Source organism: Diadema antillarum, unplaced genomic scaffold, assembly GCF_040938485.1.
Source record: "Diadema antillarum isolate AM-2024a unplaced genomic scaffold, OU_Dant_1.0 seq00001098_RagTag, whole genome shotgun sequence".
Lineage (NCBI taxonomy): Eukaryota > Metazoa > Echinodermata > Echinoidea > Diadematoida > Diadematidae > Diadema > Diadema antillarum.
The window spans coordinates 454,728-526,816 of NW_027271915.1; the positions used below are offsets into that span (position 1 = coordinate 454,728).

The 72,089-nt window shown below is 36.1% G+C and overlaps 4 protein-coding genes across 4 annotated transcripts; 3 read left to right on the forward strand and 1 right to left on the reverse strand.

Annotated features, from left to right (window-relative positions):
- Positions 1-12,859: 12,859 nt before the first annotated feature.
- On the forward strand, positions 12,860-14,897 carry LOC139743588 (uncharacterized). The gene is made up of 3 exons (XM_071654063.1): positions 12,860-12,985; positions 13,425-13,655; positions 14,709-14,897. The coding sequence occupies exons 1-3, from the start codon at positions 12,965-12,967 to the stop codon at positions 14,895-14,897; spliced, it is 441 nt and encodes a 146-aa protein (XP_071510164.1). The 5' UTR covers positions 12,860-12,964.
- A 711-nt stretch (positions 14,898-15,608) lies between these two features.
- LOC139743608 (arenicin-1-like) lies at positions 15,609-18,144 on the forward strand. Its single transcript, XM_071654084.1, has 2 exons — positions 15,609-15,704; positions 17,359-18,144. The coding sequence occupies exons 1-2, from the start codon at positions 15,657-15,659 to the stop codon at positions 17,602-17,604; spliced, it is 294 nt and encodes a 97-aa protein (XP_071510185.1). The 5' UTR covers positions 15,609-15,656; the 3' UTR covers positions 17,605-18,144.
- Positions 18,145-25,674: 7,530 nt separating this feature from the next.
- LOC139743589 (uncharacterized) lies at positions 25,675-33,902 on the reverse strand. Its single transcript, XM_071654064.1, has 4 exons — positions 33,882-33,902; positions 32,763-32,957; positions 31,335-31,445; positions 25,675-25,941 (listed from the first exon to the last, which is right to left on the reverse strand). The coding sequence occupies exons 1-4, from the start codon at positions 33,900-33,902 to the stop codon at positions 25,675-25,677; spliced, it is 594 nt and encodes a 197-aa protein (XP_071510165.1).
- A 16,652-nt stretch (positions 33,903-50,554) lies between these two features.
- On the forward strand, positions 50,555-55,267 carry LOC139743590 (uncharacterized). Its single transcript, XM_071654065.1, has 5 exons — positions 50,555-50,680; positions 51,119-51,349; positions 52,401-52,547; positions 53,251-53,361; positions 55,022-55,267. The coding sequence occupies exons 1-5, from the start codon at positions 50,660-50,662 to the stop codon at positions 55,265-55,267; spliced, it is 756 nt and encodes a 251-aa protein (XP_071510166.1). The 5' UTR covers positions 50,555-50,659.
- Positions 55,268-72,089: the final 16,822 nt, after the last annotated feature.

Genomic DNA, 72,089 nt, shown 5'->3' on the forward strand with positions numbered 1-72,089 from the left:
AAATAAGCAAAGATCATTCTAAGCATGTTGTGTTTATCAATCATCGCTGGTTGTCATCAACAGAAGGACTCACACGATCGAAGTCAATCGCGATGGTTGCCGCCGATCCCACGCTGAAGTTGCCCGGTGAGTTTAGGAGAACTGTGTTAAGGGCGCTGTTGTACGTCAGTGCCTCGGAAGCAGTTTCACCAGCCTCGTCTCGGAGTTCCAGGTCTTTGACCTTTATGAAGATTGATGACAAAAACACAAGAGTCGTGAATCACGAAAAACAAAAACAAAAATGACAAAGTGAGCTGTTGTTACAATTACCGATTTGAGGTTTGTGTTTTTAGTCTTTTCAAAGTTGGATCAAATCTACTGGAATCCTTACTAATTGCAAACAAATTTTTCAAGGAAACCCAAACCCAAATATAATGAAGATTGAGTGAAACAGCAAGTACAGTAGAACATATCAATGAAGGTTTGAGGAAAATTTGACAATCATTTCAAAGGTTCGGAATTTTTCAAAATCAAATGCCATCATTACTGGTTAAGGAGGCCACTACAGTAAGAGTTCATGACGTCACTATGGACAACAACACTTAGAACATAAAGACAATTATTTTCACTTATTTTTTTTTTTTTTAGGAAATGAAAGAGCACTTGACCTACCTCTTTCAGAAAGCAGGGGAAATGATATTACAATCACATATTTGTCAGTATCAAGTCGAAGGAATCTGTACCTTTCATGACGAATGACATTTATTGGAACTCTCCTTATGTGTTCTGTATATTTTCGTCCACAATGACGCCATGAACTGTAGTATCCACCTTTAATACAGTGAGGATTACTACGAAACTTGAAACATTCATTCATTGTCCAATTTTCTAATTTTCCTCAAAATTTAACTGATATGCCTACTAATATTGCTGCTTTCACTAAATCCACATTTACATTTACGTTGTGGTTTTCTTTACATTGCATGCTTAAATGCTTGTAGCATAATGATACTTTAATTTCAATTTAAGTCCTACAGATATCAATATTTGTGGTAGTATCATTGATATTATCATCATTAGTATCTCTGACAATGATAACCGATAAATATCACTTCCTTACCACGTCAGTATCCATGATCCTGTTTGACGACCTTCCATCTTGTCCCAATTCAGAGGTCGGACACATGGTTTTCACCCGGTGGTCGCTGCGGATGATGAGCGCGACTGCGATGGCGCCGGCCACCAGCAGGGCTGCGATCACGATCGCAGTGCAGGATCGCACACGTGACACTTTGAGGGTTGCCTCATTGTCGAACTGCAGGTCGTAGGTATAGAGAGCGAAAATGGCTAGCATATCATATTCGACCTTTGAATCAGTGGTTGAGTTGTTTTCATTTTCATAGTCAAGTTTACTTCGGTGTCAGCTGAAATACAGTATGGTCTTTTTTTTTGGGGGGGGGGGGACTTGAAAGTCTAAAAACCTCCTTTAGTTATTATAGTTAAGGTATAGAAAAACTTGTGGGAATTGTCAAGATCTCTCCGCTTAAACATTAACTTAAGAGGAACTTTCTTTTTGCTTTTTAAAGTACGTAGTAAAATAGCAAGAAGCACAATCACTGAAGAATGATCAGGGATGAAAGAAGCATTTCTATAGATGCAAACAGTATAGGGCAAAGAAAGTTGAGAGACAAAAAGGAATACATAACAATCAATACATTCATAAAGGGGCTCTGATAAGCCTTTGATTTTTGCCAGGTTCCACCAGAGTTTAAAGTTTACTTTTAAGAGAAGCCTGCCAAGATACTAAAGTGACTTTTATTTCGATAAAGCTGAATCAACTCTCTCAATGGTTGATGTTGAGAATAGTTCTTTAAGATTTTTTTTCTTTTCCTTTAAAAGTGAAGTGAAGAGAACTTAATGCTGAAGGATACAATTCTTGTCTGTTACGTTATGAACGTTTTCTTTTTGTAATTAACGGCTGATTAGCAACGAATATCCGTAACGAAGCGTTGTGCCCCTTCAATCGGGTAAAATTGAATACTAGTATCTATATCACCATTATGAAATGGAGATGATATACTATAGCTATTCGTATAACGATGAATCTCCCATTTTCGGCGTTAAGGCAAACCACAATAGATAAATCTTTTGACAATAATGTAATCATCGAATAATCAAGTAATCTTTTATATTTGCCCACTTAAATTACACTGTTATCTAGTGCTAAGCTAACTATAAAAAATGATGTACTCACCAGTAGTGCTGACTTGTCCATAGTTGAAGGCAAAGAAAGATGGAGGAGGACTATCAGTGGATGTCAAAGTTGAAAACGTTTCAATCGACGGACTTTTGAATCGGTGCGAGCTTCTCTTCCCGGAGTTCGAAGCCTGATGTTTAGCCAGTGGTTAATCTACGCTATTTATCGTAAACAATGGAGGCGTGGTTTCATGCAGCGCAGCTAGCGTTACGCCCAGAGCAATTTGGATTGGTCGGCACGGAGTGCATAGATAACGAAGTAATGTTTGTTTCGAATGCCATGCCAAGATTGGTTACATTATCAAAGCTCCCCGCATAATGATGTAACTGGGCATCATTTCGTGCACTAATCATTTGAACTTTTTGTTTTTACTTTGTTTTGCAATTTTTTCATCAAGGTCATTTTGGTTTGTTGTCCTTGTCAGTACTTGTTTTTGTTAGATCTTTTGAAATTTTTGTTAATGCCATGCGTTGGCACAACTCTTTTCGAGGAAGCTAACTGTGTGAGGAAAACGTTGGGAGATATAGAAAAGACAATAAAGGGGAATTATCCAGGTGTCCAATGACGCATTTGCAGCAAACGTTATGCCTTTTTCTTCTTAAAAGTAGCAATGCTGTGAAGACGAGTTTAAAGGGGAAATGAAACAAGAATGAAATTAATACTTGCAAATTGTCTGTCCTTTTAACAAAAACATAACGCGTACATTCGTAGATACATGTACATGTTTCATCTTTTTAATTTAGTTTTAGTTTTAGCAGTAGATGTGTAAGAAAACAATGTCCTCACCGTCTTTCGAACACGGCCACTGAAAGTCACTTTTTTTTTTCTAAAAGAGCATGAAAGAGAGACAACGGACTAAAACACTTTGAGCAATACATCTAATAAACACAGCATAAAAATATATCATCGCAGCGCTGCATAATCAAAGACAGGATGTATGCTTGAAAAAAATAAAGTGTAGATTTTCTTATTTCTTTTTCAATTCGGAGAGAGTCTGGTTAAAATGCTCAGAGCGTAATTCGTGTTGTTGCTATATCAAGTCTGTGTGTGTGTGTGTGTGTGTGTGTGTGTGTGTGTGTGTGCGTGAGGTTCTTAGCCGTTAATAATGAGTTACCAGACTACAACCATTTGAGGATAAAATGATAACTGTTATCACAAACAAAATGTAATGATAGGTATTAGCTATTGTTACAATTGCTATCAAATTTCAGTTCTATCCCTAACAGCTTAGTATTGTAATCGTTCTCTGTGACATGGCGATCAAAGAGAAATCGGTATGATATTGATTTGATGTGTTTGTGTTTTAATCAATAAAAGACAACAAACTGTTGATTACAAGGTCTATACGTGGCAAATTATACTTTGACTCTGGATGTAAAATACTCCCGTTAAAACGAACACGATTACAACGGAATTCTCGTTACAACGAGATAGAAAGTCAAGTCCCGAAATTACCATTTCGGTATGTTTTTACTTATTACTGTTTGGCAATAACGAAATTTCGATATAACGAAAGTAAACTGCCGGTCCCAATGACTTTTCCACTATATACGAGTAGCTTGCAGTCACAACACCTTGGCATAAGAAACATGTTGTTGTTTGTTGTTGGTGCAGTTCTTATATCTAAGGCGCGTCATTCAGATATGAATATTTACTATGTATACTACTATGTATTGGATAGGAGTTAGCCTTCTTTCAAGGCCCTCTGGCTGCATGGTGGAGAGAGACCAGCCAAGTGGGGTTGCACGAGGTCGCACTCGGCTGGGCTCGCTAATACGCCAGTTCGCAGTTCCACGTTGCGCGTGATCAGAAGAAAGGTCATTCGTACCAACAGGAATGTTGGTTTTTAAGTTCACTGGGATAAGCATATGTGATGTAATGATTATTAATGTAATCCTTGTAAATGCTGCTTGCCAGTACATTAACCTGACAACAAAAGAGGTTATTTGGCAATATCAATAGAAAGAGATTGTTAATACATTCATTGCAAAATAATGAAATGATGCTTTCCCTAGTGTTAATTGAGGGATCATTTTGGTGATCTGGGCCCCGTTTCATAAAAGATGTTAGGATGGCAACTCTTGCTGGAATGTCAACTTCAAACAGCAACAGCCAATCAGGAAGCAGGATTCTTGTCGTTACCATGACAATTGCCAATCCTAGCAAGAGTTACTATATATCATATCATTTTTTTCTTTGAAATGGGACCCTGGTCTACGCAAGTTCATTCTTTGTTTGAACAGGATCAATGAATTCCATAAATATTATTGTTACGTTACGTAAAGCTTACGCATTTTGTCGCTCTAAAATGAGTGAAGTGCCCATAACATCCTTGAATTGAATAACGGACCGACAAAAAAGAAAGTTAATTCTGACCAATGTGCCCATGAGCTAACTCCAAACTGGCTTATTCGCTCGCCCGTTATGTCTACCTTACAGCGATAGGGCCTTGACAAAAGGCTAGACAGGAGTCCGATGACAATCTGTGGTTCGCTACAATCACAAAGCAATGGAATAATCCTTACTAATATGACTGTAATGTATCTCCATCCCTCCCTCCCCCTCTCCCTCCCCCTTCTCTCTCTCTCTCTCTCTCTCTCTCTCTCTTGCGCAGGGTAACTTTTTTTTTCTGTGATAAGTTTCTGAGCACTGTGCATCCTGATTGGCAAGGAGTCAAAAAAATGACGAGATTAAAAAACAAAACAAAAAACAAGATGCACACTTTTGAAGGCCAATAGAAGAGCAGAAGCCAGTAAACACTTCCTCCAGATAGAAGCAGGCACACTTTGATCACTGACAGATTTCCTATTCAGTGCTGTTGTTCTTTATTTTTAATGGAATACCATGCCTTCTGATGATCCAGCGATCTCGTCGCCAGAACTTAGAAGAAAAATTATAGCTTTTGAATGGATTGTCCGATTTTCCTCAATCTTTCACTGAAGTATCCTTCTAATATTGCTGCATTCACTCAATTAAATTGTTATTGCTGTTTTTTTCTTGTTTCATTCCCCTTTGATTACAACCAGACCCACCTGATAGACTTGTTTGACCATTGTAATTTGACAGAAAAAAAGGGTCAAATCTGGCGGGATTTTACCCTATTAAATGTATACCTTTTTTCCCTTCCGGGTAAGGTAAATGGCTATCGTTTCCGTTGAATAAGTCATGACAAGAATTGTGCTGTGCTTCCTCATGTGATAAAACCTTTCAATGTCAGAAATACAGGTCACAATTGGACTACGCACTATAAGAATAACTATAAACAGATGCTTTCCTGACTCTTACATTACAACAATTATAAATTGAATATACTGGGCATTGCAGTTTCAGAGTTTATAGTGATTGACATGAGAAATATTTTTTTTTTCAAAATTCATTACGAATCACAATTAACGAGGATGATGATATATAGAATTTGCCATAAGAATACATGAGTGAGGGCTCAAGAAAGGCAAGTAAAAGAAGCAAGCAAAAGGAAATTCTACACAGGTGAACTTATTAAGGAAGCTGTATTGTAATAGAATTACATTACTACATTTCTGAAATACGTGAGTCTCCGATGTCATCATCTTTGTTTAGTGCTTTTTTTCTTGGGTTTTTCAAAGTATTGGTTTCTCTGCTCAGGGACCCCAATGATGCCAATAATCTAAACATGGAGCTGTCCATTGATGTACTACATGAAGATCGCTTGGACTTTCCATTTAAATACAAGTGTTGAAAAGTCAAGCAGAGCTTCAGGTGGAGCTTAGTAATGATTATAGCCAGGAGCAGCATTTTTAAGGTTCGGATGTGTTTTATCGAGGCTCGTCATCCGCTGGCTACGCAGTCACATATTTCAACCCGACTTGGCATGTTTCCAAACGTCAGTCAGGAGGATGGTTACGTTGATCAAGGTAGAAATAAAAGGATATAAAATAGATAAACAAGTACACAAAAAAATTAAGTAAATAAACAAATAAACAATTAAGTAGCAGAACCTGCACTTTGCGACTTTTCTTTTTGCGTCCAAGAGTATCTATCATAGAGTATTTCATTCTCGTTAGAATAGATTTATACCTATGTTTCTCACTCATTTACCGAATTATGTGTCATGATATGAAGAACTCATTATTTCAATTTTGAAAAACTTCATAAATTTTTAACGCTGACCAAGGATCCCCTTTAACACTCATTGCGAAAAGGCGATATTTATTCATTGCTTTTCCGTACGCCAAGTAACGTTACTCGACTTACCCAATATAATTAACTGCCAGAGAACGGCATTAGTGGCAGTTGATTGTGAACTTTCACCTTTCATCCCTACCATTAAAAAAACACACACATTTTTTAAAGGTACAGTCATCTTGACTTTCACATTTCAACAGCAGTTTGTTTGTGCGAATCGATTATCGAGTCAGTTTTACCTTATCCACTGTGTGAAATCACTGTTGAATATTCCTAGAGGAATTACAGGCAATATGACTGGTGGAAAGAGAAGTATCTGAAATATTGTACAGAGACCTCTGGCCTTGAAATTACCCCTAACCACTTTTTTGTAATGGAAAGTATTGTCAGTCTTTTTCACCCTTCTTGCCACATTCCTACAAGTCGAAATTCCTGGAACAAATTACAGCTGACAAATTTTTATTTCAGCCAGTGTTCTCAAAGATCTTTAATTGTGAGGAGTTTGACCAAATCTGACCAGCTCTTGTACCCTCATGTAGCACGCCTGTTGCAAGACAAGAAAAATAAGAACCTTTGTAAAAGCCAGCTGTTAAGTACTAGGTTTTCCGTGAAAAAGAAGATACTTGGAGCTATAGCAATTTAACAAATGAAATTAACCAAATTGTAAGAAAATAGCGGTGACATGGTCAGCAGTCTATAGAAAGTTGAAACTCTTAGGTGCTATGCATCTCATATTTTCAAACATTGACACAAAAATAAGGCTCATCGAAGAGCTTTTGCAAGGATTCAAGCTTGTAAATAGAATAAAAGTTTCAAACGATAAGGCTCTCAGTTTGAATACGCATGTCAAGAGTGATAACGGTGACACTGCAGCTTCACTATGCACCTGCCCATAGAATACCACACATCTATAATTATTGTAGATTACATGCACACTGTGATAGTCATCAGGGTCCCGTTTTATAAAACGTGTTATCAGTAACAACTGCCACATCTCTATGACAAATTTGCTCTCAGCCAATCAGATGTAAGGATTTCAGTATAGCTTATAACAACTATCGTAACATTGCTATTGATAACTTAAGTTTTATAAAACGGGGCCCGGGTCATGGAAGTTGGATATCATTATAGCAAGATGCTAAAACACTTTTGACAATTCCTTTACAGGTAGATAGTACATTATGTTCATATATCTAGTAGGCCTACACATATTTATCAAAAAATATGTATATATATATATATATATATATATATATATATATATGTGTGTGTGTGTGTGTGTGTGTTTATATGTATACATATAAGAATTTTGATATATTTCTTTCAGGATATGAATTGAATCTTTGGTGTGTGAAAGGTATCAAAAGCGACATAAGTGTATTTTGATGTTAGGTAGAACTTAAGTTTGCTATTCCTGCATAGACAACAGTTTACCAAGGTGGTTTCTGTAAACCGTCATCAATGTCGAGCCCTAGCTGATATTGCAGATAACTCAATAAGGTAAGTTCATTTATGAAAACACGATTTTGAAGATTACTCAAGGAATTTTGGGTTGTATCAATGGCGCACCACGTACTCTTTCTTGGGTATGTATGTAAACCTGTAAAGTGAAAGCGCCTACCTACTCCCCACATACACATTTCCAGATGCATACTCAAGAAAGGATACTCAAGAAGGATATCATTTTACCACCCAACGTTCTCCCGACACGCAAACCTTCAAAGAAGACTCATAGAATTACTAAATAACATGTACTAAGGATTTTCAATATCAAAAGATCATATACTCATTATGCGTCAATCCAGTATCATATGACTGAGGTCCTTAATACAATGTATAATGTTCAGGAAAACCCTGTTTCCTATCAGGTATGCCATGTTGATCCTTTAATTCAATGTACAATGTTCAGGAAAATCCTGTTTCTTATCAGGTATGCCATGTTGGTCTCTGCTTTTGAGTTTGTTTGTTATTTCCTTCCTTGTTCTCATGTTTTATAAATGTATGATTTACCATTGATTATATACGGGTATAATAGAAGTGTATAGCGTGTGCAAGTGACAGTGCGTCGTGTGTGCAGGTGACAGTGCAAGAGAGTATGAATGCTAGTACGCATATTTTAGACGTAAGGTATGCGCTTGACCGAAAGATCAATGCAAATAAATGCCCCTGTAAAGTCGTTATCAAAGAAAAGAACGGGAGGGAATGGAAAAAAATCGAATAACATTTTGTATGGTTCAGGACTGACTGAGACTTGGAAAAAAAAGAGGAAAATGAATACATAGATCAATGTATCATTCAATCATGACTATTGAATGATGTCATTATTATTATTATTATTATTTTTATTATTATTGTTATTTTACCATTATTATCATTATTATCATTATTATTATTATTATTATTATTATTAATTTTATTATTATTGTTATTTTACCATTATTATTATTATTATTATTATTATTAATATTATTATTATCATCATCATCATCATCATTATTATTAATCAATCCAGGGCATTTGAGTGTTTAGTTGATGGCAAAATAGCGTCCTTGGCAGAACAAAATAAAATAATAGCTTTAAGCAATCGGTGACATTAATAAATGAACAACTTCACTTTCCTTGGGTGGCAGCTATATAGGGTTGGATACATCTGCTACACGAATATTCAAACCATCCATCTGCAGAACAAACTGGACATCAAAATTTGTTACAAAGTACAGCGACCCAAGTAGCTCTGACCCTGGATGATGTGCTGGTCTGAGACTGGTACAAAAAATTAACAAACAAACATAGAAGGGGATTTCCCTTCATGCCCTACCACCTGTAGGTCGACGAAAACCCCCAAATTAGGAGCCACTGATGTTATCATAGCTTATCAAAAAAAGGAAATGTTTTAGAAGCCCTCACTTTCAAACGTGTAACCTATCACATACATGTGCCTCTCCGATAGTATTTGTAGCTGTTTCAGCCAACTTTTGATGGGATTTTCCCATTTGTGCCAAAAGGTGATGTGTTTTATTTCAATTAACTCCATATGTGCCTCGTTCGCACGCCCGACTCATCGACGGCGTGCCATGTTCGCATATTGTATTTTGTTCAAATGCTCAAACCCTCCCAAATGGTCAATTATTTGCGAAATGCCATGGTGCAGTCCAATGAAAGCTTCACTCGCAATTATACACTCCTCACGGATAACTTGTCTTTCATGATGCTTGAACAGCAATGTTCCATTGAGGTTTTTTTTTTTTTAAAGAAAATCAAAGCAAATGTTTGTTGACTATCAGTGTTGATCTTGATACCCTGATCATTACGCGTTTGCCCACAGGAACATTTTCCATGCTATTTGTTAGAAATAGAAATATCTCTTGCGATTACTTGCATACGCCAAAGAAGTCGAAAAAAACAACAACCATACATTTCAAATCAAGATTCTGTTGACGATATCATATGTCATTCAGCGCTAAAATGTTAATTTAATTTAAGAAGACACTGAATTAAATTTTCACTTAGACTAAACATAACTTAGCGTGTTTCCATGCAATGTCTTCTGTTGCTCTAATAACAATCATAATAATAACATGGATAAAATATAATAAGATATATGACACATTAGATATTCTTATGGCCACATAAGTGATGATTAGGGTATCATAAGTCAACACAAGTCAACATGCACGTGCCTAATTAATTCACTGTTAAGTTAAAGTATAGACAACTTTGGAGTTCCGCGTCCGGCACACTGTGTGTATCACAGATGTCAAAATATTGAGATCGCCTAAGCAAAAAAGTTTTTCACAGTTTCCTTACATGAATAAAGGATTTTTGGTTTGTGATTCTTATTTCAACAAGCAAGACTATGTTTCACAGAATGAAGATCTGCTACAGTTTAAAAAGTTGTCTTCGTTATGAGGAGTGACAAGAACAACGTTGACAATATTAACCTTTTTATCAGCGCTATACAACATTTATTTTAATTGCCTTTATATGAATACTTGCAGAAAGGATTAAAAGCCGAAGTCAAGAGTGAAGATCAATGAACTTCATTAAAATTCAAATGAAGGGCAAAGTATATCACTGTAGGCCTGCTGCACATAAGTGATGGTGAGACAGTGAAATGGCTATGGTTTCGGTTCCTTATGTTTGTCCGTCTGTCTGTTTGTCTGTTTTATCTGTCTGTCTTTTTGTCCGTTTGCTTGTTTGTCTGTCTGCCTGTCTATTTATGTACAAGATAACTCAAGAACAAATGAACATATTTCACTAAACTTGAAAGTTGTGTTTATAATGAGGTAAGAGAAATTATGAAATTTGGTGTCATGATGTCAAAGGTCAGAGGTCACAGGGATCATAAAGGACATGAAATAAACTTCATCTGCGAACGGTTCTAAAAATCATTGGATTTTACCAAACTTGCAGGGTGTGATTGTGTAATGAAGTACGAAAAAAAAGCGAAATGGCGGAGAGAAAAGAAAATATTGTTGTTTTTTCTTTATTTCATCACCTTAAACATGTAAAGTGCAATTCCACACCTTGCTCAAATTGATTTTGATATAAGGAGCAAAATATATAGGCCCAAATATATCTAAGGAGTTATGGAATTCTAAAGTTTCTATGTTTTCATGAATCCTGATTAAAAATCTATCGGCAGACATGGTAGAAGTGATGATGTCACCACCGCAGAAGTCTGTGGTTGAACTGTACAGAAATCTCCCCCATTTTTACCTCCGCCAATGAAGTAATGTTTTTGCCGGCTTTGGTTAACTTTGTGGTATGTGTACGTATATATGTATCTGCCTATCTATTTGCAAAGTAACTCAAAAAAAGTTACGAACGGATTTGTTTGAAACATTCAGGAAAAGTTGATAATGACACAAGGAACAGATTCACTTAATAGATTTTGGTAGTGATCCGGATAACCGTCTGGATCCCGGATACAGTACTTTTTTCATTTTTTGGAGGATTATCAAAGGCAAACAGGGCAGCAAACGCGGGAGTTCAAGCTGATAATAATAATAATAATAATAATAATAATAATAATAATAATGATAACAATAATAATGATAATAATAATGATAATGATGATAATTCTTTAATAATGATAATGATAATAATAATAATAATAATGATAATGATAATAATAATAATGATAATAATAATGATAATGATGATAATTCTTTAATAATAATAATGATGATAATAATAATAATAATAATTATAATAATAATATCTTCTTATCCAGAAATGTTGACACCGTAATACCTGACGCTCCTGCCATTATGATAGGGCCTACCCAAGCATTGCAACGTACCCTACCCATGCACCTGGGCCGAAAGGGACATGGTAGGTAAACAAATCTTGTCCAAGGACGTAAATACTGGACTGGATTCGAACTCGGCCCTCCAATTGAAAGTCAAGAGTCTTATCCACTATACCACAGCTCCCCAAGAGGTTGTGGTAGCTCAATGTTCAACAACGGAATTTAATTTGAATGATATGTGTAAAAACAAGTAAAAACTTGGAGAGATGTGAAGGCACGACTTCATCATTCTCTCTTTTTTGAGCGTATCTAAATAAGAACATACTTAAGAAATGTTTCAAATTTCCGTATTCTTATTCATGTCTTGTTTTGATGAAATCTATAACATCATACTGATCTGATTTTATACTTTTATTGCAATCAATCTGAATATGAGGCATAATTGCACTTGAATTCATATTTGGGCGTGCTCAGATAGATCGACGTAATCAAATTTCGAAAAGCGAAATAATAATATGTGCATTTTTTTCTACAGATTTAGTTAATATTTCCTTTACATCACACTAATATTTACTTGAAACAAAAACGTCTATTCATTAAAGGATAAGGTAACGCGTAACACTAATAAATCATTGCAAGATAATTGTTTGGTATGGAAGAGTGTAAACAAAGTTGGGTAACAATATGATACTGTGAAGATAATGTATTTTGAAAACACTTGAAAGTGTAAATGAGAAGACCACGCGTGTCATAGAATTTTTCAGTTAACTCAAATAATAATGTAGTGTAAATGAGAAGACCACGCGTGTCATAGAATTTTTCAGTTAACTCAAATAATAATAATAAAAAAAAAATCTCTGATAAAGGAGGAACGAAAGGAGAGGGAGAAAAGCAAACAAACCCCGGACAAAAAAAAAAAAAAAACCAACCCCACAAACGATGATGAAATTTCAAGGAAGTAAGGTAAAAGGGGAGGCGCATTTGAGTTGTTCTTTCCTTTGTAGCCCCCCGTGAACATAACAAATCAAAACAAAACAAAACAAAAGTGCGTAAGTACAAATTGAACGAAAGCCAGATTTAGATGAGCGCTCCATTGATTTGGTTTCAACCAATCAGAGCACGAGGATTTTGAGTGAAGGTGGAGATCATGCAAAACCACGCCCAATCGTTTTGTTATAAATCTTGTGAACTTGCAGTGTCGTTTCATCAGTCAGCTGGACGGTAAGCAGAATTACAACCAACTCCTTCAACTGTCAACCTTGCAACTTCTTCCACTGACAGCCTTTCATCAACTTAACGACTAATTCACCATGGAGAAATCAGGATCACAGGTAAGCTCTCTTGACTGACTTGTAACATCATAGAAATAATTCTACAGGATTATTCTCATCATTCTTATCATATTAGGCATTGAATTTATTTAACTTGTGTGTCCTAATTGGATCCAAAATTATTTGTCAAGTTATTACACAAACTTTTTCGTATGAACTCAGTGCAGTGCGGCCTCATTACGATCTTGCAAAGAATTTACCACACTCCCCCCAATACAATCACCAACAATAGACATTGTTCCTCGCAACTGTTAAATGAAGACAAAATGAAGTGACAGATATACCGCTGCATCAATAACAGTAACAGATTACGACAAGATCGACGGTGCTCTTGTAAATTCATCTCAGATCTTTTGGCTTTCAGTGCGCGTTAGTTCACTCCTGTTCACCAATTTTCACACCCCAACACCCAATGCCCTTTTTTTTTGCCTACCTTTAGTACGACAGCTCTTCGGCTCTGCCAGCGTACGCCAGGATGGAGGCAGATACGGCGCCACCAAAAGCCTCGCGTTTCGCCTCGTGGAGGATCCCCTGTACCGCTGTACTCATCACAGTTCTACTTGTAGCCGGTGCCATCACAATCACTGCAGTGGTCCACAAGGGGAGTCCTAATTGTCCGCAACCAACTAACTATGGTCGCCCGCACGATCAGATCCTTGATCATGATGCAGTGAGTACATCGTTTGCATACATAGATACTATAATGATTATATGTATATAGAATCATATGTCAAGTATATCGTAATTCTCTTTAATTCTCTGCTTCTATATGCGTACTGGCTATATAGATGACAGCCTTTCTATTAATATAGCAACTTTACTGCTCTGCTGAGGATAAAATACGACTGATTACATGATAATTTAATCATTCACGTCACTCATGTCTTTTGTTATTATGTTTAATAAGGGCTTCTTTTTAAGTTTTGCACGTGGTTTACTCGGTGGAGTGGTTTACTCGCTGAATAGACATATTCAGATGGACAGATAGATAGATAGATAGAAAAAACGATTGATAATCAGCTCATTTACGAGAAATTACAAATACTTTCAAGAAGAGATATTTTTGGCGCTTGAGCCTGTAATAGTGTCATTTTTATTGAATTACATTTTCAAGAATGTCGTAACATCCAATTAGCTTTTCAATTATCACGCATATCATTTTACTCCTTCTTTAAGGCCTTCATAGATTAAAGAATTCTCATTTGAAAATTATCATATTAAGGGATCGCATGAAAATTAAAAATATTAATTACGATATTACAAGCGAGGTTTGACGGAGAGTTAAAAGCTAAAAAAAAATAGACATAACTTATGCAAGACTGCAATGATTATGCTTTCTCTCGTTTAAAAAGAATATCTGGCATGAAATTAACCCTAAAATTAATTTATAAACTATATTCTTATCTTATAGCTCCATTTATTTATTTCCATGTTGACGTGACTAATAGGATTGTAATAGAAAACTTGTTAAAGATCTTTCTATAGATTTCTACTACACGTTTAATTCGTGCTTCTGAGTCTTCTATACATGGAGCACGTACTGCATCTGCTCCTGCGTTTCACATTAGACTGCCTTTGAAAAGTGTCCACATAATGTTTGCTGAACCTGCCAATATCATGACCAAACATGAGTCGCCACACCATAATATAGTTTGTATAACCGACTAGCTCATACAAATTGCCATAGAGTCAAGGACGTGTTAACTGATCAATTGATTTGCAGGCTAGGAACCTAGAGCTGAGGGGAGGAAACGGAATGACTGCCTCTGAAACCATGAGCTACAACAGCGCCCTCAACACTGTTCTCATCAACGCTCCTGGTAACTTCAGCGGCAGCTCGCCAGCCACGATCGCCATCGACTTCGATCGGGTGAGTTTGATTTCGTGCTGCTTCCTTTTTGTTTTCACATGATTTTTTTTTTCCATGACATACTGTGATTACATGACAAGCAGGAAATGTGCGATACGATAAGTTGAAAATATCCACTTTGTAAGATTGTGTTTCTGCACTGACGCTCGTAACATAATTGTATCATCGTATCATTATCATAAGTGCATGAAAGGGATGAATACTACAGTGAGCCCCCATCCAGAAAAACTATGATTTAGAACAAAAATTCCATGAGAAAGAATATGTGATTTTTGTTGTTGTTTGTGTGTAGGTAAATGTGTGTGTGTGTGTGTGTGGGGGGGGGGGGGGGCTGCGGGCAGGGGTCAAAGTTCCATATAACCCCTCCTCCCCTCCCCTTCGTTTATAGAAGAATCTTGGGAAGTTCTCTTTAAAAATATATATATATATATATATATATATATATATGTATATATATATATATATATATATAATAAGTTGTTACAAACCTTGTAATCGAGGTTTGATAGCCAAAATGATTGATCATAAATAGCTGTGAATAAAGATTATAAATCTGTGTGAGTGAAATACTTGCATGACGATATTAAACGAAATAAAGTATAATTCAGTGTGGTTATATGTCTGATACACTCCATGGATACACTTCAATCGCCTTTCTTTCTGTCGTATTCTACATGCTACTCAGTTTTCATATCCTCTTTTATCTTGTATTGTTTTAATATAATATTCTTTCCGCAGAATGTGGTGTTCATCAATGTTCACGATCAGAACTCGTGCGTGGGTTTCGCCCTGGGAGATGAAATGGCGGAGGACACGAAAAACCTCATTAGGAGCAATGATCACAATCAGGTATGCAAATTCGTGCAGTTGTGTGTGTGTAGGTGTGTGTGTGTAAACCCATTGGAGAGCCTCTAGGGCATAATTCACGTGATTACGGGAAATGCCGGTGGTTGTCGTGGGAGGTGTTCTTGTCCCTCAAACTGTCTCTGCGTCTACTGTCATTGTTTATAACAATTAAGAACTAATTAGCATCAACTTCAGATCAGTTGAAAAAGGAAATCTTATTGGACCTTTTATGTTTGATCTATAGGATAATCTGAAATATATATTTTCATGTGTATTTTTGTGTGCTTAGCAACGCACCCTTACTCATTGCACATGGGGATTTGAAAAGTTAACACAGATTGAAAATTTTTATTTGAAATTTTGTGAAGGTCTTCTTGGTGTTCATAGGAAGACCCCTAACTGTATAGTTCATGGTGAATTGGGGAGATATAAATTAGAGTATATTGTTGCAAAATTGAAACATTTTATTTGAAATTTTGTAAAGGTCTTCTTGGTGTTCATAGGAAGACCCCTAACTGTATAGTTTATGGCGAATTGGGGAGATATAAATTAGAGTATATTGTTGCAAGTCGTATGCTTATGTTTTGGTATAGGATAGTTCATGGAAAGCAAGGTAAACTGGCTAGCATAATGTACTCGTTTTATTTTTCTCTTTTTGAAACTTGTACTTACATCCTGCCATGGCTTGGGAAGATTAAAAGCATTTTTGATAGTTTAGGATTTTCATACATTTGGGATAACCAAGCACAAGATATGGAGTTTTCTGTGTTTAAGAAAATTGTGTCGCAGAGGTTGAATGATACACGCCAACAAGTTTGGCATAACGAAATAAATGTGAATTCTCAATGTATTGTGTATCGAATATATAAGCAAAAGCTAATGTTTGAAGATTATATGGTGCACCTTAATCCATTTGATAGGATTTTTTTTTTTTTATAGATTTCGATGTTTAAATAATAAGCTCCCTATAGTGACTGGAAGGTATGCAAATATTCCTCGAGAGGATCGAATATGTGAATGTTGCTCCCTGAATCAGATCGCGGATGAATTTCATTATTTGTTTCAGTGTCCAATATTTGAAAATGATCGTAAACAAGCCATGAAGAATTTTTTTTTTTTTTTTTGGAAACGACCTAATGTATATAAAATGGATCTTTTATTTAACCACTCTACGCAAACAGTGATGTTGAAATTAGTAAAGTTTTGTAAGGTAATTGTAGATTTTGATAAACTTTGAAAAGATTTGCTTGTGTGTGATTATGAGTACTTATACATTCACCCTGTTAGAGGGTGATGATTTTTTAGCTTACATGTATTGCAGGCACAGTGCCTGTTATAGAAATGTAGATAGTCTGATGTATTCGTATATTCATCTCTATTCCATGTACATGTATATATCTTCATTGCATGTTTAGTCTGTCATGTAGATTGTTATTCTTGCCAGTTTGTATCTTACATGTATTTATTTTTACTCACATACCCCAGAAGGGTGATTGAGTTAATAACTACTACTACTACTACTACTACTACTACTACATGTTGTGTGCTTCTAATTTTTTTTCCGCATATTTTTTTTTATATATGAATTGATTTCCCAGGAAAGTTTGAATTTTTCCTTAATTGCGTTGACCACTCTGTTGTTGTTTTTTTTTTTCAGGTCATCGACTTGGTCTCGGACAAGGCAGGAACCGGAAACTACCGTGTCGCTGGAACGATCCCTGACGGTTACCTCCAGACCGCCAACGGACCTGTCATCCGCGGGATGTGCAGCGGTCGATCCTCTCTGTGGCTGGAGGTGGAAACGGATGAAGAGATGTCCGGGAGGCAGGAGAGAGGAAGATTCTGTGCTTACGTTTGCGCGTATGTGAATGGTTTCAGACTGTGTTACCAGAGGTGCTGGTAGAGGTATAGCACCTTCAGTTGAGACATTTCTCTTTGATAGAAATCCCTATTCTAAGAAATACACAGGTATTGCTAATTATTTTTAATCTAAGCCAAACGATAGATAATCATAATCATTTTCCCTTTTTTATATCGAAAAGGAAAATTAACGTAGATTTGTTTGTAGGAAAGTCGTTAAAATCAAAGGCTTGAAGCGTTCTTCAAGTGAAGTGCATTTCGTAAGTTCCTGAGATAAATACTAAAAGTATACAGCCAAATAACATTTCAGGATTGGTCAGTGGCTTGTGTGACAGAATCATTTTATTTCAAGAAGTATTCAAAAACACGATTTACCGAAACTGTACAACATTTCAACTGAATTATTTACTACTAGTAAATAATCCAACGCAAAGTAGGCTATAGTTAGTGCCAATGAGCTGAGCTCGTTATATTCCTGTTTTCGTGCTGAAATTAACCAGAACATGGGGTAATTTGTGACACTGATTATACCTCCCCTCCCTACCCCTTTAAAAAAATGAGATTGAAGAGTCTCGAATGAATGTGCAATGACTAGTATCTAAAGTGCCGCAATGTTATGTTGCATGTTGGTATGTTATGTTGCATGTTGGTATGTTATCCGTCATTCTTATCCGTGATAACTGCACATGAAGGGCATTGCCGGTATTTGAGAACAAACCCGTTTATCTTAACTATATACACATTTATTGGTATTGGATAGATTATAAATGAAACCATATACGGAAAATAGGCCTCTTAATAATTTTCACCAATTTATGATTTGAAACGTTTACAAAGGGATTTGTAATATGCAATAATGGCACTGCTATAGAATTGTAGCTTTTCAGGCATTATACCATCGTGACATGTATAAAGCCTTTTTCCCTCTGTACCCTACTAGCTTCCACAGGGTTTTAGTAAAAAATAAATAAATATAGAAACATATACGCATATACACTTCCTTATCAACATTCGGTTGTCTAAGATTCTTTCCCTCCATTCTGCTTGGCTAAATGATATGTATACGTAGATGGGTTTCCTGGGCTGCCACGTGTTCAAGCATCCGCTTGTAGTGGCAGTCCTTCCTCTGCATGATTTCTTGGGGAATTATTTTCAAATTTGGTAATACAATATATTTTGGTAATGGAATCAATGTTCCATTCTTTTTTTCTCCATTGAATCATTGTAATCTATATAGTGATGTTTTTTAAAGTATGTGTGAAATAAATTCTGATTCATGTGTGAAATTATGTTGAAGAAAAATAAATCTAGATAAATCAAAACAAATATATGGCGATTTTGAAGTTTGCAGTACATCATGTGAGTAGTCCTAAAATGAACTGTCCTGTAGAGAGAAGAGATGGGAAATGTGAAAAGTCAAGTGTAAAGGAGGGAGAGTAGAGATTTCTTGTGTTGTGAATCGGTGTTATGTAAAGGTGGAAGGCCATATGGATGATACATGAAATGACTTGCAATTGAAAGTTTTGAGGAGGGGGGGGGGGATCACTGAGTGGGGGCTCTGATATGAACCGTTTGATTAATTCTTATGCTATCACGTGCAGTCATGAGAGGACAGGTGAGCGTGTGGAGAACCCTGAAAACCGACTGTTGGGTTTTTCCGTTCTGCATTCTAAATTGACAAGAGTCAAACGATACTCTTAAATAACAAAATATCTTACTTGGCAGACGTTAACAAAATCAAAGATATTCGATAAATACTTTGACATGTTTGACTATTCTCCCCCCCCCAAAAAAAAATACATCTCTTTTTCTATGAAATTAAGTTTTAGATTCTTTTTTTAAATTCGCAACCAGTTCTGCACTAGTCTGTAAATGATCGTTTCTTCTTACCTCGATCATGATGATGTTAAACACCAATATGACGCTCATGAAATGCAACGGATATGTTCGGATTTGCAAGTTTAATGTTATAATCATTATAGACCAGCCACAACCAAAATTCTGACGTGCAAAAAATCTCCACTGAGATGGGACACGAACAAAACATGCACACTCTTGTTCCTTCACTTCATTTCAAACAAAATTTGAATACACAAAATCGTTCTGCTATCGCTGCATTTCAGCAAGTGGTGAATTTTACTTCATTCATTATCTTGAACGTCAGGAATAATGCATACAGATTTCGTCACCTTTGATAAGTTCGTTTTTGACAAAGTCCAGTCAAGTTGCATCACCCGAACCATGGATTTTTTTTTTTTTGTAGCTCCATTCTCAAAAAAATGATATGAAAGAAAATATATTTGCGGTTCATATCGACCCTGAAATTTACGATATGAACATAAACGATAAATTTGTCATGTTTGTAACGTATGATATAAAAAAAATATACAAAATTGAATACTAGTAAAATTTAAAGTGCTGTGGCCACAAATTAACTTTTTTTTTTTCCTGGGACTATTTCACATGGCTCACATACAGTGAACTCTACACTAATGGAAAATGCAAATTTGATACTGCCTAGGACATATTTGCATGATTGGAGTAAAACTGAGTGGAACACATCAACAGATTTTCTTGTGTGTGTGTGTGTGTGTGTGTGTGTGTGTGGTGTGCGTGTGTGTCCAGTGGACAAAAACTGGATATATTTATGGATATCTTGAGAGATATCCGCACCAGCAAATATCCATTTTCTTTAATTTCTTAATATACACTTGCTATCTATAATACCACAGTAGTTTTAAACATAATAACTTCGTCAAGTTTGCCATTCCATTCAAACAAAATTGTATAAAAGCATCGATTTATATCTTCATAATTCGTACTAATGTCAATAAAATAAAGAAAGGTTAAGTCATCAGACTTAGGTACAGATAATGATTCTACTGTGTTGGTCTCCGGGAGTCCCCCTTTTTTTATTTAGCCAAATGCAATACATCTCATGGTACTCATCGAAATCTCTTCAAAGAAATTAGTTTAACCATGCCAAAAACGCTGAATCAATCTATGCCCAATCATTACCTGAAATATTTTTCATACATCCAAGTAAGCTTGACCCATGTGCTTCTGCAGACTTCCTGCTTAAAGATTACTGTTTCTACCAAACCTTATCACTAGAATGATTGATTTTTCATTTCAAAGTTAGATATACATATATGTATATCATGTATATGCTGTTTCATTTTCCATCTGAGAACATCGCTGGATAGCCCACTATTCAGCTGCACGAGCTGGTGTTCTATGGGGTTGTTCAATGCGAGGAGTGACCTCTTGAGTACACGTCATGAGACCGATAACACGAGTCATACAACCTACGTGTTATACAGCCCACGAGTCATACAGCCCACGAGTTCGACACTAAACAAACAAGGCCCACGAGACTGACAAATTAAGCCTGAATTGTATCTGGCGAACTCGTGGGCTGTATTTATGCAGTGTCGAACTCGTGGGTTGCATGCCTCATGGGATGACCCCGACCACTTTACCGGCTTATACACCACTATCTCAGATGAGCTCTCATTCCAACCCTCTGTCTCAAGAGAGACAGCCGCCTCATTTCAGCTGTCCTTACAATCCCTTTCAGGAGAAGTTTTATTATGTTTTCAGATTGGATCTTGGAACTTACGCGAAATCATTCGGAAATGAAAATGTCATGGCATTAATGTTCATTTTAATTGTAAGAAAAAACAATCTTTTTGAATAAATCCTTGGGAGAAAAAGGCAAATACAACTCCTTTCATATACAAATTCGGGCCAGATTTCGTCTTGTCCATGTCATTCTTACAATCATCTATGTGCACAAAATTTAGTTTAACTTGAACAAAATTAATTTTCAACCCACTGTCACCTGTTTTAAATAAATAAACGTGCATGCCGAACTCTCTTTACACTTGGTGTTTTAGAACTAGTATCCAATGAACGATTACATTATGTGATAATTTACATTGCCTCCCAACCTTTACAACGCAACCTCACCGCCAATGAATTGCGGACTCCATTAACGAACAGGAACTATTAAAGGGATGGTACAGTATTGGTGGAGATGAGAATTGGGCTCTTAACTTTTTGCGAGATACCAAGAAAACATAGGTTTTATGATATAGTACAGAGCACACCGTTTTAAGAGGAATTCAAAGTTTATTTGATGAAAATCGGGTTTGGAATGACAGAAACGTCCAAAAACAAAGTAAAATAAAGCGATCGTAATAAAGTTTGTTTCCACACTTTATTAGAATCGCTCTTTATTGGATATCTCAGCCATTTAAAAACCAATTTTCGTCAAATAAACGTCGAATTCCTTATAGAATTACATGCTCTTTCATATTTCATAAGAGGTTTCTAATTATCACACCAAAAAATGTTAGAAACCTGAAATTAGGTCTCAACCAAAACTGAACGATCCCTTTAAAGCTTTCAGCTTATAAACTTACAAACTGAATGTCGGATAATCTCTCTGTCGTGTTCTCTCTCTCCCTCCCCCCCCCAAGTCATTTTCATGTGCTCACTTTAATGATGAAACCATATGTTTTTGTGCCAATTGGAGAAACGAACGAATATTCGCTACTAGCATCAATCATTCTACGTTATGGCTCCAAATTCTTGCCACACACGGGCAGTGTATTCAATTTATTTTCTTTGCTATAGGAATTATTCTTTACTAAGATGCAAAGAGTTCCGAATATTGAAAATAGTATGAAGTTCATCACTCACATTTTCGTTGTGAGTCGCAGAAAATGTGCACAGGACGTCAATGTTTGGAATCCGCGAGTGACATGTGCTTTGTCCCCCCCGCAAAAACAAAAAAAAAACAAAAAAAAAACACCACAAAACAAAACAACACCAACAGGGCCACAACATTCATCCAAAAATCTTTGATTATAAAGGATACCAGCTTGACGAGAGAATCAGAGAGGTGGGGCTGATGAAGGGGAATTTCCCGAGAAAGTGTCCTCTATTGAAATCTGAAAAAGGAGAAGTCGAAATAAATACATCTGTGAAACGCATTATCAGTATGTAAACTACGATGGCTTTTGAAAGACTCTGAGGGCGATATACGCGAGAAGGTAAAGTGTCATCATTGCGACGCAGAGGGCGCTATAGTACGCCGTCCCAGAGAGGGAAGAGAAAGCCGTTTGTCTGTCTGTCTGTCTGTCTGTCTCTCTCTCTCTCTCTCTCTCTCCTGCGAAGTGTGAACTTTGGAAAAGTTTCCGCCCACTGTGCATCCTGATTTGTTGGCACCGAGTGTAAAAACAATGATTGGATGAAAAGATGTACTTCATTTGAAGGCCAACAGGCGAGAAGCAGTGGAAACGCTTCCGCAGGATACCAATATATAGAGCACACTAATTATTGACCGATTTTCACTACATTGTTGTTGTTTTTGAAGTGAAATACTTGTCACTAATATATGAAGAGTTTGTTCGCAAAAACCGATAAGTCCATATTTGCCAAATGGAGATATTTGCGATTAAAGGTCAAGAAAACTATTGAGAATAATAAGAAAATGTTTGCTTCTTTTCACCATAACTTCAAAAATGTACCTTTATATGTAGTGACCAATATATCATTTAAAAGGTATTATTTTGTACTTTATGACAGAGACCGTACTTCAAAATCTTCAAAAATGGACTTATCGGTTTTTGCAAACAAACTCTTCATATATATATATATATATATATATATATATATACATATATATATATATACACACACATATATATATATATATACATAATATGTATATATACATATATATATATATTACATATGTATATATATATATTACATATGTATATATATATATTACATATATATATATATATATATATATATATATAATATCAACAAAAACAAAACTGACTCTGTCCATAAAAGTATTTATCTGTACAGGGGGTATATATTTATATAAATGGATATGTGTGTGTGTGTGTGTGTGTGTGTGTGTGTGTGTGTTTGTACATACATACATTTATCCAATTAGTAGAACCGCATGTGTATAATATTATGCGCGATTCCTTGTGTCCATCTACACTTATCAAAAAAAGAGAAAAGAAAAGAAAAGAAAGCAAAGACTCTTTCCAGCACATATTTTTCATAAAAGATTTTGATCAAAATAATTGTTTCATAAACCATAATCATTATTAGAAATTATTTTATTAGCTATCGACCTGGTAAGTTAATACAAAAGGAAATTTCATGCAAAAGTGAACACAATGATATTTATCCTTCACGACACTAAAGTTAAATTGCAAAAATTGACATTTTGTCGTTCATTTGCAAAAGCCCTTTAAGATGACAATGATACCAAAAAAGATCAACTTAACACAGAGACATGAATGAAATAACAAAAATAAGTTTTCGTCCCCTTATGTCTCTTTATATCCTCACACACTAAACAAAGTGGGAAACTAATGGCGAAAAATAAGAGTTTTCTGCCGAATCTAACTCGCAAGGACACACTCAAGGAGTAAACCGCAAAGGTGATAAATGAACAGACTTTCTTTATTTCATTCTTTTGATTTAGGAATTTAAGTATTCATGAGACAAATTCACACTCAAACATAATGTTCAAGGTTCTTGATATGAAATAACATAATGAAACTTCTACCACTTTTGTCAATGTTGCCTCTTTCATGCCATTGAATTTGCATTTTACAAAAGATTCTTAATTTCTCAATCATTTATCTTCTCGGGCTACAAAGTCATTATAGAGATTATTGGATATTTCTGAAATTAATTTTTAATTCTTGTTTTGAATTATCTTTTGTTGTCATCGTTACATTGAACAGCACATACGCATGATAGAAAATTTGTCCATTTTTGCAATTTCTACTTTTGTGCTTCAGAAGAGAAAAACGAATGTGTTCACTCATGTATAAAGTTTTCCTTTTTATTTGACCTACCAGGTTGATAGTCAATTAAATTACCTTTAACATGGTTTATGAAACATTAATCGTTAGCCTAATTTTCTATAAACAGCTTTGATACGGAGAACGTCATACGGAGAATTATCATTGCGTAGGAAAATAGTGTGGTACGGTTTTTTAGTCTGTCATAGTTGAACATTGTAAAATCAACTCTGTAGAGAGTTCCGAAACTTGTATGTAGTATAGGGCGTATACAGAATGTTTTATTTTAAAGTTCTTATTGCAGTGTGTGTGATATTAGCTAAAAAAATCACTTCAGAGTGCTAAATTCAGTGCTCTTATTTGTATTAAAAAGTAAGCCTTTTTGATTTTGCTTTGTTTTGCCTTTGCCCTATTTTGAAAACAAAATCTTTAGTTTTAGTAAGTGATGGTTTCTGGATGTATATTGTACTGAATATATAGAAAGCTATCGACTCAAATAAACCAAGCAAAAAAAAAAAACAAGAAAAAAACACTTAACAGAAATACACTTCATGCATTAATTAATTAATTAATTAATTGACTTGAATTTATTTCCACTTTTTGTTCATAAAATCAAAGAGATATCGTACTACAACGATTATTCCTGTACGGAAACATTTTGTCTTTTCATGACACAAAAAGATAATCGCAATGTATCCTTTAACAATAACTTCATATATGTACATGTACATGTATAACAAAAGACAATACAAAATAGTCCTAAGAACAAAAGGGCGGGGGTTGCCAGATCAAAGACACGCCTAGATCTTACATTACTTTAACGTTTCCATGCACGGAAATTTAACACATAAGAAATATGATACACCTTGTCGCACTTCAATTTCAAATCCAACTTAACATAAAGAAATGCAGGCTGTTTTAAAATCTTAGTGATGCACTGCAAATTTGAAAAAAAAAATTATGAGGGTTGTAGCTGAAATGAAGAATTTTTTCGTTGTCTTTGTTTCCTGAAAGTTAAAATGGTACCTTGGTTGATAGAGGACTAACTTGCATATCCAATAGAGATGATGCTACCGCATGCAATGTATTAATTTCACAGACAGGATACAGCATGTTACCAACAGCAGCTGCTATCTTAATCACTTATTATTTCAACGAACAGTATATTTCTTCTTAAGTTTTAACAACAATTTCCTTGAATATCTCTGAGTAGCCTATATGGTACTTTATATACTAGTATACAATTATATCAACTCCAGCTGAAACCGTCATATCAGCTGAATGGGTGCAAAACCATCTCGAAATCTGCATACGACCCTGCACCCCCATACGCCTCCAAAATAGCCACACTGAACAGAGCATCCCCTCTTCTGCAAGTCATGCCCAGAGTTAGCCTTAACCGCCATCCACTGCGCAGGACGGCCGGAGCAGAGTCCGCGGATGATTGGTCCATTTGAATTCTGGAAGTAGCCGTCTGGAATCTCTCCAACTACGTCATACATAGTCATTGCCGTATCTGACACAATGTTGATGACCTGTCATTTTTGTGAAACAATCATTCATACGACTTTATGAAAAAAAAATCGCAACAACAATTTGAAACAAACATTTTCTATTTATGTATTCCTTCGTACTACTTGATGTACAATGAATAGATGGGTTGTAGGGTGATTATGCAACTAATGGTGTGAAGGGAGATGTTTCAATTTTGGTTGGTTGTTTTATATCTGTTTCGTTAAAAATGTTAATGTTTTGTACCCCCTTTTTGGTCTCCTGACGGAATCAAAGAAATTACATTTTGTTTTCTTAAATTACCATATGATTTGCAATACTTTTATGCAGTGTATTTCAGTACAAGAATGTTCAAGTCACATGTAGCATGTAGCATGTAGCAAATCATGGACGACGGAGCCGGATTTTAGGGTGGGGGTGGGGGAGGGGAGGTAGGTGGCGGAAGATATAACCCCTCCCGTACACTTAAACACTAAAAAAACGGGACTAAACACCTGACAAAATTAGAAACCATCTCCAACCCCCTCACAATCTGTGGAGTTGGAATATTTACCGGTATTCATAAAAGGAAACTCTGCCTTAAGCAGGCATCAACCCCCCCCCCTCACACACACATGTGCACACGTTAAAAAACGTTCCTAAGACCCCATGTAATAAAACAACATCAACAACAACAACAACAACAAACAAAAACCAAACAGAGCGGCAGGGCCATTAAAAAGTTCCAACACGCAGATAAAGATGAATGGAAAGAATAATGGTAATTTGAAGCAAAACATGAAAATTATGGTGTCCTATCATGTTCTTTTACATGTTACCCTGAACCCAGGATTCGATATTTGTCGATGTTTTCGATAATAAGAAAAGAAATGGCAATATAGTCTAGCGGATATAGGGCACATATAGGGTGAATCATGCACATTATGGTAAAAGCACCATATTTGGTACACATGTATATGATGCCAATACAAATCATTTCTGATATGGAAGCCACTCTGGTTCTGCCTGTGGCGGCCGTGGCGGCCATTTTTTCAAAATGGCCGCCATGTGATATAGCAATGCTGTGTATTTTGGAAACTATAAACTTCCGATTGTCATGATTCTTGTACCAACGTATAGGTTATGAGGGTCAAGGATTCCAATAAAATAATTTTGAGAGGATAAAACCATGGCAACCTACTTATTGGCGGACATTTTGAAAAAAATATGGCCACCATGCTAGATACAACATATCCTTAAAACGTATGGACAAAGGGTCATGACTCTGATACCAACTTATATGTTTTTGGCGTCAAGAATTCTGATAAATTCAACTGTAAGCGAGTATGAATCGTTTCATCCTACGTTTTGGCGGCCATTTTAATAAATATGGCTGCCATACAACGGATAATGAATATTGTACATCTTCGAACTCTGTGAATATATAATCACGATTCAAGTGTAAAAGTATAGATTTGGGGTGAAGGTTTTCAATATAATGATGTTTTAGCAAAGTGAATAGGTTCATCACATCCTTTGTTTTGGCGGCCATTTAATAAATATGGCCTCCCTCCAGTTAAACATGGCTGCCGCTCTACATTCTATTCATATATCTTTAAAACCAATGGATGCATCTTCATGATTCTGGTACAAAAATATGTTTTTGAGGTTCAATTATTTAAACGGATACATCTTTTCGTGTATACAACCATCACATCCTATGTTTTGGCTGCCATTTTAAAATATGGCCACCGCAATATATACAATACTGTACGTCTTTGAAACTAATTGTGGTCAATGATATTAAACAAGCATTTGTTGATGAATAGAACTAACACATTTCGTTTTCATGTCCATTTTGATAAATATGACTGCCCCACTACATAGAGTATGCACACACACACACACACACACACACATTATATACAGTGTGGCCTAGAATAAATGCAAATATCTGCACATTTGCATTACTTTGATGCCAAAATGAATGACATAAGAGTTGTAGAGAATTTATCTAGAAGAAGAATGAAACCAAAATCATCCGATTTGGTTGAGTAGTTTTCATTCTACAGATGTTTTTGTAAAGACGGGTCGAGCGTAAATTTCTTAGCTCAATTCAACAAATTTCAGCATTGAACGAAAGCCACTTGGGAGACCAACAAAGAATTGAGGCCGCACATCACAATATGGAATGCTTGAATAGGATTATTGTCGAAAATTGACCTTCAATTGTTGGGTAGTCTCCGTTGCTGAGCTTTGATAAAATAAAGTAAGAAATTAATGATTAACAAAAAAATGTCTAGAAAGAAAAGTAGTCAACCAAATTGGACAATTTCGTTTTGGTTTTGGAAAAATATTCGTTTCCATTTTCTGAGGGGCCACCCTGTATGCATTATATATACACCCTCACTTGCCATATGTATTGTCCCATTGACAAGAATCGTTCACCTATTATTAGTAAATGAACCTCCTATGTCGTTACGGCGTTTAGTTCTTTATTGTTCATTGATTGCTGTTGGTTGACCATACCTCTATCACATTCACTATTCAAGTAGGTATTGAACATCACATATTCAAAGTACATATTGTTGCATACCTGGAATACTAAAGATAATCATGTTGAATATCAAAGGTAGAACAAAATGGTGAGAATGGAATAGAAGACTTTCCCCCCAATTTTGGATGCATAGACAGGAGAGTGCAATTAGTGTACAGTCATAGTTTCCAGCCACAAAGACATGATTATTGCAGTCTTATAAGACCTACTGATTTCTAATGTTTGTTTTCAGTTCTTGTTCATTATTTCATAGTATGACCTTGTCAAAATTGTAACACAAAATTATAAGGAATCATATGAAGGAATCGAATTAGCTATGACAATCCAAAACAATTATTGTTCCTGATCACATATTGCTGAGCGGTGATGAACGTGAATGCATAGATAGATGCAGGTGCGCTTTAGAGAACGTCTTCAGTATTTCTACTGGTGCCGGTAAGTAAGATCGATTTACTGAATATTTTATTCTGCAGTTTTATCTTCCAATAATTATGAACCTAAAAATTTGTATTTCTTTGAGGTTTTCCTTAAATTCATATACTAGCATAATTTTTCTTGTAGTTTATATTTTGCTAGTAGACTCATTTGGAGCTGCAAATGACAATTACTGTATACGCTATATATTTCGCGGGGGTTTTATTTTCGCGAATTTCGCGAGTCGGGAGCTATTCGCGAAATTAACAACACGCGAAAATATTACCTTTCAAAATGAATCCCTTGCCTTGATGATGCGAACATTTCATTACTAGTATACCATGTCACGGCTTACCGAACAGACCATACTGGCTAAGCTTGTTTACGCACGTCCACGTCTACTTACGAATACTGTAGAGAGCCAATCCATTATCGCAAGAGGACCACTCGTCAGAAATCTAGCGCGATGGACTTAACCACTTCAAAAATGTTGAATTCTAAGTTACTAGTTCGCAGAGTTTGGTAAGTTTTTTTTCATGCAGTGTATAACTAGTATCATTCTTATTTGCTAGTAAGTTGAAAATTCACACTTTCTTTGCCACTTCATATTTTCTCTGGTCCCCCAATCGCGAATTTAACCACTCGCGAAAATGTGTGACAGCGGCAATTCGCGAAAATTTGTGTACGCGAAAATTATAGCAACACAGTAGATGTAAACCTATAAAGATGTATTGTATAATACCTATTATATTTGCCGGAGAGATGATGAACTACAACACCTAACCGCCTTAGGGGTTCCGCTCCGGATTTGGATAAGGTTTACTCCCTAGCCTTTGATTAACCAAAAAACTGCCCGCAAGGAAGCGGGAGACTCGTGGAGGGCGGGGACGTCTTTCTACCCGTATAGGACCAGAAGGAACTGCCCACTGCCACTATTTACTTTATCGTTTGATGTATAAGATTCAGTGTAGTTATAAGTATCAGAACAGCCTGGTCAATCATGGATTTTATAGACATACATATATAATCTTGATTAATATGTACTTCAGACATGAAATTGTGAAGATCATGTTTTTCACATACACTGTACACACAGAAATCCTATAAAGGAAGTTGAGCATATTTTCCAAAATGCTTACAAAGTTAACTATGCCCAGATGTCCCACATTAGAATACTAAAAATGGGTGAACAAGTAATTGTTGACCCCTAAAAGAAACGTTTACACCAGAATCAATCCAAAATGGGCATCCCGCTTTCATAACACTCGTTAGCTATTTATTAAATGGCCGCCAAAACAAAGGATGTGATGAACCTATTCACTTTGCTAAAACATCATTATATTGAAAACCTTCACCCAAAAACTATACTTTTACACTTGAATCGTTATTATATATCATTTGAGTTCGAAGATATACAATATTCATCATCTGTTGTATGGCAGCCATATCTATTAAAATGGCCGCCAAAACGTAGGATGAAACGATTCATATTCACTTACAGATGATCAGAATCCTTGACCCAAAAACATATAAGTTGGTACCAGAGTCATGACCCTTTGTCCATACGTTTTAAGGATATGTTATATCTGTAGCATGGTGGCCATATTTTTTTCAAAATGTCCGCCAATAAGTAGGTTGCCATGGTTTTATCCTCTCAAAAATTATTTCATTGGAATCCTTGACCCTCAAAACCTATACTTTGGTACAAGAATCACGACAATCGGACTTATAGTTTCCAAAATACACAGCATTGCTATATCACATGGCGGCCATTTTGAAAAATGGCCGCCACGGCCGCCAAAGGGAGAATCAGAGTGGCTTCCATATCAGAAATGACTTGTATTGGCATCATGTACATGTGTACCAAATATGGTGCTTTTACCATTAAGTGCATGATTTTTTCTATATCCGCTGGACTAATATACTTATGTACGAGTAAACGTCTGGAGTAAAAACAAATTTTTACCCCTGTACCCTTTATTGAATTATACTAGTGAATTAACCGCTTGACAAAGGGAATAAGAAAAACAATGACAAAAACTGAGAGCCTTGAAATATCGCTACTTCCTTTCTCCAATAAAATTTCTGTATGCAAATGACCCCCAGCGACACTACGACTTTGATGTGAATTTCTTCATCAGACAGGATTCTTTATTTACGATGTACCTTGGAACTTTGTGGGTACATGCGAAAACCAGGTGGTAACACTGTAGTGGCTGTAGGTATTCAACTTTTTGCAAACGTCAATCATCAGTCATCTTTGATAATAATTATTATGACTATTCTGTCTTTTTTTCTTTTGACAAAGTTACATATTATCTTCAGTATGACTTCAGTTATTTTGTCTGGTGACATCATTACTATTTTGATACACGTCATCATTGGTATTATTGCAGTCATTATCATAAAACATTTAATTTTCTGAAACTTTTTCATAATGTGTCAGCTTCCGATACCACCACTCACCTGGTGCTGTTGGTCGTTGCGCACCAAGGCCTTGATCGTCTCTGCTGTCTGTTCTTGTAGGGCGAAAACCAAGCACGTCTGGTCCTCATGGAAACTCATTACAACCACAGACTGAAACAGACATTGTGGAGTAATATTTTAAAATATGCAATGTAATGAACCAAACAAACATCGTTGGGACGAAATGCCTTCCTGAATGTTTACAGGGTTGAAATCCTTTGAGGAACGCTATACGAGAAAATGACACATAAATTATACGATTCTTTGCCTAATATCTAGAATCTTTATCAAGTATGCAAAGTCATGTTAAGAAACTCATAGATCCATATCTCTACGAATATGCCATCAAAAACCAAAAGCCAAAAGAACGAAGTGATATTTGACAAGGAAGACAGGAAAATAAATGTTATTTGACAATTTTCACCTTTGACTGTTGTCCTCTGTCTAGGTACTTAATACATGTTGTCTAAGTGTTTTTAACATTACTGTCGAATTTGTATGACAAACAGGATGCCTTTGAAAAAAAAAGTTTAGCGAAATACGCAAAGATTATTCCAATAAATTATGTTTATCAATCATCAATAGTTGTCATCAACAGAAGGACTCACACGATCGAAGTCAATCGCGATGGTCGCTGCCGATCCCACGCTGAAGTTGCCCGGTTAGTTCAGAAGAACAGTATTGAGGGCGCTGTTGAATTTCAAACAAGGAAGCCAAAACCTAGAATAAAATGTGGATTGGGTGATAAAAGCAAGTAGAGTAGAACACATCAGTGAAGGTTTTAGGAAAATTTGACAATAAATTCAAAAGTTATGCATTTTTCAAAGTTAGATGCCATCATCACTAGTTAAGGAGACCACTACAGTAACAGTTCATAACGCCACTATGGACAACAACACTTGGAACACAAAGACAATTCGACACATTATTTCCACTTATTTTTTTTTTTTATAGGAAATAAAAGAGTACTTGACCTACCTCTTTTTGAAGGCAAGGGTAATGCTATTACAATCACATATTTGTCAGTATCAAGTCGAAGGAATCTGTAAACCTTTCATGACGAATGAAGTTTATCGGAACTCTCCTTGCATATTTTGTATATTTTCGTACACAATGACGTCATGAACTGTAGTATCCATCTTTAATACAGTGAGGATTACTACGAAACTTGAAACATTCATTCATTGTTCAATTGTCTAATTTTCCTCAAAATTTCACTGATATGCCTACTAATATTGCTGCTTTCACTAAATCCACATTTATATTTACGTTCTGGTTTCCTTTAAATTGCATGCTTAAATGCTTGTAGCATAATGATACTTTAATTTCAATTTAAGTCCTACAGATATCAATATTTGTGGTAGTATCATTGATATTATCATCATTAGTATCTCTGACAATAATAACCGAGAAATATCACTTCCTTACCACGTCAGTGTCCATGATCCTGTTTGACGACCTTCCGTCTTGTCCCAATTCAGAGGTCGGACACATGGTTGTCACCCGGTGGTCGCTGCGGATGATGAGCGCGACTGCGATGGCGCCGGCCACCAGCAGGGCTGCGATCACGATCGCAGTGCAGGATCGCACACGTGACACTTTGAGGGTTGCCTCATTGTCGAACTGCAGGTCGTAGGTATAGAGAGCGAAAATGGCTAGGATATCATATTCGACCTTTGAATCAGTGGTTGAGTTGTTTTCATTTTCATAGTCAAGTTTACTTCGGTGTCAGCTGAAATACAGTATGGTCTTTTTTTTGGGGGGGGGGGGGGACTTGAAAGTCTAAAAACCTCCTTTAGTTATTATAGTTAAGGTATAGAAAAACTTGTGGGAATTGTCAAGATCTCTCCGCTTAAACATTAATTTAAGAGGAACTTTCTTTTTGCTTTTTAATGTACGTAGTGAAATAGCAAGAAGCACAATCACTGAAGAATGATCAGGGATGAAAGAAGCATTTCTATAGATGCATACAGTATAGGGCAAAGAAAGTTGAGAGACAAAAAGGAATACATAACAATCAATACATTCATAAAGGGGCTCTGATAAGCCTTTGATATTTGCCAGGTTCCACCAGAGTTTAAAGTTTACTTTTAAGAGAAGCCTGCCAAGATTCTAAAGTGACTTTTATTTCGATAAAGCTGAATCAACTCTCTCAACGGTTGATGTTGAGAATAGTTCTTTAAGATTCTTTTTCTTTTCCTTTAAAAGTGAAGTGAAGAGAACTTAATGCTGAAGGATACAATTCTTGTCTGTTACGTTATGAACGTTTTCTTTTTGTAATCAACGGCTGATTAGCAACGAATATCCGTAGCGAAGCGTTGTGCCCCTTCAATCGGGGAAAATTGAATACTATCTGAATTGGAGATGATATACTATTGCTATTCGTATAACGATTAATCTCCCATTTTCGGCGTTAAGGCAAACCACAATAGATAAATCTTTTGACAATAATCTAATCATCGAATAATCAAGTAATCTTTTATATTTGCCCACTTTAATTACACTGCTATCTAGTGCTAAGCTAACTATAAAAAATGATGTACTCACCAGTAGTGCTGACTTGTCCATAGTTGAAGGCAAAGAAAGATGGAGGAGGACTATCAGTGGATGTCAAAGTTGAAAACGTTTCAATCGACGGACTTTTGAATTGGTGCGAGCTTCTCTTCCCGGAGTTCGAAGCCTAATGTTTAGCCAGTGGTTAATCTACGCTATTTATCGTAAACAATGGAGGCGTGGTTTCATGCAGCGCAGCTAGCGTTACGCCCAGAGCAATTTGGATTGGTCGGCACGGAGTGCATAGATAACGAAGTAATGTTTGTTTTGAATGCCATGCCAAGATTGGTTACATTATCAAAGCTCCCCGCATAATGATGTAACTGGGCATCATTTCGTGCACTAATCATTTGAACTAATTGTTTTTACTTGGTTTTGCAATTTTTTCATTAAGGTCATTTTGGTTTGTTGTCCTTGTCAGTACTTGTTTTTGTAAGATCTTTTGAAATTTTTGTTAATGCCATGCGTTGGCACAACTCTTTTCGAGGAAGCTAACTGTGTGAGGAAAACGTTGGGAGATAAAGACAATAAAGGGGAATTATCCACGTGTCCAATGACGCAATTGCAGCAGACGTTATGCCTTTTTCTTCTTAAAAGTAGCAATGCTGTGAAGACGAGTTCAAAGGGGAAATGAAACAAGTATGAAATTAATAGTTGCAAATTGTCTGTTCCTTTTATAAAAACAAAACGCGTACATTCGTAGATACATGTACATGTTTCATCTTTTTAATTTAGTTTTAGTTTTAGCAGTAGATGTGTAAGAAAACAATGTCCTCACCGTCTTTCGAACACGGCCACTGAAAGTCACTTTTTCTTTCTAAAAGAGCATGAAAGAGAGACAACGGACTAAAACACTTTGAGCAATACATCTAATAAACACAGCATAAAAATATATCATCGCAGCGCTGCATAATCAAAGACAGGATGTATGCTTGAAAAAAATAAAGTGTAGATATTCTTATTTCTTTTTCAATTCGGAGAGAGTCTGGTTAAAATGCTCAGAGCGTAATTCGTGTTGTTGCTTTATCAAGTCTGTGTGTGTGTGTGTGTGTGTGTGTGTGTGTGTGTGCGTGAGGTTCTTAGCCGTTAATAATGAGTTACCAGACTACAACCATTTGAGGATAAAATGATAACTGTTATCACAAACAAAATGTAATGATAGGTATTAGCTATTGTTACAATTGCTATCAAATTTCAGTTCTATCCCTAACAGCTTAGTATTGTAATCGTTCTCTGTGACATGGCGATCAAAGAGAAATCGGTATGATATTGATTTGATGTGTTTGTGTTTTAATCAATAAAAGACAACAAACTGTTGATTACAAGGTCTAAACGTGGCAAATTATACTTTGACTCTGGATGTAAAATACTCCCGTTAAAACGAACACGATTACAACGGAATTCTCGTTACAACGAGATAGAAAGTCAAGTCCCGAAATTACCATTTCGGTATGTTTTTACTTATTACTGTTTGGCAATAACGAAATTTCGATATAACGAAAGTAAACTGCCGGTCCCAATGACTTTTCCACTATATACGAGTAGCTTGCAGTCACAACACCTTGGCATAAGAAACATGTTGTTGTTTGTTGTTGGTGCAGTTCTTATATCTAAGGCGCGTCATTCAGATATGAATATTTACTATGTATACTACTATGTATTGGATAGGAGTTAGCCTTCTTTCAAGGCCCTCTGGCTGCATGGTGGAGAGAGACCAGCCAAGTGGGGTTGCACGAGGTCGCACTCGGCTGGGCTCGCTAATACGCCAGTTCGCAGTTCCACGTTGCGCGTGATCAGAAGAAAGGTCATTCGTACCAACAGGAATGTTGGTTTTTAAGTTCACTGGGATAAGCATATGTGATGTAATGATTATTAATGTAATCCTTGTAAATGCTGCTTGCCAGTACATTAACCTGACAACAAAAGAGGTTATTTGGCAATATCAATAGAAAGAGATTGTTAATACATTCATTGCAAAATAATGAAATGATGCTTTCCCTAGTGTTAATTGAGGGATCATTTTGGTGATCTGGGCCCCGTTTCATAAAAGATGTTAGGATGGCAACTCTTGCTGGAATGTCAACTTCAAACAGCAACAGCCAATCAGGAAGCAGGATTCTTGTCGTTACCATGACAATTGCCAATCCTAGCAAGAGTTACTATATATCATATCATTTTTTTTCTTTGAAATGGGACCCTGGTCTACGCAAGTTCATTCTTTGTTTGAACAGGATCAATGAATTTCATAAATATTATTGTTACGTTACGTAAAGCTTACGCATTTTGTCGCTCTAAAATGAGTGAAGTGCCCCTAACATCCTTGAATTGAATAACGGACCGACAAAAAAGAAAGTTGATTCTGACCAATGTGCCCATGAGCTAACTCCAAACTGGCTTATTCGCTCGCCCGTTATGTCTACCTTACAGAGATAGGGCCTTGACAAAAGGCTAGACAGGAGTCCGATGACAATCTGTGGTTCGCTACAATCACAAAGCAATGGAATAATCCTTACTAATATGACTGTAATGTATCTCCATCCCTCCCTCCCCCTCTCCCTCCCCCCCCCCCCCCTTCTCTCTCTCTCTCTCTCTCTTGCGCAGGGTAACTTTTTTTTTTTCTGTGATAAGTTGAGCACCGTGCATCCTGATTGGCAAGGAGTCAAAAAAATGACGAGATTAAAAAACAAAACAAAAAACAAGATGCACACTTTTGAAGGCCAATAGAAGAGCAGAAGCCAGTAAACACTTCCTCCAGATTGAAGCAGGCACACTTTGATCACTGACAGATTTCCTATTCAGTGCTGTTGTTCTTTATTTTTAATGGAATACCATGCCTTCTGATGATCCAGCGATCTCGTCGCCAGAACTTAGAAGAAAAATTATAGCTTTTGAATGGATTGTCCGATTTTCCTCAATCTTTCACTGAAGTATCCTTCTAATATTGCTGCATTCACTCAATTAAATTGTTATTGCTGTTTTTTTCTTGTTTCATTCCCCTTTGATTACAACCAGACCCACCTGATAGACTTGTTTGACCATTGTAATTTGACAGAAAAAAAGGGTCAAATCTGGCGGGATTTTACCCTATTAAATGTATACCTTTTTTCCCTTCCGGGTAAGGTAAATGGCTGTCGTTTCCGTTGAATAAGTCGTGACAAGAATTGTGCTGTGCTTCCTCATGTGATAAAACCTTTCAATGTCAGAAATACAAGTCACAATTGGACTACGCACTATAAGAATAACTATAAACAGATGCTTTCCTGACTCTTACATTACAACAATTATAAATTGAATATACTGGGCATTGCAGTTTCAGAGTTTATAGTGATTGACATGAGAAATATATTTTTTTTTAAATTCATTACGAATCACAATTAACGAGGATGATGATATATAGAATTTGCCATAAGAATACATGAGTGAGGGCTCAAGAAAGGCAAGCAAAAGAAGCAAGCAAAAGGAAATTCTACACAGGTGAACTTATTAAGGAAGCTGTATTGTAGTAGAATTACATTACTACATTTCTGAAATACGTGAGTCTCCGATGTCATCATCTTTGTTTAGTGCATTTTTTCTTGGGTTTTTCAAAGTATTGGTTTCTCTGCTCAGGGACCCCAATGATGCCAATAATCTAAACATGGAGCTGTCCATTGATGTACTACATGAAGATCGCTTGGACTTTCCATTTAAATACAAGTGTTGAAAAGTCAAGCAGAGCTTCAGGTGGAGCCTAGTAATGATTATAGCCAGGAGCAGCATTTTTAAGGTTCGGATGTGTTTTATCGAGGCTCGTCATCCGCTGGCTACGCAGTCACATATTTCAACCCGACTTGGCATGTTTCCAAACGTCAGTCAGGAGGATGGTTACGTTGATCAAGGTAGAAATAAAAGGATATAAAATAGATAAACAAGTACACAAAATATTAAGTAAATAAACAAATAAACAATTAAGTAGCAGAACCTGCACTTTGCGACTTTTCTTTTTGCGTCCAAGAGTATCTATCATAGAGTATTTCATTCTCGTTAGAATAGATTTATACCTATGTTTCTCACTCATTTACCGAATTATGTGTCATGATATGAAGAACTCATTATTTCAATTTTGAAAAACTTCATAAATTTTTAACGCTGACCAAGGATCCCCTTTAACACTCATTGCGGAAAGGCGATATTTATTCATTGCTTTTCCGTACGCCAAGTAACGTTACTCGACTTACCCAATATAATTAACTGCCAGAGAACGGCATTAGTGGCAGTTGATTGTGAACTTTCACCTATCATCCCTACCATTAAAAAAACACACACATTTTTTAAAGGTACAGTCATCTTGACTTTCACATTTCAACAGCAGTTTGTTTGTGCGAATCGATTATCGAGTCAGTTTTACCTTATCCACTGTGTGAAATCACTGTTGAATATTCCTAGAGGAATTACAGGCAATATGACTGGTGGAAAGAGAAGTATCTGAAATATTGTACAGAGACCTCTGGCCTTGAAATTACCCCTAACCACTTTTTTGTAATGGAAAGTATTGTCAGTCTTTTTCACCCTTCTTGCCACATTCCTACAAGTCGAAATTCCTGGAACAAATTACAGCTGACAAATTTTTATTTCAGCCAGTGTTCTCAAAGATCTTTAATTGTGAGGAGTTCGACCAAATCTGACCAGCTCTTGTACCCTCATGTAGCACGCCTGTTGCAAGACAAGAAAAATAAGAACCTTTGTAAAAGCCAGCTGTTAAGTACTACGTTTTCCGTGAAAAAGAAGATACTTGGAGCTATAGCAATTGAACAAATGAAATTAACCAAATTGTAAGAAAATAGCGGTGACATGGTCAGCAGTCTATAGAAAGTTGAAACTCTTAGGTGCTATGCATCTCATATTTTCAAACATTGACACAAAAATAAGGCTCATCGAAGAGCTTTTGCAAGGATTCAAGCTTGTGAATAGAATAAAAGTTTCAAACGAGAAAGCGGGGTTCCCACTATCGTGCGATCCATTGCGAACGCCACGATTGGACATTCGTAACTGATCGTGGAAAATTTGTTGAACTCGTCTGACATTTCACGTTTGGATACGAGGTTATGCGAGTCAATACGTGTTGGTACGCTTGGATGCGATATGGTCGCGATTGGTCTATTTCAAGCGATACGATCTGTCACGATCTGGTCTGCCGTTCAAATACGATCCGACAGGATTGTCCTGATTGAGTTCACGATTGGTACCGATCTAACGTGACCATTACGATCAGGATCCCCGATCTGGTACGTGCAGCAACGTACTGATACGTTCCAATACGAATACCGCGAACCAATACGGGCTGCTGAGATAAGATACGATATCTTTTACGATCGGGATCAGAAGCGACCCCCTTTAAGGCGCGATTGGACCCGAATGGGAATATTATAGTCCGGCTGACGATGGATTTCATTGTTTCCTTAGATTATGCAGAGTGATTAGGCCTATTAATTTCATCCACAGCCATTGATGATGGCAAGGCTTGACAAGTTGACGATGATGACAACGTAACCTTTGCAGTATCGCTAATGACGATTATGTTATCAGAGAGAAAGCAGCACCCAGGCCAGCCATAACCTCAGATATTCCCTCGTCTAATATTAAACGTAAAGAAATTAATAGATTATTAAATCGACAAGCTCACCCTCCCCCGTCACAAAAAAAAAATGAAATAACGAACCCAAATGCATAAGATCAGATGATCGCCCCTCTTCCCCAGAAAAAAACAAAACAAAACAGCAAGACAAAATGACCTTTCTCTCCAATACATGAAGAAAATAATTATATGATGAAATGGAAGCTAAGAAAGAGGATGGGATCATTTTGAATGTTATGTAACGTAATATTATGTCTTATATACGCTCGATATAAGAAAGTTGGCCGAATGGATAGTATTGCTTATGTGTTCGATTTCATATTCGCAAAGTGTATGTATCATATGCCTTTTTATTTCAAAATGTCGTTATCTCATTGGTTATCAAATATTTGGTTTATTCGGCTTGGAATAGTGTTCTACTTAACAATGTTTAACATAACTGATACACACACATAACAGTAAAGTGACTCCCTAATCAAATGATGTCACTTTTTAACAAAAAAGGAGGTTTTACGCAAAATTATTTCGCAGGGGTATATTGCTACACTTATTGAATAACTAACTGTGAAAAATGATAAGAGTGATTTTCATTGTCATAATAATACGAGTGATCTCACATCCACGACAATGGTCACTTTTACATTTGCAGTAATAATGAGAGTTGAAAATAACCATTTTCCTCTAAAATTATGCTCTACCAAACATACAAAAAAGACATTGAAAAGTGTCAAAATAGATGTAAAGGGGTCAAACGATGGCTGATGAAACAACAACTCTTAATTACTATGTACAATACACAAAAAGCAGGATACTGCACCCCCCTCAAAAAAAGAGATACTCTGTAATATACTTTCAAAAATTAACCATTTGCCTTTGATATGTACCCATTCAAGCACTATTCAATAAATTATTCTCATCTTTGTACTGACGTTAGTCAATAGCAGACATACAATTGCCATTTTACGTTTTTGCTTATTGTTTTCGTTACAAAAGTTATCCCATATCCTGTTTTGTGTGTCTGTATAATGGTAATAGCAACTCATTAATGAAAACATCATTAACATAATGTATGAAAACATCTAAAAATCTGTAATACAACTTCCATTTTATGAAACCATTAAAAAAATGATTTTGATAATGTACCTTAAAGATTACGACAATTAAACCCCACACCGTCCTACAATTTACCGTTTGGAAATAATAATCTAAAGATGCAGGCTACCACCTATCAGAATACAAAATGAATCAATTTATGAGTAAAGTAAGGGCAAATGGGCAAATAATAATAATAATAATAAGCGGAAGTGAAGTGAAAAAGTCGATCCCGATCAACACGATTAAGAAGCACGATTAGAAGAGATTCGCTGCGTTTGGATGCGATCCTAGACGATCTGATGCGATGATCACGATCAAAAACTAATCGTGTTAATCGTAGAAAATTTTTGAACCGTCCAAAATTTTCCTACGATTAACGCGATTGCCACGATTGACCTTAAGATCTGATACAATCTGATAAGACCATCACGCTTGCTGCACGATTAAGACCACGATTTCAATCGTGGCGCCAATCGTGATAGTGGGAACCCCGCTTAAGGCTCTCAGTTTGAATACGCATGTCAAGAGTGATAACGGTGACACTGCAGCTTCACTATGCACCTGCCCATAGAATACCACACATCTATAATTATTGTAGATTACATGCACACTGTGATAGTCATCAGGGTCCCGTTTTATAAAACGTGTTATCAGTAACAACTGCCACATCTCTATGACAAATTTGCTCTCAGCCAATCAGATGTAAGGATTTCAGTATAGCTTATAACAACTATCGTAACATTGCTATTGATAACTTAAGTTTTATAAAACGGGGCCCGGGTCATGGAAGTTGGATATCATTATAGCAAGATGCTAAAACACTTTTGACAATTCCTTTACAGGTAGATAGTACATTATGTTCATATATCTAGTAGGCCTACACATATTTATCAAAAAATATGTATATATATATATATATATATATATATATGTGTGTGTGTGTGTGTGTGTGTGTGTGTGTGTGTTTATGTGTATACATATAAGAATTTTGATATATTTCTTTCAGGATATGAATTGAATCTTTGGTGTGTGAAAGGTATCAAAAGCGACATAAGTGTATTTTGATGTTAGGTAGAACTTAAGTTTGATATTCCTGCATAGACAACAGTTTACCAAGGTGGTTTCTGTAAACCGTCATCAATGTCGAGCCCTAGCTGATATTGCAGATAACTCAATAAGGTAAGTTCATTTATGAAAACACGATTTTGAAGATTACTCAAGGAATTTTGGGTTGTATCAATGGCGCACCACGTACTCTTTCTTGGGTATGTATGTAAACCTGTAAAGTGAAAGCGCCTACCTACTCCCCACATACACATTTCCAGATGCATACTCAAGAAAGGATACTCAAGAAGGATATCATTTTACCACCCAACGTTCTCCCGACACGCAAACCTTCAAAGAAGACTCATAGAATTAGTAAATAACATGTACTAAGGATTTTCAATATCAAAAGATCATATACTCATTATGCGTCAATCCAGTATCATATGACTGAGGTCGTTTATACAATGCATAATGTTCAGGAAAACCCTGTTTCCTATCAGGTATGCCATGTTGGTCCTTTAATTCAATGTACAATGTTCAGGAAAATCCTGTTTCTTATCAGGTATGCCATGTTGGTCTCTGCTTTTGAGTTTGTTTGTTATTTCCTTCCTTGTTCTCATGTTTTATAAATGTATGATTGACCATTGACTATACAGGTCAAATAGAAGTGTATAGTGTCTGCAAGTGACAGTGCGTCGTGTGTGCAGGTGACAGTGCAAGAGAGTATGAATGCTAGTACGCATATTTTAGACGTAAGGTATGCGCTTGACCGAAAGATCAATGCAAATAAATGCCCCTGTAAAGTCGTTATCAAAGAAAAGAACGGGAGGGAATGGAAAAAATCGAATAACATTTTGTATGGTTCAGGACTGACTGAGACTTGGAAAAAAAAGAGGAAACTGAATACATAGATCAATGTATCATTCAATCATGACTATTGAATGATGTCATTATTATTATTATTATTATTATTATTATTATTATTATTGTTATTTTACCATTATTATTATTATTATTATTATTAATTTTATTATTATTGTTATTTTACCATTATTATTATTATTATTAATATTATTATTATCATCATCATCATCATCATTATCATTAATCAATCCAGGGCATTTGAGTGTTTAGTTGATGGCAAAATAGCGTCCTTGGCAGAACAAAATAAAGTAATAGCTTTAAGCAATCGGTGACATTAATAAAGGAACAACTTCACTTTCCTTGGGTTGCAGCTATATAGGGTTGGATACATCTGCTACACGAATATTCAAGCCATCCATCTGCAGAACAAACTGGACATCAAAATTTGTTACAAAGTACAGCGACCCAAGTAGCTCTGACCCTGGATGATGTGCTGGTCTGAGACTGGTACAAAAAATTAACAAACAAACATAGAAGGGGATTTCCCTTCATGCCCTACCACCTGTAGGTCGACGAAAACCCCCAAATTAGGAGCCACTGATGTTATCATAGCTTATCAAAAAAAGGAAATGTTTTAGAAGCCCTCACTTTCAAACGTGTAACCTATCACATACATGTGCTTCTCCGATAGTATTTGTAGCTGTTTCAGCCAACTTTTGATGGGATTTTCCCATTTGTGCCAAAATAGTCTGGGTGCCAGAGGCTGAACCTTGTTTTACCGTCCACCCAATGTTTTTTGATGGTTTTACCCTATTTCGGGGGTGCTGAATCCGATTCCGGATGATGCAACTCTTGCATCCTTGAGGGTTTTGAGATATTCAAGATGGCCGCCAAGATGGCCGCCAAAACCGGAAATTCCCACGTATTTCCTTCTAAATGGTGAGATATTGAAAACAAGTGATGGTTTTACCCTATTTCGGGGGTGCTGAATCCGAATCCGGATGATGCAACTCTTGCCTCCTTGAGGGTTTTGAGATATTCAAGATGGCTGCCAAAATGGCCGCCAAAACCGAAAATTTCCAGCGTATTTCTTTCTAAATGGTGTGAAATTGAAAAGAATTGATGATTCTCCCTATTTGGAAGGTGCTGAATCCGAATCTGGATGATGCAACTCTTGCATCCATGGAGTTTTTGAGATATTCAAGATGGCCGCCAAAATGGCCGCCAATTAAAACCGGAAATTCCCATGTATTTCCTTCTCAATGTTGAGAAATTAAAAACAATTGATGGTTTTACCCTATTTCGAGGGTGCTGAATCCGAATCTGGATGATGCAACTCTTGCATCCATGAAGTTTTAAAGATATTCAAGATGGCCGCCAAAATGGCCGCCAATTAAAACCGGAAATTCCCTCGTATTTCCTTCTAAATGTTGAGAAATTAAAAATAATTGATGGTTTTACCCTATTTCGAGGGTGCTGAATCCGAATCTGGATGATGCAACTCTTGCATTCATGAAGTTTTTGAGATATTCAAGATGGCCGCCAAAATGGCCGCCAATTAAAACCGGAAATTCCTACGTATTTCCTTCTAAAAGGTGAGATGTTGAAAACAATTGATGGTTTTACCCTATTTCGAGGGTGCTGAATCCGAATCTGGATGATGCAACTCTTGCATTCATGAAGTTTTTGAGATATTCAAGATGGCCGCCAAAATGGCCTCCAATTAAAACCGGAAATTCCCACGTATTTCCTTCTAAAAGGTGAGATGTTGAAAACAATTGATTTTTTTACCCTATTTCGAGGGTGCTGAATCAGAATCTAGATGGTGCAACTCCTGCATTGTTGAAGATTTTGAGATAGTCAATATGGCCGTTAAAATGGCCGCCCAAAACGGAAGTTCCCATGTATTTCCTTCTAAATGGTGACAATTTGAAAGCAATTGGTGGTTTTTATCTTATTTTGAGTGTGCTGAATCCGAAGCTCAAGATACAACTCTTGCATCCTTAAGGGTTTTGAGATGATAAAGATGGTCGCCAAAAATGACCGCGAAAAACGGAAATTCATATGTAAACCCCCTATTTCCTTCTAAATTGTGTAAAATATAAAACAGTTGGTGGTTTTACACTATTTTGAGTTTGCTGAATTTGAAGCTCCAGTATACAGCTCTTACTTCCTTGAGGGTTTTGAGATAATAAAGATGGCCGCCAGAATGGCCCCTAAATGGCCGTCAAAAACGAAAATTTCCATGTGAGCCCTATATTACCTTCTAAATGGTGTGAAATTGAAAACAAGTGGCGGTTTCACTCTATTTCGAGGGTGCTGAATCCGAACCTGGTTGATGCAACTTTCGTGTTCTTTTTTAAGGGTTTTGAGATGTCCAAGATGACCGCCAAAATAACTGTCAAAAATTGGTAAATTTTAGGCCCTATTCAGCACCCTCGATCTTGGTTGTTGAAATTCGTCCATTCTTTAGGGTTTTTAGACGTCCAAGATGACAGCCAAAATAAGTGGCAGAAATTCCAATTTCAATATATTTTTTCTTAATGGTAAAATTTTTAAAATAAATTGATGGTCTTACCCTATTTCGAGGGTGCTGAAGGTCTTTGAAGGTTTTCGGACATCTATAAATGTCCTGTATGAACGGAAACTCCTTAACATGTTCTTATACTGAAATGGTGAAGTATTGTGCTCCAACGCGAAGCGGGAGATTAAACCCATGCAGGGTGAAAAACAATGATTCGTATTCTTGAATTCAACTCAGTTGAGCGAATTTGTCAAATCAGCCAAATTTAATTGAAAGTCAAAATGACAGTCACAATGGTATTGTAATATACTGAGATATTCCTATATGTCTCAAACGGAACTATAACACGTACTGGAAAAAACAAGAAGTGATATTGACATCATACTGAAACGTACAAACGCAAAGAAAGATACGATTGAAAATGTCGTTATGCATAATTGTTATGAAATAATGCTTGTGGTCTCCAATAATATGGCTCCATAGATATAAAGTTAATCCTTTTCGGCTATCAATAGAGTAAAATTAAATTATGGCATGTTGGTATTTGGTGTTGAAACTTGTCTTGTATTCTGACGAGTCTCGCCTCGTATTCTTGTCGCATATTCTGATTAGGTCATTGGAAATGGTTGCATCCATGACCACTATAGTAGATATCAATAAGGGTAATTTCAAAAGCACTCTGCGCGATTATGATGTTCGTAAGTACTGGATTATCAAGTATTACCTTCCATGTTGTCGTTTGATTTTTATTTAGTTTTGTTTTCCAAGGCGCGTTACCTGTGTTTTGTCCGTCCCCTCGTGTGTGTTTGTAATAGACTATATATACATATATACATACATAATGTTACAAAATTGAAGCATAACAATAAAAATGTCCCACTCGTGTCTTCAACAATGTCATCAAGACCACCAATATAAACCAAATAACCAATTTGAGTGTTCATGGATAAAGAGATTAAAACTGCTCATGGATTAAGGCAGGTAATGTTGGGTAATTTCAGTACACTTCTCTACATCACTATCACAATATGATTTAGATGAACATGTCTTGTCCATTAATTGTTAGTGTTCAAAACTTATCCATTATATGTAGAGGAAATTACAGTGTAATCTTGCAATTATTCAACCGCATCTGTAGACTTGAAGGGTTAATTATTGCTGGCACACTTGTATCGTACCAACTCAAAGATATCCAGTAGAGCTGGTTTCACTGTATATACAGCAATTTCAAACTGTGCCATTGACGAAAACCATCAATTGTTATCAATTTCTCACCATTTATAAGAAGGAAATACATTGGAGTTTCCGTTTCGGCGGCCATTTTGGCGGCCATTTTGACTATCTCGAGGTGCATCATCCAGATTCGGATTCAGCACCCTCGAAATAAAAACCATCAACTGTTTTCTATTTCTCACCATTTAAAAGCTAATACATAGATATTTCCGGTTTTGATTGGCGGCCATTTTGGCGGCCATTTTGGCGGCCATCTTGAATATCTCAATACCCTCAAGGATGCAAGGTTTGCATCATCCAGACTCGGATTTAACACCATAGAAATAGGGTAGATCCATCAATTGTTTTCAATTTCTCACCATTCAGAAGGAAATACATGGGAATTTCCGGTTTTAATTGGTGGCCATTTTAACAGCCATTTTGGCGGCCGTCTTGAACATCTCAAAAACTTCATGGATGCATGAGTTGCATCATCCAGATTCGGATTCAGCACCTTCCAAATAGGGAGAATCATCAATTATTTCCAATTTCACACCATTTAGAAGGAAATACGTGGGAATTTTCGGTTTTGGTGGCCATTTTGGCGGCCATCTTGAATATCTCAAAATCCTCAAGGATGCAAGAGTTGCATCATCCAGATTCGGATTCAGCACCCTCGAAATAGGGTAAATCCATCAATTGTTTTCAATATCTCACCATTTAGAAGGAAATACGTGGGAATTTCCGGTTTTGGCGGCCATTTCGACGGCCATCTTGAATATCTCAAAACCCTCAAGGATGCAAGAGTTGCATCATCCAGATTCGGATTCAGCACCCCCGAAATAGGGTAAAACCATCAAAAAAGATTGGGTGGACGGTAAAACAAGGTTAGACCCAAAAAGTGGCTTTGGCACCCAGACTAAAAGGTGATGTGTTTTATTTCAATTAACTCCATATGTGCCTCGTTCGCACGCCCGACTCATCGACGGCGTGCCATGTTCGCATATTGTATTTTGTTCAAATGCTCAAACCTTCCCAAATGGTCAATTATTTGCGAAATGCCATGGTGCAGTCCAATGAAAGCTTCACTCGCAATTATACACTCCTCACGGATAACTTGTCTTTCATGATGATTGAACAGCAGTGTTCCATTGAGGTTTTTTTTAAAAAGAAAATCAAAGCAAATGTTTGTTGACTATCAGTGTTGATCTTGATACCCTGATCATTACGCGTTTGCCCACAGGAACATTTTCCATGCTATTTGTTAGAAATAGAAATATCTCTTGCGATTACTTGCATACGCCAAAGAAGTCGAAAAAAACAACAACCATACATTCCAAATGAAGATTCTGTTGACGATATCATATGTCATTCAGCGCTAAAATGTTAATTTAATTTAAGAAGACACTGAATTAAATTTTCACTTAGACTAAACATAACTTAGCGTGTTTCCATGCAATGTCTTCTGTTGCTCTAATAACAATCATAATAATAACATGGATAAAATATAATAAGATATATGACACATTAGATATTCTTATGGCCACATAAGTGATGATTAGGGTATCATAAGTCAACACAAGTCAACATGCACGTGCCTAATTAATTCACTGTTAAGTTAAAGTATAGACAACTTTGGAGTTCCGCGTCCGGCACACTGTGTGTATCACAGATGTCAAAATATTGAGATCGCCTAAGCAAAAAAGTTTTTCACAGTTTCCTTACATGAATAAAGGATTTTTGGTTTGTGATTCTTATTTCAACAAGCAAGACTATGTTTCACAGAATGAAGATCTGCTACAGTTTAAAAAGTTGTCTTCGTTATGAGGAGTGACAAGAACAACGTTGACAATATTAACCTTTTTATCAGCGCTATACAACATTTATTTTAATTGCCTTTATATGAATACTTGCAGAAAGGATTAAAAGCCGAAGTCAAGAGTGAAGATCAATGAACTTCATTAAAATTCAAATGAAGGGCAAAGTATATCACTGTAGGCCTGCTGCACATAAGTGATGGTGAGACAGTAAAATGGCTATGGTTTCGGTTCCTTATGTTTGTCCGTCTGTCTGTTTGTCTGTTTTATATGTCTGTCTTTTTGTCCGTTTGCTTGTTTGTCTGTCTGCCTGTCTATTTATGTACAAGATAACTCAAGAACAAATGAACATATTTCACTAAACTTGAAAGTTGTGTTTATAATGAGGTAAGAGAAATTATGAAATTTGGTGTCATGATGTCAAAGGTCAGAGGTCACAAGGATCATAAAGGACATGAAATAAACTTCATCTGCGAACGGTTCTAAAAATCATTGGATTTTACCAAACTTGCAGGGTGTGATTGTGTAATGAAGTACGAAAAAAAAAGCGAAATGGCGGAGAGAAAAGAAAATATTGTTGTTTTTCTTTATTTCATCACCTTAAACATGTAAAGTGCAATTCCACACCTTGCTCAAATTGATTTTGATATAAGGAGCAAAATATATAGGCCCAAATATATCTAAGGAGTTATGGAATTCTAAAGTTTCTATGTTTTCATGAATCCTGATTAAAAATCTATCGGCAGACATGGTAGAAGTGATGATGTCACCACCGCAGAAGTCTGTGGTTGAACTGTACAGAAATCTCCCCCATTTTTACCTCCGCCAATGAAGTAATGTTTTTGCCGGCTTTGGTTAACTTTGTGGTATGTGTACGTATATATGTATCTGCCTATCTATTTGCAAAGTAACTCAAAAAAAGTTACGAACGGATTTGTTTGAAACATTCAGGAAAAGTTGATAATGACACAAGGAACAGATTCACTTAATAGATTTTGGTAGTGATCCGGATAACCGTCTGGATCCCGGATACAGTACTTTTTTCATTTTTTGGAGGATTATCAAAGGCAAACAGGGCAGCAAACGCGGGAGTTCAAGCTGATAATAATAATAATAATAATAATAATAATAATAATGATAACAATACTAATGATAATAATGATAATGATGATAATTCTTTAATAATGATAATGATAATAATAATAATAATAATAATAATAATAATAATAATAATAACAATAATAATAATAATAATATCTTGTTATCCAGAAATGTTGACACCGTAATACCTGACGCTCCTGCCATTATGATAGGGCCTACCCAAGCATTGCAACGTACCCTACCCATGCACCTGGGCCGAAAGGGACATGGTAGGTAAACAAATCTTGTCCAAGGACGTAAATACTGGACTGGATTCGAACTCGGCCCTCCAATTGAAAGTCAAGAGTCTTATCCACTATACCACAGCTCCCCAAGAGGTTGTGGTAGCTCAATGTTCCACAACGGAATTTAATTTAAATGATATGTGTAAAAACAAGTAAAAACTTGGAGAGATGTGAAGGCACGACTTCATCATTCTCTCTTTTTTGAGCGTATCTAAATAAGAACATACTTAAGAAATGTTTCAAATTTCCGTATTCTTATTCATGTCTTGTTTTGATGAAATCTATAACATCATACTGATCTGATTTTATACTTTTATTGCAATCAATCTGAATATGAGGCATAATTGCACTTGAATTCATATTTGGGCGTGCTCAGATAGATCGACGTAATCAAATTTCGAAAAGCGAAATAATAATATGTGCATTTTTTTCTACAGATTTAGTTAATATTTCCTTTACATCACACTAATATTTACTTGAAACAAAAACGTCTATTCATTAAAGGATAAGGTAACGCGTAACACTAATAAATCATTGCAAGATAATTGTTTGGTATGGAAGAGTGTAAACAAAGTTGGGTAACAATATGATACTGTGAAGATAATGTATTTTGAAAACACTTGAAAGTGTAAATGAGAAGACCACGCGTGTCATAGAATTTTTCAGTTAACTCAAATAATAATGTAGTGTAAATGAGAAGACCATGCGTGTCATAGAATTTTTCAGTTAACTCAAATGATAATAATAAAAAAAAAATCTCTGATAAAGGAGGAACGAAAGGAGAGGGAGAAAAGCAAACAAACCCCGGACAAAAAAAAAAAACAACCCCACAAACGATGATGAAATTTCAAGGAAGTAAGGTAAAAGGGGAGGCGCATTTGAGTTGTTCTTTCCTTTGTAGCCCCCCGTGAACATAACAAATAAAAACAAAACAAAACAAAAGTGCGTAAGTACAAATTGAACGAAAGCCAGATTTAGATGAGCGCTCCATTGATTTGGTTTCAACCAATCAGAGCACGAGGATTTTGAGTGAAGGTGGATCATCGAGATCATGCAAAACCACGCCCAATCGTTTTGTTATAAATCTTGTGAACTTGCAGTGTCGTTTCATCAGTCAGCTGGACGGTAAGCAGAATTACAACCAACTCCTTCAACTGTCAACCTTGCAACTTCTTCCACTGACAGCCTTTCATCAACTTAACGACTAATTCACCATGGAGAAATCAGGATCACAGGTAAGCTCTCTTGACTGACTTGTAACATCATAGAAATAATTCTACAGGATTATTCTCATCATTCTTATCATATTAGGCATTGAATTTACTTAACTTGTGTGTCCTAATTGGATCCAAAATTATTTGTCAAGTTATTACACAAACTTTTTCGTATGAACTCAGTGCAGTGCGGCCTCATTACGATCTTGCAAAGAATTTACCACACTCCCCCAATACAATCACCAACAATAGACATTGTTCCTCGCAACTGTTAAATGAAGACAAAATGAAGTGACAGATATACCGCTGCATCAATAACAGTAACAGATTACGACAAGATCGACAATGCTCTTGTAAATTCATCTCAGATCTTTTGGCTTTCAGTGCGCGTTAGTTCACTCCTGTTCACCAATTTTCACACCCCAACACCCAATGCCCTCTTTTTTTGCCTACCTTTAGTACGACAGCTCTTCGGCTCTGCCAGCGTACGCCAGGATGGAGGCAGATACGGCGCCACCAAAAGCCTCGCGTTTCGCCTCGTGGAGGATCCCCTGTACCGCTGTACTCATCACAGTTCTACTTGTAGCCGGTGCCATCACAATCACTGCAGTGGTCCACAAGGGGAGTCCTAATTGTCCGCAACCAACTAACTATGGTCGCCCGCACGATCAGATCCTTGATCATGATGCAGTGAGTACATCGTTTGCATACATAGATACTATAATGATTATATGTATATAGAATCATATGTCAAGTATATCGTCATTCTCTTTAATTCTCTGCTTCTATATGCGTACTGGCTATATGATGACAGCCTTTCTATTAATATAGCAACTTTACTGCTCTGCTGAGGATAAAATACGACTGATTACATGATAATTTAATCATTCACGTCACTCATGTCTTTGTGTTATTATGTTTAATAAGGGCTTCTTTTTAAGTTTTGCACGTGGTTTACTCGGTGGAGTGGTTTACTCGCTGAATAGACATATTCAGATGGACAGATAGATAGATAGATAGAAAAAACGATTGATAATCAGCTCATTTACGAGAAATTACAAATACTTTCAAGAAGAGATATTTTTGGCGCTTGAGCCTGTAATAGTGTCATTTTTATTGAATTACATTTTCAAGAATGTCGTAACATCCAATTAGCTTTTCAATTATCACGCATATCATTTTACTCCTTCTTTAAGGCCTTCATAGATTAAAGAATTCTCATTTGAAAATTATCATATTAATGGATCGCATGAAAATTAAAAATATTAATTACGATATTACAAGCGAGGTTTGACGGAGAGTTAAAAGCTAAAAAAATAGACATAAGTTATGCAAGACTGTAATGATTATGCTTTCTCTCGTTTAAAAAGAATATCTGGCATGAAATTAACCCTAAAATTAATTTATAAACTATATTCTTATCTTATAGCTCCATTTGTTTATTTCCATGTTGACGTGACTAATAGGATTGTAATAGAAAACTTGTTAAAGATCTTTCTATAGATTTCTACTACACGTTTAATTCGTGCTTCTGAGTCTTCTATACATGGAGCACGTACTGCATCTGCTCCTGCGTTTCACATTAGACTGCCTTTGAAAAGTGTCAACATAATGTTTGCTGAACCTGCCAATATCATGATCAAACATGAGTCGCCACACCATAATATAGTTTGTATAACCGACTAGCTCATACAAATTGCCATAGAGTCAAGGACGTGTTAACTGATCACGTGATTTGCAGGCTAGGAACCTAGAGCTGAGGGGAGGAAACGGAATGACTGCCTCAGAAACCATGAGCTACAACAGCGCCCTCAACACTGTTCTCATCAACGCTCCTGGTAATTTCAGCGGCAGCTCGCCAGCCACGATCGCCATCGACTTCGATCGGGTGAGTTTGATTTCGTGCTGCTTCCTTTTTGTTCTCAAATGATTTTTTTTTTCCATGACATACTGTGATTACATGACATGCAGGAAATGTGCGATACGATAAGTTGAAAATATCCACTTTGTAAGATTGTGTGTCTGCACTGACGCTCGTAACATAATTGTATCATCGTATCATTATCATAAGTGCATGAAAGGGATGAATACTACAGTGAGCCCCCATCCAGAAAAACAATGATTTAGAACAAAAATTCCATGAGAAAGAATATGTGATTTTTGTTGTTGTTTGTGTGTAGGTAAATGTGTGTGTGTGTGGGGGGGGGGGGGGGGGGGCTGCGGGCAGGGGTCAAAGTTCCATATAACCCCTCCTCCCCTCCCCTTCGCTTATACGAGAAGAATCTTGGGAAGTTCTCTTAAATATATATATCCAATATGTAATAATAAGTTGTTGCAAACCTTGTAATCGAGGTTTGATAGCCAAAATGATTGATCATAAATGGCTGTGAATAAAGATTATAAATCTGTGTGAGTGAAACACTTTCATGACGATATCAAACGAAATAAAGTATAGTTCAGTGTGGTTAATATGTCTGATACACTCCATGGATACACTTCAATCGCCTTTCTTTCTGTCGTATTCTACATGCTACTCAGTTCTCGTATCCTCTTTCATCTAGTATTGTTTTAATATAATATTCTTTCCGCAGAATGTGGTGTTCATCAATGTTCACGATCAGAACTCCTGCGTGGGTTTCGCCCTGGGAGATGAAATGGCGGAGGACACGAAAAACCTCATTAGGAACAATGATCACAATCAGGTATGCAAATTCGTGCAGTTGTGTGTGTGTAGGTGTGTGTGTGTAAACCCATTGGAGAGCCTCTAGGGCATAATTCACGTGATTACGGGAAATGCCGGTGGTTGTCGTGGGAGGTGTTCTTGTCCCTCAAACTGTCTCTGCGTCTACTGTCATTGTTTATAACAATTAAGAACTAATTAGCATCAACTTCAGATCAGTTGAAAAAGGAAATCTTATAGGACCTTTTATGTTTGATCTATAGGATAATCTGAAATATATATTTTCATGTGTATTTTTGTGTGCTTGGCAACGCACCCTTACTCATTGCACATGGGGATTTGAAATGTTAAAACAGATTGAAATTTTTTATTTGAAATTTTGTAAAGGTCTTCTTGGTGTTCATAGGAAGACCCCTAACTGTATAGTTCATGGTGAATTGGGGAGATATAAATTAGAGTATATTGTTGCAAAATTGAAAATTTGTATTTGAAATTTTGTAAAGGTCTTCTTGGTGTTCATAGGAAGACCCCTAACTGTATAGTTTATGGCGAATTGGGGAGATATAAATTAGAGTATATTGTTGCAAGTCGTATGCTTATGTTTTGGTATAGGATAGTTCATGGAAAGCAAGGTAAACTGGCTAGCATAATGTATTCGTTTTATTTTTCTCTTTTTGAAAGTTGTACTTACATCCTGCCATGGCTTGGGAAGATTAAAAGTATTTTTGATAGTTTAGGATTTTCATACATTTGGGATAACCAAGCACAAGATATGGAGTTTTCTGTGTTTAAGAAAACTGTGTCGCAGAGGTTGAATGATACACGCCAACAAGTTTGGCATAACGAAATAAATGTGAATTCTCAATGTATTGTGTATCGAATATATAAGCAAAAGCTAGTGTTTGAAGATTATAATGGTGCACCTTAATCCATGTGATAGGATTTTTTTTTGTGTGTATAGATTTCGATGTTTAAATGATAAGCTTCCTATAGTGACTGGAAGGTATGCAAATATTCCTCGAGAGGATCGAATATGTGAATGTTGCTCCCTGAATCAGATCGGGGATGAATTTCATTATTTGTTTCAGTGTCCAATATTTGAAAATGATCGTAAACAAGCCATGAAGATTTTTTTTTTTTTTTTAACGACCTAATGTATATGAAATGGATCTTTTATTTAACCACTCTACGCAAACAGTGATGTTGAAATTAGTAAAGTTTTGTAAGGTAATTGTAGATTATTTTGATAAACTTTGAAAAGATTTGCTTGTGTGTGATTATGAGTACTTATACATTAACCCTGTTAGAGGGTGATGATTTTTTAGCTTACATGAATTGCAGGCACAGTGCCTGTTATAGAAAGTAGATAGTCTGATGTATTCGTATATTCATCTCTATTCCATGTACATGTATATATCTTCATTGCATGTTTAGTCTGTCATGTAGATTGTTATTCTTGCCAATTTGTATCTTACATGTATTTATTTTTACTCACATACCCCAGAAGGGTGATTGAGTTAATAAACTACTACTACTACTACTACTACTACTACTACTACTACATGTTGTGTGCTTCTAATTTTTTTTCCGCATATTTTTTTTATATATGAATTGATTTCCCAGGAAAGTTTGAATTTTTCCTTAATTGCGTTGACCACTCTGTTTTTTTTTTTTTTTTTCAGGTCATCGACTTGGTGTCGGACAAGGCAGGAACCGGAAACTACCGAGTTGCTGGAACGATCCCGGATGGTTACCTCCAGACCGCCAATGGACCTGTCATCCGCGGGATGTGCAGCGGTCGATCCTCTCTGTGGCTGGAGGTGGAAACGGATGAAGAGATGTCCGGGAGGCAGGAGAGAGGAAGATTCTGTGCTTACGTTTGCGCGTATGTGAATGGTTTCAGAGTGTGCTACCGGAGGTGCTGGTAGAGGTATAGCACCTTCAGTTGAGACATTTCTCTTCGATAGAAATCCCTATTCTAAGAAATACACAGGTATTGCTCATTATTCTTAATCTAAGCCAAACGATAGATAATTATAATCATTTCCCCTTTTTTATATCGAAAAAGGAAAATTAACGTAGATTTGTTTGTAGGAAAGTCTCGTTGAAATCAAAGGCTTGAAGCGTTCTTCAAGTGAAGTGCATTTCGTAAGTTCCTGAGATAAATACTAAAAGTATACAGCCAAATAACATTTCAAGATTGGTCAGTGGCTTGTGTGACAGAATCATTTTATTTCAAGAAGTATTCAAAAACACGATTTACCGAAACTGTACAACATTTCAACTGAATTCTTTACTACTAGTAAATAATCCAACGCAAAGTAGGCTATAGTTAGTGCCAATGAGCTGAGCTCGTTATATTCCTGTTTTCGTGCTGAAATTAACCAGAACATGGGGTAATTTGTGACACTGATTATACCTCCCCTCCCTACCCCTTTAAAAAAATGAGATTGAAGAGTCTCGAATAAATGTGCAATGACTAGTATCTAAAGTGCCGCAATGTTATGTTGCATGTTGGTATGTTATGTTGCATGTTGGTATGTTATCCGTCATACTTATCCGTGATAACTGCACATGAAGGGCATTGCCGGTATTTGAGAACAAACCCGTTTATCTTAACTATATACACATTTATTGGTATTAGATAGATTATAAATGAAACCATATACGGAAAATAGGCCTCTTAATAATTTTCACCAATTTATGATTTGAAACGTTTATACATGCATAAAGCCTTTTTCCCTCTCTACCCTACTATATAGCTTCCACAGGGTTTTAGTAAAAAATAAATAAATAAATATAGAAACATATACGCATATACACTTCCTTATCAACATTCGGTTGTCTAAGATTCTTTCCCTCCATTCTGCTTGGCTAAATGATATGTATACGTAGATGGGTTTCCTGGGCTGCCACGTGTTCAAGCATCCGCTTGTAGTGGCAGTCCTTCTTCTGCATGATTTCTTGGGGAATTATTTTCAAATTTGGTAATACAATATATTTTGGTAATGGAATCAATGTTCCATTCTTTTTTTTCTCCATTGAATCATTGTAATCTATATAGTGATGTTTTTTAAAGTATGTGTGAAATAAATTCTGATTCATGTGTGAAATTATGATGAAGAAAAATAAATCTAGATAAATCAAAACAAATATATGGCGATTTTGAAGTTTGCAGTACATCATGTGAGTAGTCCTAAAATGAACTGTCCTGTAGAGAGAAGAGATGGGAAATGTGAAAAGTCAAGTGTAAAGGAGGGAGAGTAGAGACTTCTTGTGTTGTGAATCGGTGTGATATGAAGGTGGAAGGCCATATGAATGTCCTGGTATGACTTGCAATTGGTAGTTGGGGGAAATCACTGAGTAGGGTCTCTGATATGAACCATTTGATTAATTCTTTTATTATCACGTGCAATTATGAGAGGACAGGGGAACGTATGGAGAGCCCTGATAGGAACTGTTAGGTTATTCCTTTCTGCAGTGTAAAGTGACAAGACTCAAATAGGACTTTAGTTCAATAACAAAATGCACCAACAAATATTCGTCCTATTTTTTTTTTTATTTTAAAGGTTGCTATCTAATTGCCACATTAGTTTCAAACATATTTCGTCACGTTTGCCATTTCATGTACAAGAACAAAATTATGCAAAAACGTCAATTTATATCTTCATACTCTGTATTTTTGTTAATGGAAGAGATGAATGTAAGATCATTAGATTTAGGTACAGATAATGATTTAATTGTGTTGATCTCTTGTGAGTACCCCGCCCCGTTTGTTTGTTTGTTTGTTTTTTCGAGGGGAGGGGGTGAGGGGGTAAATGCAATACATCTCATGGTACTCATCGAAATCTATTCAAAGGCATTATTTCAACTGTGCCAAAAGCACTGAAACAACCTGTGCCCAATTTGTTTACTTTGAATATTTTCGTATTTTCAAGTAAGCTCGTGTTTCTGCAGACTTCCTACTATAAATATTGGTGTGTTTAACCAAACCTTATCACTAAAATAATTGTTTTCATTTCACGGAATTACATATATATATATAATTTGAGTATATGAGAGCTATGCTCCGTTTTTAAGATCTTCAAGATCTAGGATTTATTATTTTTTTTTTCTACTGATTCTTCTACTGATTCTTTGAATTATATATATATATATATATATATATATATATATATATTCCATCTGAGAAGATTTAAAAAAATGAAAAATATGACATTGATGCTTGTTTATTTAATAGAAAAAAAAACAAACACCCCTTGTGAAAGAAATCTTCAGGGAAAGTTCAAATACACCTCATTTTGTTTACAATTTCGGGCCAAATTTGGTTTACCGGAAAAGGGGGGGGGGTAATTTTTTTTTTTTTTTTTTGGTCATTGCACTTTTATGTAAGTTCACAGAAAACCTGTGGATGTTCCCTTCGGAATTAATGGAGAACCATTTTTTTTACATTTTCATATTTTTCTTGAGACTTTGATTTTTCTCCCAGCAAAAGTTCTTTGCGATCGCTCACCGACCGGCGGCCATCAAGCCACAGGTTTGACCAATACAAAATTTTTGCAACAACTGGTGTGGGTGAAAAGTATTCTATTCATCTGCGGTTGATAGGGTTGGCCCTTGCAAAGAGTGCCTCGTTCCTAGAAAACAGTTTGAGCTGTGTCAGGAGAAACATACAATTTAACGAACGAAAAGGGACACGTCAGGACATGAGAAATTAACTTCGTCTTGTCTTTGTCATTTCTACAATCGTCCAAACTGAGGTACGATCTGAATGCATGTATAAAGTTTCGGTTTACTTGATCGAAATTCATTTTCAACCAGCTGTCAATCGTTTTGAATAAATAAGCATGCATGACAATCTCTCCTTTACACGTGTGTGTGTTTAGAACCGCAGTCTACTGAACGATTGCATGATGTGATAATGATATTTACATTGCATCCTAACCTCTACAACTCGACCTCACCGCCAATGTATGGGGACTCCATTAACGAACATGAACTAAAGCTTTTAGCCTAAAGCAATTCATAAATTGAATGTCGGATATCTTTGTCGTGTTCTCCCCCCCCCCCCCCCCCCTCCAAATGTCATTTTCATGTGCTTACTTTAATGATAAAACCACCCGTTTTGTGCTAATTCGAGACAGGAACGAATATCCGCAATTCGCATCTATCATTCTACGAGTACGTTATGGCTCGAAATTCTTGCCGCACATGGGCAGTGTATTCAATTTCTCCTCTTTGTAAACATAGGAATTATTCTTTACAAACATGCAAAAACGTTCCAAATATTGAACTGAATGAAGTTCATTACTCGCATTTTTCACTGTGCGCGGAAAACGTGTACAGGACGTCGATGTTTGCCATCAGCGAATGACATGTGTTTTTTTCCCCTGCCCCCCCCCCGCTTCCAAAAAAAAAACAAACAAACAAACAAAACAAAACAAAACAAAAATCAAAAACAAAACACACACACCACAAATCAAAGCAATGCAAAACCAAACAACCAGACCAAGATGTTAAATTGTTGATCTCACGTATTACCATTTTACAAATTAATGATAATGTATTTTTTTATTTTATTTTTGCCGTACTACAGATACTGAAATATACCCATTAACATTCATCTAAAAATCATTGATGATACAGGATACCAGCTTGACGAGAGCCAGAAGTGGGGCTGATGAAGGGGAATTTCCCTAGAAAGTGTGTTCTATTGAAATCTGAAACAGGAGAAGTCAAATGATATACAGGTGTAAAACGCATTATCAGTTTGTAAACTTTTTGAAAGACTCTGAGGGCGATATATACGCGAGACGGTAAAATGTTATCATTGCGACGCAGAGGGCGCCATAGTACGCTGCCCCAGAGAGGGAAGAGAAAGCCGCTTGTCTGTCTTTCTCTCTCTCTCTTGGGCAGTGTGAACTTTAGAAAAGTTTCCGCCCACTCTGCATCCTGATTGGTTGGCACCCGACGAGTGTAAAAACATACACTGGCCAAATCTGTTCTCAGGTTCAAAGGTCCGCCATGATTTCTATTCAAAAGACAACAAACTGAAATATGATTTGAAAGTCGTCAACGTTTAAACGAAATCTTGGCAGGTCCTCTTTGTCTGTGGAGTTCAAAAACACTTTCATGACAAAGTTCTGTCAGAGAATCTTTGACTTAGCATTGAGCTTAGAGGGGAATACCAATCCAATTAAAAGTTAGTGTGAAAGAAAGAGCAGGATTCTCTAAACACAACAATGAAAATTTGATCAAAAACAGATGAAAATTAAGGAAATTGTGAAATTGTGAGATTTTGCTAATTTTCATGGACAGTTCTTGTTAAGAGTCAGTATGAGTGTGCAAATAGTAAATTAATGCTGTTTCATTACAATTTAATGTAGACGTTGTACCTGAAATCGTGGATTTCAGGTTCAAGTTTTTCGTTCAAACGTAATTATGACCCAGTTCGAAATCCTCATACAGCTGACTAATCATATTTTTTAAGGAACTCAACCAGTAACAACATTATGTTTTAATCTAGCAGAAAAATTTAATTTTCGTTGTGAAGTGATCAGCTCAGTTTATAGAAAAAAAAAACAAGCACATTTTTGGCCAAATTCAGTTTGACATGGGAAATTGTAGCTTATGCATGGACTCATCTTGTGTATAATGATAAATCCTAATTACCCCCGGAAGTGCCTGAAATGAATGAGTTAAATCTTATATGAATAAAAGAATGAAGGACTTGGGTCATTCTTACACTCATATCATAGCGCCCTCTCTCGTCCTTCTCTCATCTCTATAGCAGAATATCATGTATGTATATGATTCAAAGAACGACCCAAGTCCATCACACAAATTGGACTCTCCACAACTAATGTAAATGGTAATTGTCATGACAATATACAAATTATGTTCTAATTTTAATATACAATATTGCCTTCCCATCACAGTTAATTATTATTGGACAAATAAAAAAGATATAAAGTTTTTTCAAGTTTACTCGAAATGGTCTTCCATGGACTTGGGTCGTTCTTATGTTCAGATACTCAATTTTGGACACTGGCCTAGTATTAATGATGTCATTTCCTCACAACTTTTTGTAGGGGTTGTAGGCCTATAGGAAATTGTGATTTTTTTTTTTAGTTTGTTTATCTTTAACGCAATTACGCCCCAGTTTCAAGTCCTGACACATCTGAATAATCATTATTTCGAAGTTGCTCAACTAGTATATGATAAACATTATGTCTTGAACTTCTTTAGCAGAAAATTGAATTTTCATCATTTTTTTAACCTAATCAAAGAAAAAGTGTGGCGTGATGACATTATCAGCTCACTCACTGACATATTCTCATGAACTGTTCAAGATCTGTTTATGGAAAAATTAGCGTATCTTTAGAATATCATAGTTCCAGTACTTGTAAAGCCGACTTAATTGGGCTTGTCATATTTCACTCTCTCCATTCCAACTATAACTTATAAGACTTTGTGTGCCATGTTTATTTCCTGTCCATTGGTTTGTGTGTTAAATTTATGATTATTTGGCACATTGACATGTAAAGGGTTAACTCGCCTACAGAATTTCCCTTTATCTTCATCAAGACGTACATGAACGCGTTTGACCTTCGTAATGTGGCAGAATGCCAAAATCTGGCGGGATTGGCAGAATGCCAAAATCTGGCGGGATTTTCCCCCATATACATGTACCTGCTTTCTTCAGGCCATACCAGGATGAATGTCAACCGTTTCCCGTAGATGAGTCGTTACAAGACGTTCCAAGACTTACTGGATGCTTCCTCATGCAGATTCTCGGAACAGGAAGGTCACGTCACCCACTTAAAATTTGAACTTCTTGGAAGAAAACACCTTTTGATGTTAAGCCTTTATATTGTGAAGGCTTAACGTCAACAATCTAACATTCATACAAAATGACTATCAAAATGTCGATAATCATAAACAAAGCAAAGACTATATGCTAGGAGGGGGTATTGGTTTTTAATATAGTAAAGGAGCTTGTGTACTGGGAGCAGTTTAAAATCTATGTATGTAGACAAAAATATTAAGTCATACATGCAATATAATGTCAATAAATAAAAGTACATAAATTTCAATAAATGGTTATTAATCATTGGGGCAAAAACTATCTACTATATTAACAATCTACAGTAAATATGTGAAATCATAAGGTCAACTTTACAGTCTGTCAACATGTAAGAATAGACACAAAATAAAATAAATAGGTATATAAATAAACTGCGTTATACAGTATAATACCGAAAAGAAAGAAAGAAAGAAAGAAAAGTACACAGGGTACGCACAGATGGAAGGTTTAAGCAATTAAGAATTATATAGTATTAATAGCCTATATTATGATGATTCTGGTTATTTCAATAAACTTTCAAAAGTCGTGAGGTAAAGTCTATACGAAAAACTTTGAAGATAAAGTTGACAGGGGCATGGTATAGCGAACGGGGAGTGGGGGATTCATTTGGGTGATGAAGGGGATGTCCCTAGGACGGCTTTGAGGTTCTGAACTTTGCTATTATACCACCAATTAACAAACAAAGCTTTACGTTTTTACCTTTATTTTTGACTATTTAACAACTAGTCTATCTTAAAAGTGCATAGGTATCTGCAGTAATAATTATTACGTATCACTACCATGTCTCTGAGTGTCGAAGAAGCTACAATTCGAACAAGGTGTGAAATTTCTCACCAATTTTATTATGATTGCACAATGTACAAACATAATCTTTCATCACAATTAGTGTCACCTTCGTTTTCTGTTACAACTGGAAGTTCGATATTTACTAGTGTAATATCTGTGAATTTTGGTAAAATTAATAGCATGGTTGCGAGGACGAATCAACACGTATATTTCCAACTCGCTAACTCGAACTTATTTATTTAAAAAATCCTATGATTCACTCATGCAATACTTGATTCAACAGTGCTGAACCAAAATGGAAGAGATTTATCTGCTGAATTCTGCTTGACATCCCTTTAAACCAAAGGGAACAAAGCGATTGAGAAAACCCCGCATCATTAAAACCACAGACAGTAATCACTTTTTGAAGCATAGAGCCAATTTGATTGCAAATCTTGGCTATTGTACATTTAAAAAAAAATTAAACAGTACGTGATTTTTTTTTTGCCAACCGAAGAGTGATCTAGTGATCTTTCTGAACCAGTTTCGACCTACCTCCCCCCCCCCCCCTCCCCATTCTATATAGATTTTACATTACGTATTACTGGATAACGTGTAGGATTTTATTGTTTACAGTTAAGATTTTTTTTTTTTTACAATATTTTACATGAAATTTTTCATCCATCAGGGTGCATTGTAAGTAGCCCAAATTTCACAGCCATAATGTATATAACAATGGGCAGTACAAAACCGTCAATAACTTCATTTGAATATCAATAGGCAGTGCAAGTCTTCCATTTTATGCAGTGATCGAGATGAAGCATAATTATGATTTTAGCCAGAAGGAGCGCCCTCAAGATTCGGAGTTGTGTTTATCAAAGTTCGTTTTCCCCGGTTTCTCAGTTACACATTTCAATGTCGACATGGTATGTTTACCATGTTTACCACATGTACGTTAGGAGGATGGTTACGGTGATAAAAGTAAAAATGAATAGTTAGAAAATAGATAAACAAGTAGGTAAATCATTGAATAAACAAATACACAATCAAATACTAAGGACCTACACTTATTCAAAAGTCAAGGGTCAAGTGAATTTTTTTAAATTATATTTTTATTATTTTTTTATACTTCGGGAATGGCTCGAGGTATCTTCGTTAAACTATAATAGTACAAATGCATTTCCTGCCTGTCAGGGATTATTTTGGGACTGTGTGGGTCATGAGTCAAAGGTCAAAGCCAAGTTATGAAAAGTTCACTCTTTCCCATATTCAAAGAAGTCCAGGAATGTGTGTGCACTTTCTATTTTACATTGTTTTACACCCTACACAGTTTATTTACATCCATACATGAAAAACCAAGGATCATTAAAGGTATAGACACACAATGATCCTGCCGTTGAGGATTTTCTAAGATATCCTCTGGAGTCCTGAGTTTCCACAGTTGAAACTAACGTCAAAATCATGTAACTTAAACCCCTTGGCGTGATGCAGCCTATTTCGTGTACGGAAATTAAAGGCAATATTTACCATTTGCAGATGAAACAAAAACCCAGCATTATTGCTTCTAAATAGTTCTAAAATGTGAAATAGGAATAGAAACAACCAGTGTAAACATTTTAATCAATTGAACCAACGTTAATTGGATGTCTCAGCTATTCCAAAAACGGATTTTCATCAAATAAACGTTGAACTCCTCTTGGAATGGTATGCTCTGTACCATTTCGTAACTTGTTTCTTGGTATCTCGCAAAAAGTTAAAAGGCAAATCCTTAGCTCCACCGACACTGTATCATCCCTTTAAATATTGTTAGATATACAAAACGTGAGAAATAATTACATTAGGATTGTTTGCATAATTAACCGTTTACGATTATTATTCATTTAAAAAATAGTGATATCTTCGAATATGTAAGGCTTTATTGCGAATCTTTTTATATAGTAGTATGTTTTGTGATACAACTGACCTTAACATACGCATCAAAATTTGATAACTCGAACATTATTGTTACATCACTGCTCCCAGTGGTAAACAGTACCTTTAACTTTCGTAAAGTTAGCTAAGTTTACACTGTTTTCATACGATTGGAATGTATTGGAAATAGAGTATGATTCGATATTTTCACACTTACAGGAGCCACTTCTTCGACTAAGTGTTCTATTGACTTTTAATGGAAGTTTCGATTTAAACGATTGCTATGCTTTCATTTCTCTTCTTATTTCTTTTAGTTATCCAAAATAAAGCACGAAGTATAATACATCTGTTAAGTTCCCTCGTTGTGTTTCCCGGTCATTATTTTGTGGCATGGTGCCCTGAAATTTGGGGGAAAAATTGACATAAAAGAGTAAAATTTAAAAATGACAAAAAACAAATTAGAAAAATAGTTACCTCAATACCAGAAGAGTCGAGCCATCCAGTGATAGAGGATAGTTGAACCATGTCTCCAATCTCCTCTGACTGCATGGCACTTAACGCTAATCAAGATGGTCATTGTTAAATCTAATACCTCCGTGTATGTATCAAAATCAGGATATCAAGCATCCATCAGGATAAATATGCCAAAATGAAAGATTCTAATAGAAACAAGATTACGCATAAATCGCTAACCACTGTCTTGTCGTCTTTAGTATTGAAAAAAAAAATCATGCATGAATCTGAGAAATTCATTATTTGCTGTCCTTTGAGATGTTGGACAATCTGGCCCGAATTCACGATGGTGGTACAAATGAAACCATGGTTTAAACCATGGACAAAAACCATGGAGCGCCAAGTGTCGCACGGAATATTCCGTTACGAAATCAGTCATTTCGTCGATATTAATGATTATTTTGTAACGAAATGACAACATTCTGTAACTAAACTGACATTTTGTCCACGAAATGATAATTTCGTTAACGAAACGGTCATTTTGTCAAAGAAATTACTGATTTCGCAACGAAATATTCCGTGCGACACTTGGCGCTCCATGGTTTTTGTCCATGGTTTAAACCATGGTTTCATTTGTACCACCTTCGTGAATTCGGGCCTTTGTGTGTGTGACTTGTTTCTTTGTTGTGGTGTATCACCTCTGTTTCCTTGTGCTAGAGTGACAGAGATCTCAAAGAAAAAGAACAGTTTCGGATGAGATGTTTGTTGAGATAATGAGAAACCTTATATGAAATATGGAAGAGCGTATAACTGCAGGAGGAGTTCATAGTTTATTTGATAAAAAATTGTTCTGAAATGACTGAGATATCCAAAACAAAGGGATTTTGATAAAATGTGGCACCCACCTTTTTAATATTTAGATTGCTTTTTTACTTTTGTTTGTATCACAGCCATTTTAAAAAATCAAATAAGCACCTCTTAGACTTTTATGCTCTCGAACATTTCATAAAGTTATATTAAATGGGCTAGTCAAATACCGTTTAGTGATTGGCTGAACACAGTCACGTGATGAAGGCACATTTGTTATGTTCGCCCATGGGAGAACATTCTTTGTAATGTTCTTCCATGGGAAAACATTTTCACGTAACAAATGACAGAAGACCTAAGACCCGCGCACAGTGAATTTGGATCTGGGCGAGCGATCGAGTGCGTTGTGCTGTGCTGGTGGTTGACAAACGTTGACGTATTTGACGCATCTGACTAACCCATATAATATAACAGATGATGGCTTTTGTTGTCGGGAACATGTATCAAACGTTCCACCCTCAGGGTTTGAAATGCTATTTCGGGAGACTATAAGTCCCTCGACTTCGTCTCGGGACTTATAACCTCCCTCAATAGCATTTCAAACCCTTCGGGTGGAACATTCGGTATGTTCCCTCCCCCGCCAGTCATCATCTATATAATGTCGCCTCTCAAGAAGTTAAAGGCTTAATCCTCACTTCAACCAATACTGCACCATCCTTTTAAACACTTTTAAAAGAGATCACAGGAGCTTTCACCTGTGAACTCTGAATACAAGTGAGAGGAGATGCAGGGGGGGGGGGGGGGGGGGGGGGGGGGGGGGGAGTCCACTCTCCTTGTGGCACCACCCTTTTCAAGGCACCACTCCCCGCATCTCCCTTACTATGCCTACCATGCCTACAGGCGACCCGAGCAGCCTCGACACTGGATAATGTTATGGTATGAAACTGATATAACATTATAGAAGGGGGGTTCCGTCAAGTCCTACAAGATATCATGTCAAACCTCATTTTGTTGAAGAAAACCCCAACATTTTAAAGTCATTGCTCTCATCAAAGATCAGTAAAAACAAAGTGGTTTAAAAAAACCCTGACTTTCAAACCTATAGGACATTAACCTATTACATCATGTGTATCATTGTTACTATTGGTACCTGTTTAAGCCAAGTTTCGATGGGATTTCCCCCTTTCTGTCAAAAGGTGGTACGTTTTATTCCAATCAATATCCTAGAAGGGGTAGGTGGGAGATTTGTGTGCAAACATGTTTTTTTTTTCTTGAAACTTGGATGACAGACTAGAACAAAAGAACAAAAAAAGTACCTAGGAACACCAACATCATCGCGGTATTATGTATGTATATATATATATATATATATATATATATATATATATATACATATATATATATATATATATATATGATATATATATGATATATATATATATATATATATATATATGTATATATATATATATATATATATGATTTTAGAAACTAACGAACCACCATAATTTCAAAAATACACCAAAGAAATGTTACGGATAGTCACATTTTTTACTTCAACGAAAACGTATTTCCTTTTCAGAATACTTGTGCTTCATTGTGCGTGACACAGACACTACATTTAAATGCAAGCAGTGAAAGGTAATTGGGACAAATCATGAACTTTGTGAGAACAAAGTCCACTAATCCCCCTCCTCTCCCCCCCCCCCCAAAAAAAAAAAAAAATATGGTACCGTTCCGACGGAAAGTATAGTCGTTTATGTTGGAGAATGTGTGCACAAGATTTATTCATATTTATACGTGAAAAGCAAAGATCATTTTAGGGTAGATACATAATGTTTCATGCCAGAAAACGTATAGGACATTAACCTATTACATCATGTGTATCATTGATACTATTTGTACCTGTTTAAGCCAAGTGTCGATGGGATTTTCCCCTTTCTGCGTGTCAAAGGGTGGTACGTTTTATTGCAATTAATATCCTAGAAGGGGTAGGGGGAGATTCGTGTGCAAACATGTTGTTTTTTTGTTTTTTTCTTGAAACTTGGATGACAAACTAGAACAAAGGAATAAGTAACTAGGAACACCAACACCATAATTATATATATATATATATATATGTATAATATGATTGTAGAAACTAACAAATCACCATAATTTTAAAAACACACTAAGGAAATGTTACAGATAGTCACTTTTTTTAGAGGGAAAACGAAGATGTGAGTGAGTGTTGTGCGTGTGCAGTCGTGGCGGTAGGCATGTGGTAGATGCGTTAAATGTTTGTGTTAGCGGCCATATGATATATCATTACACTTCAATGTATCACAGCAATAATACTAACAAGATCAGACCAATTAGTAAATAGAATTATATCAGTTGTTATATTTTCCTAAAAATATTGAGTTATCTCTTTATACTAGGTTCGAAGGAAAACAATGATGTTCATGATATCAGGGAGTCAGGTAAAGCATTCCATATGTCTGGTTCGTGATGCCTCACAGGTCTGTGAGCTATGAGGGATTTTGGATTTTGTAAGGGTAGGGTACGAAAGAATGATTGCATTTATAATCCAAAAAGTTTTGAAATGACTGCGGCAGCAAATTTTAGGTATGTTCATACGTGAATACAGAAGTTTGAAAGTATGTATATCATCAATTTTTAGTACCTTTAGGGCTTAAATAACGGGTAGTATGCGCTAATTACGCAGATTGTGAACAAATTCTGATTGCCTTTCTTTGCGATAAAAACAACAAATTTACCTGCGTCCTACTACAATAATACCCAAAACAATATTACAATAAGTCAACGAGGAAAAACAATTGCATTATAAAGGATAATATAATATGACGTGAATGACAATAAGTATCGCAATTTATATTATAATGCCAAATCTGTCTGGGTAAAACTGTTGTAATATTCCTTTTATGATCATGCCCTGTCAGTTCATTATTCAAAACTACGCCCCCAATTTGGTGTACGTTCGTCCAATGAACAATATGCCAACCACACAAATATTACATTCATCAGGTTGGGAACGTGAACGGTTAAAATACATTAAATTAGTTTTTGGAATAACTTGTTAACAACTATTCAAGGGCTATACAGTTTGCCGAGAAAAAAACCCCGACATAATGAATTTGCGGGGATTCAGCGTTCGAATGAAATTATCATTAGTAATATTTATAGGACACTTAGGAACCCAATTTGAAACCAATATTTACAAAATAAATATTTAAGCAGTGGTATAGTATTGGTGGAGATGAGGATTTGCTTTTAACTTGTTGAGAGATACCAAGAAACCGCTTACAAAGCATACCATTCTTGAAGCGAATTCAAACTTTATTTGATGAAAATCGTTTTTGGAAAGACTGATGCATCCAAAAACAAGGTTAAACAAAGCGATTTTAATAAATGGTGGGTCCCACCTTTTATTGGGGGATTGGTCTGTTTTGGATATCTCAGCCACGAAAAAAAAAAGAAATCAATTTTCATCAAATGACCATTCATTTCCTCTTTGAATTACTTCCTTCGGATATTTTGATACGATAACAATATTTTAGTTGAAACAAAAATAATGGTTTTACCATGATTTCTGAATAAAATTGTCATATGCTGCATTGGCGTCATTTTCTTTGTTAACATCTAACCATCGCTGTTGCGCTGAAATAAAACTTAATAAGTCAATGTTAATTTTGGTTTCTTTCTCCACATTCGATTTCCAACCTGTCGACCGTGATGTGAAATGGGGACGTTTTTCGTGACTGCAAAAAAAATAAACATGGCCAGATGTTTCAGTACAAAGATACCACTAAAATAATCAGCTGTGAGAACCTTGGAAAATATGTTATCCATAAGCGTTTTTGTTGTATGTGTCATGCGTGTTGGTTGAGTAATTTTGGGAGACATGATATTGATGAAATATTCAATATTCTACTTGCTGAATATGAAATAGAAGAAGAAGAATAAATACTGAAATAACCCATTGGTTGTATATTCAAATTTATTTTCTGGTGAGATCTATACAAATGTATTATCAAACTTATCTGAGAACAATTTGGTTGTTTATACTAGTATGTATATTATACTCCAACTAATTAACATTTATTGTAATGATCATTATCTCTATAAATAGATCTTCCGATTCATCAATAGGAAGGTCATTCCTTCTTCTAGATTTTTACATTTAAAACAATCCAGTGCATAAAATGCTACAGAACCATCATGTGGCCAGATCTGTCCTTATATTATAACCAACAATGCTAAACGGGGGTGGGGGGGGGGGGGGGGGGTGGGGGGGGGAGGGGCAAGTCAGAGTGCAGGCAAGTTTCAGTAAGAGGCCTATACCTATAGAAAACCAAAAAAGTGGATATACATATGAAAGGATTCCATTTTATCATAATTTGTATTCAAACTCCTAGAATGCATATGTATCAGACTAACACGCTAGAAATCATATTGGTGCCACACTTTTTTTTTTCGAACTCATTAATCGTATTATGATAAAAGAATTAACATAATGATTTAACAAGCGGGTCAAGGGCAGTGTGTGCGTTAGTGACGGTACACGACACCTTTAACGGTTTGAGTGCGGAGATATGCTGGTGAGTGAGTGGGTGTAAATGTCGAAGTAAATGCATTGAAAATGATGAAGGAGGTTGTGAGAGGCTAGCCTACTAGTATCTGACAGAACGAAGGAGATGGGAAAACATAGCCATGTTGGAGTGTGTGTGTGTGTGTGGGGGGGGGGGGGGGCTCCCATCAAATATTGGAAATGCAATGAAAAAAAAAACGTCTTTACACTAAGCGTTTTAATTTTTTTTTCTTTAAATAATGAATAAGAGAGGAGAATACTGCAGTAAAAGCAATTATGATAATAACAATTATCACGAGGAGAATGATGAATATGTGAAAGGACCTACATAAATCTTCATCTTCATTTCGAATGAATCATTTCAAACGATTTCCTTATGAGAAGAGAGAATCCTTCCGTTGGTGAATTGCATCCTCAAAGCGAGTTGCTTTAAAAAGTATTGAGTATACTTATTGACAATACATAACAATGTAATCAATTGGATGAAAACGTGATACAGTAATGGCTGTATATTGAAAAAAGGAAAGGTAACCAAAGATATGTATAGGATAGTATGTTCAGGGTGCAAAATAGTTTACCAGTACCATATGTGCAGATAAATCAGAGTTCACGCTAGTACAAGCAGGAAAGGGTGACATATCGCCGCGAGGTATAGCGTCCCCACCCCGTGACGACAATTTGCCTCAGACCAAGGAGGTTTGAGAAATGGAGTAACAACAGTCTCATTCCCTTTAATCCAATGTTTCATGCCGCCACTCAGAAATATTTGAAGTATATGCTAAACTGGAGCTGCCTCACAGATAGGAAGACAATTATTGATTCATGTGGCACTGCATCGTGACTCGTCACTCTCAAAGGAAGATATGTCTTTATGATGGTAATTACTTTTCGCCGTCCCTTCTTTATAAGCGACACGTTAATAATACAGGCACGGGGATATGCGAATAAAAATTGTACAAAAATCGATGAAATTAAAAATCAAAATCACTCGTTTTTACATGAATTTACACTAATCTAACATATAAATGAATAAAGAACTATACTCGAAAATTATACCATATCAGTTTCATTCGTCGGAAGCGGTCGGAAAAATGATAAAATCGGCTTTGTAGTGAGAGTACAGATTCAAATATTTTCACGACATACAGCTCAGGTTTACCCTTTTGCACATAATCTTGCTTTACTTTTGTTTCATATGCTTTACCATTAAGAGAACATTCATTCTATTTGACAAATACACAAGCAGAATATTATAAACGATGTATAATGTAAGAGTTTAAAATGAATCTTCAGATTGCTCAAAAAGACGGCGGCATGGAACCCTGATCATCAGAGGCACAAGTGCACCTGTGGAATTCTTTGGTGCATAAATAGAAAAATTGCAGCTGTTTAAATAATTACAGCCAGTTGGAACTCCATCTCTTAAACCTCCTTGCTCAGACCAAGTGTAAAGTATAAAAAAGGAGAATATTATATATGAAGACTGATAATGCGAAATGGGCTAAGCTCCATTTTTCAACATTTCAAAGTAAGTCCATCATCAGATAGAGCAAAATGAAATCTTTCCAGTAACACCTTACTTGTAACATAACAAGGAATGTTCTAAAAGTTATGATTAAAAATATTCCACATTTTCCTACAATTTCTTTTGTTTTTATCACCTTCACTGCAAAAAGTCCGGTGTTAAATAGTGAACGCCGAGCTGGTGTTAAATTTTCGGTGCTCATTTATGGTGTTAAATTAACACCTACGGGTGTCATTTCCAATTTTTAAACTGTTTTTTGAAGAGTTTCTTAGTAATTGCACTTCTTGTTGATTTTTTATTTAAACAAGACGATCAAGAATTTTACATTGAAATACTAGATTTTTGAAAAAATGTGAAAATAAATTTACACCAAAGTAACACCAGCTGGTGTGGTCCCTTATTGAAGCTGGACGGGTGTTAAACCATTGATATTAACACCAGCAAATATCAAATCAACACCATGTGGTGTCATTTTTGAATTAACACCAGTACAGTGTCAAAATAACACCAAGTCAGTGTCAAATTAACACCACGAAGTGTCAGGTGAACACTTTTCAACACCATCACAGTGCATTTTTAACACCTGTGGGTGTGGTCCTTTATTGAAGTTTGATCGGTGTTAGATTTAACACCCGTGGTGTTAAATCTAACACCGATGTTTTTACAGTGTTCAATCACAAATATCTCAACTTATCAGGAATGGAGTTACTTCCTTTTTTTGCGATAAAACTCTTCGTATTATGCAATGTAAATAGAATACAGTTCGGAATAAACAGTGTTTACTAACATGGGATTACAACATCCGTATAAAAGATATTAAAGGGACGCGAC

Bases quoted from the DNA above. Each gene is read 5' to 3' on its own strand.
- LOC139743588 (XM_071654063.1), top strand. From the start codon at position 12,965: ATGGAGAAATCAGGATCACAG. The intron at 12,986-13,424 runs GTAAGCTCTCTT...GCCTACCTTTAG, and splicing joins TGGAGAAATCAGGATCACAG to TACGACAGCTCTTCGGCTCT. The intron at 13,656-14,708 runs GTGAGTACATCG...ATTGATTTGCAG, and splicing joins AGATCCTTGATCATGATGCA to GCTAGGAACCTAGAGCTGAG.
- LOC139743608 (XM_071654084.1), top strand. From the start codon at position 15,657: ATGGCGGAGGACACGAAAAACCTCATTAGGAGCAATGATCACAATCAG. The intron at 15,705-17,358 runs GTATGCAAATTC...TTTTTTTTTCAG, and splicing joins GGAGCAATGATCACAATCAG to GTCATCGACTTGGTCTCGGA.
- LOC139743589 (XM_071654064.1), bottom strand. From the start codon at position 33,902: ATGGACAAGTCAGCACTACTG. The intron at 32,958-33,881 runs GTGAGTACATCA...TACGACCTGCAG, and splicing joins TGGACAAGTCAGCACTACTG to TTCGACAATGAGGCAACCCT. The intron at 25,942-31,334 runs GTGAGTGGTGGT...CAAAAATGACAG, and splicing joins GCAACGACCAACAGCACCAG to GTCATCAACATTGTGTCAGA.
- LOC139743590 (XM_071654065.1), top strand. From the start codon at position 50,660: ATGGAGAAATCAGGATCACAG. The intron at 52,548-53,250 runs GTGAGTTTGATT...TTCTTTCCGCAG, and splicing joins TCGCCATCGACTTCGATCGG to AATGTGGTGTTCATCAATGT. The intron at 53,362-55,021 runs GTATGCAAATTC...TTTTTTTTTCAG, and splicing joins GGAACAATGATCACAATCAG to GTCATCGACTTGGTGTCGGA.